Here is a 52,119-nt window from a genome sequence, read left to right on the forward strand (position 1 = left end):
CGGGGAGGGGGGGGGTGATCCTGCACGTTGCGATCAGCACACGCCCTCCTGTCTGATCCGGGTTGGATTGGATGGGCTTCTTTCACCTTCCTTTCTCTCCTCGCTCCGTATGTGCTGTGGCGCCCTAGCGCATGTACGTGATAAACCAGACGCCATGAAGCCAGGTTGGCACGCAAAACCAGTCCTGCGGCGCAGACAAGAAAGGTGCATAGAAGACCACCTAACCATTCGGGGCTGCCATGCTTTCGCGACCGCTCTCTTGCGCACGGGTTCAGGACCCGGACAGGCCTGGGGAATCCCTGGGAGCGCGGACCGGCCGGACGCCGTGGTCCTGATGAGACTGGAACGGACGGACGGACAGGCGGGGATCAGCGTCATGGGCCGGACCGGGACCGGCAGCTGCAGCTCGCGGGAAGAGATGATTCCCACCCACACCCTTTGACAACCAACGTGCAGACGAGAAGAGAATGCTGGCCTGTTGGACTTTGTCCTTGTCAGAGAGCCGGTGTCGCATCACGCTGCGGACGAGAGGAGCCATGGCTGGAGGGATTGATCGAGTGACCCTGCCACGTCCCGGAAGACGCGGCCATCAAACCAACGCCCGCTTTCTCCCACGCTCGGCTGCCCCCGAACCCGCCCTGGAACCCGGCCCCAACCCGTCTTCGTGAAAACGAGACACGTGTTTTTGATGATTATCTCGCGTTTGACTACATACCCTGTAGCATTTCGCACCATCACATGCAGCCGTCACACTGGTGAGTAAGCCGGGGCCCTTCTAGAGCGTCGCCGTCGCCGTCGTCGGCGGCGACGATCAAACCCCAACGTCATAACAAACTCTGTAATATACCCCCCGATACGGCCATATGCATCTGCAACGACAACTTCCCACTGCGACGCCGTCCCGCCGGCTTTCCCTCCCGGCTTTTGAAGGGGAAGGGGGGGCGCTCCGCTTTCTCGAATGCATCTTCATCCTTCTGGCCAGATGGAAAATGCAAACCCGCCTTTCGCCCCCCGCAGGGCCCTTCTCTCTTCCCCACGCGTGGCTGACTTGGGGCATCGTTTGTTGGATGACCTGTTCCTGGACTGTTGGTGTTGGTGTATATTGAACGGCGCGGATGTAATCACGATTGTGCCACGCAGGGAAAGGGTGCTCGTATTTCTACGCATTGCGTTGTTCTATGCTCCGCGGGATCGAGGCATAATAATACCCTGGCGTTATAACTAGTGAGCGCTCTATTAGTGCACGGCAGGGGGTTTGTACATAGAGCAGCAAGGCGTCCGCTGTCAGGCGCCTGACTCGGCCGGTAGCACGATCGCACAGCACGGTACGCTACAGCACACAGCGCCCCTGCTGCCCTGTATTAGCGAGCGTTGAAGGTCAAGGGCGAGCCCAGCCTGGGCTTGGTGTGGCTGGCTTGCTGGTGGCCCCGGCTGTCTTTTCGCTACCGGCCTCGGACACCCCCCTTAAATCCGCTGCCCATGGCGAAAGAAAATGAACTTACTGTTCGGGATATGCCGTGTTGTGTCGTCGAGAACCGCGCAGCTGTGTCCCCCCCACCACCACAACCACAATGAACGTCGCCTCCAGAGCACGCAGAGAATCTCCCTTCGGTTCCGACCGAAGGATTCATACCCGTTACCTGCCATCGCCTCCTCTCGTCTTTCCCCAGAATACTATAGAGTGCGCCTAGGAGTATGTACATAGGTACCTACGTACCAGACCTCAGGCACTTCCCCTAGGGTACCGAGCTCGCCTCATCCCGCAGTGACTTTGATGTTTCCTCTTTTTGCCTGTGCCCCCAGCATTCGATGGGCCAAGCCGTTGTGTGTTTGTTGACCAGACCTCTCGCCAAGGCAAGCAGAGATGAAGAATCTGGTGGGCAGCCTCGCTACTATCTGCTGCCTTTCGTGGTCGTTCGAGGCCCAAGAATGGCAATACGGCAACAGGGGAAGAAGCGTGGGGTTCCCTTTATCGTTTGCCTACTGTGTAGTAGGACCCTGCCCGGCGAACGCCCCCAACGCTAATTTCCCTTCCCGCCAGCGGCCCGTCCAGGTTGGTTGCGTCCATGAGACTGGCGAGGCACGCACACACACACACACACACACACACACATACACACATACACACACACACCACAACGAGACTCACCGGTTCGGGGCGGTTCGGTACTGGCGGCAGGTTCCGCGTGAGGAATTGGTGCGGATGTGTGAAGGAAGCGCACGCCCGGTGTTACCCTGTCCCCTTCTTCCCGTCCTTCTCTCGTAAGACTGCAATCTTGATATTGACTGATGACTTCCAGTTTTGATAAGCTGAACGTACTTTTGCCCGGTGGCGTGCCGAGTGGCAGGCAGAATGCAGGTGCAGCAGCGTTGGGAGCATACCGAAGTGACATGACCTGACATGATGACGGGATGTAGGGTATTAGAGGACGCTCGCTGTCTGTGCTCCTACCTACGAAGTAGTTACAGTGTTTCTGCTGCTAACGTACCCACTGATTCGTACCGTCAGCGACGGCTTCTACTGCCATGCTACGGCCGTGGTAATTACTGCTACTGCTGCCACCGCTGCTGCTGCTGTTCCTAATTACAGCGTACGCATCTCCTTGGTACATTGATGGCTAGATTGCGCGTGTCATCCACCGGTGCTCAATATTAACACGAACCCAAGACCGGTATGCGCGTACGAACTTTGAATTCTTGACATCGGCGACTGTCAGCCTGTCGGATACGAGGCACAAGTGCCCGGACAAGCGTCTCTTTTCTTTTTGGACCGGCCAAGGCGTGCGTAGAACGGCACTGTCCGGTATGGATAATTACGGCTCGGGCTGTCAAACGATGTGCAGGAGGTTGACAGAAAATGTTGTGCTCCTGGATGTCTTGCAAGGCATGCTTGCTCGAGGATCCCTGGATTGCTGGGAGGGCATCGCGGCCGACTTGAGCCCAGGGCGCTGAGCATCGCGTCAAGGCCTTGTGATGTGCGTGACAAACTGTCCGCCAACGGAGTGAGTGAATCCTACGCCGTAGCATAAGCCGCAAACCGAAACTCGAAGCGCCCGGGATTCTCTGGCGTTCAACAAATGTCTCAGCCCTACCCTCAACCCCGCGTGGCGATTGACAAATCTCTTGTCTGCCAGTGCGCCAGGGAGTTCGTTCTAGCGCGGAGCGCCGATCTCGCATTCTCCAACTTGTTCGACATCGACAATCTCCGCGAGACACCAGCCCCGGCAATGCCGTGGCCCATCCCGCAACCCCTCATAGTCCACACTGGTCATTCGCCCGGCCAGACCGAAGTGTGTGATGAGGGCCATCGAGCGGACAAACGGAGGATTCCCATCCATGCGTCTGGACCTATTCCAAACCACCGCGCCGCAGGAAGAAGACGAGTGGTTAGGTCGTTACAATCGTTATCGCAGAGGCAGGCGGCGTCGATCATTGCTCCCATCGCATCGCCCACGTGGTGCGTCCCAGTCACGTTTACCATGCTCCTTGAGGGCCGTACACCACATTGTCGACAGGCAGAAGCGCCGATCACGGACGAGACAACCAAAGTATCAAGACGACGACCCCGGGGCTTAGACGAACCGAAGCTGACGAAGACGGAGATCGGGCACAAAGAGTTGTCACCCCAAAAGGGGGGGGGGGGGGTCTGGAGCTGGACGAGCGGTCAAACTCCGATTAGCTGCGTGGTACGAGGCTGACCTTTACAATATTGTTGTTGTCGTGTTCGTACACCGGGGCTGCGAGGTGAAATCGATCCATCTGAACCTCATCGGTCACGATCTCTGGCCGGCCTTGGGGAGTAACGTTAGATGTGACAGGGCTCAGGCCATCACGCAGAGCCAGCAGATGGTGCGATCGATAACGGTACCGAACCGGGGGTCCCCCTGTCAGAGAAACATGCGAGTTGCAACCGTTGGCAGCCTATCTGAATTGGGTCTGGCTGCAGCACCGGCCCCCCCCCCCCCCCCCCCCCCTACTGCCGCCGGCAGTGTGCGCTAGGCTGGCGTGTTACCGCGATGAGCTCATCAGAGGAGCTGTTGCGGCACTTATGATCCTATCAAGTATTAGGAAGGTGAGGGAGGTTCAAACGCTCGCGGCCGGGCTCACTCTCCCTGATATGCATCTGCCATCATCACGAGGGGATACTCTCTTCTCTCCAGCGTCGCGTGGCCGAGACAGAGATGAAGTCGGACGGGCTCGGCGGTGACGGGGAGGCGAGAGGTTCGTCGGCGATGATTGGCCTCATTGTCGCGTGGACCGACGCAGGACACGGGATGTCCAAGTGGACAAGGCTTGGATGGACCCTCAAACCAACTCTGACTCTCCACACTCGAGGCCTTGCTCACAGTCAGCGGCTGTCTTGTCAAATCTCGCTCCGATCCAGGCCAAAATTGGCCACGAAGCTCCGCCCTCTGCCCATGCGGGCGTCGCGTTGAGCAGGTCCTATCGCTCCCGCTCGGTTCCTTCGCAAGCCGTCGCGGGCGGGGGGCGTGGTGCTTCTCACTAGCAAACGCTGGAGTCGCGCGTCCGTCATGTGGTTGAGTTGGAGATGCATGTCTCGCCACGGTGCATTTCATGACCGGAGCAGGCTTTGGGCCAAGTGAGGGGAAGACCGGGTTGCCGCGCGGAGAAGCGGACTGCAACCGCACTGCTCCTGGATCGGGGCTGGCGTCACCGGCGCTCACTCCCAGCAAAGGTTTGCGTGTCCCGACCGTCTGCCACCCTCCAAGCCCCCGCGGGGGGGTGTTGTGCGACAATGGAGAGGCCAATAGATGGGCTCTCCAACCACACGCTCACGGCTTTGCTCCAGGCGACCAGATTGGCAGACGGCAACGCATCCCACACGTCGATTGCCGAAGCAAGAAGGTGGAAATCCGGGCGGGAGACCCTGGACGCGCAAGATGGTGTCAAGCTGGACAAGCTCCGCTGCCTCTTGCTTTCCGATGGCGCGTCCATGTGGTCCGTCGTGTGAATGATGGCACAGCAGCCACATCACCCCGGGTTAACGGGAACCTGTGTCTGCACGGTGCACTGCGAAACAGCGTGCGAACATACACAGTACTGCGTAAGTACATACGCGGCGTCGACAAGGAAGATTCCGTTCACCGGAGTTGCACTGGGCAAGGAGGCGGTCTCGCCAGCCCGGTCGTTGGCCGGGGTTGCGTCCGGGCTGGTGAATTGGGCTCGGGATTCCGCCGTGACATCGCCTGCCAAATAGTTGGTGTTGGCGCTGTTGCCACTTGGGTGCGAGCACGGGCTGAGAATGGACGTGTCGAGGCTGCAGGCATCCCGATTTTGGCATGGGAGGCGTCCAGAAATGGCTTGATCCAACGGCGGGCGGCCGCGAGCGCTGCGAGATCATGGGCACCGTTCCCTCCCCCCCCCCCCCCCCGGTAGGCGCAGGCCCTTGAGGGTGTTGACGGCAGATTGGATGCAGCTGGCCGACTCCGCCAGGGCTCGCGGTCGCGTTACGGTTCGCCCTTGGCCAGGTTGGGGTTAGCTCAACGTTCTTGGACAAGGCGGCCCAGGTTGATGTTATCACAGCATGGATGCCCGGGGATGCGCGCGATGTGAGAAAGTTTCCAGGTTTTCCCAGACTGACATTGTTGGTCAGCGGGCGAAACTGAGATCTCCGAGGCACCCCAGCGGCCGGTGGTGACTTGGCGTGCAGCATATTGCAGGTTGGTGAGTTGCTACGGAGGTGGCAACGCTCAAGGAGGCCGCTGCGTGTGGTGAGGTATGCGGGCAGCGCAGAATGCATCCGCATTTAGCAGCGGTCTCTGGAGGTCCGCTGTCCCGTCTTGTCAAGACACCTGCTGCGTATACGTAGGGTCGACTTGTTGCGTTGGTGGAAAGCAGGCTGCAAGAACTGCAACTTGCCCTGCGATCCGTTGAATAAAGAGGCCATCCGAGGCCAGAATGACTTCGTCTTGTCGAGCCTCATAACGCAAGCGGCTTGGTGGTGGTTTGTTGGTGGAAAAATTCCTCGCCTAATAACCTACGGTCCGTTCTGAACACTTGGACTCGACAAGCTTTGCGGAGTCTGCCATCATTCACCTCACACTCATGAAAGTCAGGTCACTGGGCGTGGCCCCCGTCGTCGTCAAGCTTCTTTCCTGCAGGTCGTGACCGATGAGATGCCAGCCCTAACGGAACGGCGGCGTCTGGCAGTTGCACCCAACTGCCGTACACTACTAGTGTATGTACCCACGTATGTACAAGCAAGACAGGGTGCAGGGACCTGGAGGGCTCGTTCGCACAGACACACCCACAACCTCCATCTCAGCTCCCCATCACACGCATGCCGGGCATCGGATATCTCCTCGATTGGCTGGTCCTCCGGGGCCTTGGCTGAGATTGGAAAAGTCGACGCAAGACAAAGGGAGCTGTGCTGAAAATATGCCCGGCCCGGCGTGAAGGGCCGAAATTGCGTTCTCTCGAGCGCCACATCTCGGCGAACGGCCACAAAAGCCAAAAGCAAAAAAAAAAAAAAAAGAAAAAAGAAGAGAAAAAGAAAAAAATAAAAAAGAGCACCACGTGGATGAGCCGACCGTGATGCTCTCACCATCTGCTCTCAGCTCATGTCAGTTCGAGGTTCGAGGTCACAAGGTAGACGGTCCCGAGAGCATGGTCATGTGGACGCCACTCTCCCCATCAAGGTTGCCATGAATGGAAACCAGTGGAGAGACAAGACATGGGGGAACCAAAGTTTTAATGAGTTATCTACTTGGCGGATGAACCCGCGCAAATAATCGGTACTTGCCCTCTCGCCTCGACCCGCGTCGTGAAATAGGAAAAAAAAAATCAATCTCTCGATGGCATCCGCGCTATGTGACCTTGCAATCTCGCAGCTGGCTGATCGACTCGAACGCAAGTCACCAGCCCACTCGTTCCATGTCCCTGGATCCTTGATGATGTCAGGCATCTTCAGATAGGCTCCATACAGTGGGAAGAGAGCGAGAGAGATCAAGACAATCAATAGCCGAGCCCCGTGCCAACGCCCGAGACGGAGAACGGAGGTCGGGTAACGGAGGACTGGCAGCAGAGAATGGAGGCCGGATGACGGAGCAGGAACGGTGGCCCGGCTTGCTGGAGGAGAAGGAACTTTGAATGTCTCTCGAGGTCAGTCGAGTCACCAAAGATGCCCCATGGTCCGATCCCAGCGGTTGCCCGCCCTTGGCGATGAGAGTCTGTTCTCCGTTGAAATGGGGCAATGATCTGAGAGAGACTGCGAGGACATGCCATCTGCCTGACTGGTGAAAGCCCCCTGATCGAGAATCAGAATTACCCTCCTTTGCCCAATCTTCCTGGCGGGCAGCTTGCGCTGTCAATGTCCGATGCTTGATTTCAAAGTTGTGACCGCCAGATGGCCCAAGGAGAGAAGCCGCCAAAGGGCCTGTGCTGTTTGGCATGTGACAAAGCCCTTTCTGAAGTGCTCGGTTGCTTGCAATGCTCGTGTTTCCGTGGTAACTACCTGCTCTGAACACCTCGAGATAGTTCCCCGTTGATCCGGTGTAGGATGGCTGATAATGATGAATACTTCTTCCCTGGTGCCTCTGGAGATACAAAGGTTAATAAGAAAAGACTGGTCCTCAACAGAACAGCCCGGAAAAGGATACAAATTCAAACGAGCATGTAAACAATGAAGCGTTGTTATGGGGGGAAACAGGCGTTTCTTCGTGTACGATGTTTGTAAACAAGGAGATAGGGGTGGTAAATGGGAGAGGTAAACAGAACATGTGTTGTCAATAACCTTCCAATCAATCATTACGCACATCAGCCAATGGAGAGAGAATCATCTGCCCGTAGCCATCATCAACAAGAACCCGTCGAGTCCAACAGTTTTCCAACGCTGCTTGCCCTTCGGGACTCGTCAGACGCGGCGGACCCAAGCCCCATAGTCTCTCATTGCTCTCTGCCGAAGACGACAGCATGCAAAAGGAAATTCGGCCTCAGCTTCGCAAGGAGTGTGGGAGCAAATGCCAGCCTCGGGTCTTTCTATCGCATCCTGTCCATTGCGATTCAACGAGTTAATATGCAGTTATTATTTCATTGTCCGCGGGTATCATCCGAGGCGCTCTTCGTCAAGGTCAGCTTCGCAATGCCAGCTTTCACGGGTCCTCTTGCTTCCTCATCAACCACCATTCCCTGATCAACTTCCTGTCGGCGAATAATATACCGCCCCATCCCTACCCCCACCTTGCAGCCAATGCCTGATACAGCCTCCGGTCGATCGGCAACACACTCCCATGCCTCAGGTTCCTCGGAAACGCAGCCATGCTGCTTGCTTGCCACCCGCTATTGCTTGCTGGATTGTTACTCGCATACGGCCGATACCCATCTGCACCATAATGATCCAGTAGCAGATGTACCCTCCCCGGCACTATGTTGTCCCAATACGCCGTGGGGCCCTCGACACCGCTCTGGATGATAGCCCCATCGCCTCCCGGTCTGGTCCAGGTGCCGAACAGGCCGTTATGCGACACTTCCACGAAGACCGTCTTGCGGGTCTCGTCTTTCATGAAGCGCAGGAAGGAGGTGGCGTTGTTGGTGTCGCCGTTGAGGGGAAGGTAGGTGAGGTCGATAATGTTGGTGGGATTCTTGTCGATGAGGGTTTGGGGCGCCGAGAAGGTGATGAAGTCCTTCGTGTAGGCGTAGCGGATGCGAATGTTGGAGGGGGGCCCGGTGTGGCGTGGGTCCGAGGTTGGATACTAAGGAAGCTCCAGAGTCAGTCGAGAGCTCATGTTAAAGGGCGAAGGAAGGGGTGGAAGGGGCAGGTATGCTCACGAATTTGGATGCCCAGTGGACAAGGTATTGTTCTGGGAGGTTGTCAATGATCGGCTTCCGAGCGGTGGATGATTTGGAGAGACTTACGCTTGGCAGGATCCCAGATAGCCTCCGGAGCCCATACCATGCCAGCCGTGGCGTCCTCAACAACCACCAGGCGCTCGTTTCCCCAGTTGACGAGGTCGGTGCTCTCCCAGACGAAGATTCCTCTGGACCCGGTCCTTTGCGCCGCATCCCAGTTTGTCTGCCACAATAACGTTATTAGAGGTCGAACGATAGCCAGCTTCTCCGAACCCTCACCCACCTTTCCGATGTGCAAATCCGTCCCAATGATATACCATTTCTTCCCGGCCTCGGCCCCACCGCCGGGGATGATGGTCGGGTCTCGAACGCCCCCGGTCCCTTTTGTTGGCCTGATGATCGGCTGTCCCCGGTTCAGCGCACGGAAGGAGAGGGCATTGTTGCCATTGCTGAGATAGAAATAAACGTAGGGATCGGCCCCGAGGAAGAAGGCGCCTAAGTAGCCGGTTAGGTTAGGGTCGGCGCGCTTGGCCGCTTGGCCCGGGATGTCGATGGCAAACCCAGAGCCAAGGCCAGCCCAGAGGAGGAGAAGGCCCGCAAGGGCAACAAGCCTGCCAGGCCCAATCCACATCGCGGCGGCGGTGAGAAAGACCCAAAGATCCTCCAAGTGAGCGGGCTAGAGCAGACACAAAGACGACAGAGCCCATCTATCGGGAAGAGAAGGCGTGTCTGCGGGAAGGAATGGGAGATCGACGGAACCAACTTATACACGCCCCCTCCCTCTCGTAAAACACCACACCCCATCACCCTCTCCTCCACACTGGGTGTCCCAGGGGGCAGTACGGGACGGCTTCCCCACGATCGTGTCCCCGCGCTTGGGTGGTATTTAGGCTCAAACATGCCCCGAGCCCGGTGCGGTCCGTCCGATGGATAAATCTCGACATATTATTCGAGCGCATGCCGCCACACTTGCAAGAATCTCCGAATCGTATAGGTGTGTTGCAATATCACGTACCGCATGAGGCAGCAGCCAGATCCGGCGTGGTGTCCTCCGCTGATCTACCCCAACCTTGGCAGGTGTGGTCAAGGTACGGATTTGTGGAAGAATGCGAGGCCATGGTGTCGGTGTTGTACTAGTATATACCTCGGCCGCAGCCAGGCCCACACCAATAGTTCATACGCAGCAGACATCGGCAATTGAGCACGGGGCCCCATAACGCTGTACGATTGACTGCCTTGCAAATCCGGGGAAGACGTTGCTTTGGTTCCGGCAGAGCGTAGCAGCCGGTTGTAAGATGAAACGTGTGGGGTTTCTGGGGGGCCCGCCCAAAGTTCACCACCTCAATTCTCCTCCAGAAGCTCCTTCTCCAGGGTTGAGTGGTGATCTGTTGTTGACATGAGGCCAATTTCTCTGCTCGTCTTGCCTCTGGCGGCCTGCAGCATCACTCGAAACGCATGGGCGCGGGTTTCGACAGCCAAGGCCGAAATGGCGGAAGCTTGTGATCCCATGAGACCTTCTGGGTCGACCTCGGTGTCGGTGAATTCATCGGGGTCGCCTGCTTCGGGGCATGAAAGCGGCGGGCCCTCGGAGCCTGCCGGATCAAGTTCGATATCACCGAGTTCAGGCTCCGCCACGTCTGAACATAGGATAGGAGATGCCTTCCTCTTGTCCCTTGGCCCGCAAACACTGGTATCCTCGGTTTCCCCAATTGGCGGAAGATCCGACGCGGCACCCAGGGGGTTGTCCACAGGGAGAGCAAGCTGGCTTCCGCGATTGGGCAAGTCGATTTGCTGCACTTGCGAGGCATGGGCGGTTTCTCGGTAGGTTGATACGGTGGCTTGACTTTCGGAGTGACTGGTGGCATTGTTATCAAGGTCCCTCAACCAAGCTCGCATGATACAGTCGTGTCGGAATTGGTCTCCGGAGCAGTGCTCGCCAAACAATCGCTCCATGGTGATCCCTAGAAATCACAGTGAGCGTCTCGAACCCTGCGAGACAGCGTAGCTCCTCACCTTCGCGCAGCCAGCGGGGTGTGTCAACGGTACAAGGCCAGACATCCCGTGGCTTGAACACGCTGAGCAGGTGACAGAGTTCGGGATAGGATGAATGGCGGGAATAAGGAAAGTTGATAGTGTTAGGAAGATCCGGTCCATCTGCAGCCGATGTCACGTCGTGGCTTTTGGGTTGGAACCTTCTGGCTATGGCTTGCAGCCCGGCTTTGAGGTCGGTCGCCGTGCCATGCCCAACACCAGACAGGCTAAGATCGAGAGGAACCTTTCGGCCAGCAGCAACGGTCGGAAGGAGAAACTGGGCGGCCTGCCGAAGCACATCCGGGGTAACTCCTCCCATGTTGGACAGCCTGGGCGGCATCAGCGACGGTTCGAAAGAAGAAACTTAGCACCTACTCTCGAATCAGCATGTCGGCATCGCCCAGAGACAGGTGCCCAAGCTCCGGCTTTCTCCTCAAATCTTCACCACCACCTCCAACGCCGGCCTCGACAACATCACGGCCATCTGAGAGCCGGGTGATGATCGGGCGGATCCACACGACAGGATTGTTTTTGACGGTATCACAGTAGACGCCCTTCTCGCAGCTGTGAAGGCGCACATTCTCGTCGCGGGTCAAGCAGCCGGCGTGGTACGCGTTGCCGCACATGAAGCCAACCAGGCCAGGGGCTTCAGAAACAAGATGCGACGGCGATGCGGAATCCTCGGGGCTTGTGGGTGCGAGGGAGCGAAAGATGAGCCATTTGTACTCGTCGACATGAATCTAACAATGGTTAGCACACCCAAGCAAGCGACAGACTCCAAAAGACCGTGCCTTGGATCTGAGGGCCTTGGATAAGGCGAGCCAAACGTCTTCATATCTGGACCAAAGTGAGAACTGGACCACCGTGTGACAACAATCTTTTGGTTCTTACCCGTAGGTCCAAGCCTGAAAATGGAATATGGTGTCCGGTGGGTAGCGCTTGACTTTCTCCAAGAGTTCCGCAATGCCTTCGGCTTTCGTCGGGAAGGGAATGGGCTCGACGAAGGAGGTATCCAGGTAGATGGTATCAAGTGTCTTGAGACCCATGGCATACTCCAGCAGCGATGGTGACCTCGAAATAGAGTTCACCCACCACGGCTCGCTCCTGATGTCGCCCGTGTAGAGAACTGCTCGTCCCTGTCCTTCCAACACTTGGCGTGCGTGAGCAAACACTGCACATGCGGTTTGTGGGAGGGGCTTACAGAACATGACAGCGCCAGGGCAATGGTTGGCATCGATCAAAGTGACTTGAAGGTGGTTGCCTGGTTCCAGCTCCAAGACGGTGGGAGTGTCCAGAGGGATGGGTTTCTGAAAGGGGTGAGCTTCTGTGAACAGCACACGCGATGGAGCAGCATACGAGTAGATTCCTGAGGTGGCGAAATCTTTGGAGCCGTGTCTCCAGAATGCCGGCGGCGTAGTTCAATCGGCTATCATATTTCTCGAGACGAAGGAGTAGAGCCCTGGTAGCGGCCGAGCAGTAGACGCTTGAGACATGTCAGAGGTGCTGTGTGATGGCCCGGACCTGTAAGAGTGCATACGGCGGAAAGGAGTAGTTGGAAGCTGTTGTTCCAAAGAAGAAAATAACTATCTAATATACCTCTCCTGGAGGCTCCTTATATATACAATGGATGCCCAGAATGGCGGTCTAAGCAGGCAGAATGCCTGCTAGGGTTTAGGACCAGGGTATAAGTCCCTATAGATCCTGTTATACACCTCCCAGTTGTTCGTGATCAACGAGCAACTGCTATAACAGGATCCTGAAAATCAAAGAAAAGAGAGAAATACCGTTGTAGCTTTCGTACCCTTTTTAGCAGGGTAGTTAGGAGTTAAATCCCTTTGTAGTATACTATAGGCTATTTTAGACTTCGGGATAATCCGTATCCGGCAATCTAAAGTCTTTATAATTAATTAACTTTCTAGGCCCTTAAAAGGTCGACTTAAAGATTAATAAAGGAAATTATTCTTCTTCCGGAAATATTAATAATAATCCGGTCGATTATAATATTCTAAAGCTATAATAATAAAAACGATCTTTCCGATTATTATAACTATAGAAATAGCTTTCTTAGGTACTATATCGATTTCTAGCTCTATTAGTTTTTTTAGTACTAAGAATATATTGTTAAACAGCCTAACGAACTAGGTTGCTAGTTCTCGTCGTTTAAAGTATATTTTTAATCGTTTAAAACTATTCTTTTTACCCCTTAATTATAAGAGAGTAACCGATTAGTTCTCGTTACGATTATTTATAATTTTCTAACGTATTATAATAATCGTCTAGCTTCCTGTACTACTAGAGGCGGTAGAAAACCTATTAATACGGATAGTAATACCAGTTTACTTATAAAGTTACTTTCTAGTAGCGCTATAGTATCCTTTAACGATAATTAAGATATTATAGTTACGCTACGTAAAAGTAAAGTTAACCCCGCTAAGCTTCCGCTCTTTAAGCTTCTATAGAAGCTTAAGGATAGCTATAGGGTTCTCGGTCGACAGATCGAGCCCTATATAGGTTATTTTAAATCGGCTTTAAAGTATAACGACGGTTTATATTTATTAGTCGTATATTAAACCTATTACTATCATTGTAAAACAATAACGTTTTATAAACTTAAGTAAAACTTCTTTTTTATTATTTTAAAGTTTTAAATAGCTGTTATAGCAACTAATATTACGTTTTTAGCTAATCCTTTTAATTACGTATCAGACCCTTTTTACTAGCGTTTATTATTGTTTAATATATATAATATAAGTAAGCCGGTGCCTTTAAGAATATAAGTTTATTATTTCGGAGACCCGATCTATAGGTTCTGATAAATATATAGATTATCGATTATACCCGTTATACGTATAAAGACTTAGAGGCCGGTATCGTTAAGGGTTGGTAGCTAAAGTCTTTCCCGGCTTTAAAGGAGAGTCTAAGGACTTTACCCCTTTATATTGCTAATAGCGTTTTAACGCTGCCTACCCTAGCTTAGTCCAGTCCCTCTACGTTATTCGGTACTTGTAAACGTTCTTTAACGGTAACTTCCGTTCCTCCCGGCCCGGCTAATAAGAAGAAGAAGGAGGATAAATCTCTCTTTGCTAAAAAGACTAAGAATAAGGGTAAGAGTAAGGCGGTAAAGGAGGATAATAATAAGGATAAGGAGAAGGAGCTTTTAAAGCGTTTTCTAGCTAACGTAAAGGCTAAGGAGGATACTAAAGCGAAGGAGAAGGAGGCGGAGGCTCGGAAAGTACGTCTGTACGCCGAGCTGAAGAAGTATAGGTTAGATATTTAAATTATCGGTTTATTATATTGGTTTTTAACGCTCTACGCCCTTATTATAAAGTCTCTAGAAGTAAATCCTATTAATTAACCTTTTATTCTAAGTTATTCCCTAGATCCTATACTAGCTTAATAATATTTTAAAGGTTAAAAAGCTTCTAAAAATATTTAAAACGCTATCGTAATAGATTCTTCGTTAATCCGTTAGCTAGTATCTATACCGTTTAAAGGTACTCGATACTAAAAGTATCTTTTTCAACCTGCTCTCTTACCTATATATTATAAATATCGATGTACTTTAAAGAAGTATTTATCCGTATTCTATCTTTAACTACTAGTTTAATTATATTAATATTATTATAATAGATTACTTATAGCTCTCTAAGGTCTAAAGCAATATCTTTAAAAAGGCGTTACAACGCTATAGTTTCCTTAATAATATTTATAAACGCTATTAGTTCGGCTTCTATAAATAAAGTAGTAACTATCGATTGCTTTATAGCCTTCTATACAATTATACCCCTAAAGAGTATTATTACGTAGCCCTAGGTAAACCTTTAAGTATCGAAGCAATTATTAAATAATACGTCCTCTACAATAAAGAGTACTCGCGACTTAGTTTCCTCACTAATATATATAATCCTTAGATACTTTGTTCTATACAGGTAATAGACTACCTAATACGCTACAAAGATATACTAGTATAACGGATTTGTTAAGAAATAAAACAGCTTTAATACAGTAAAAGCTACGTTTAAACGAATTATAATAGCTATATAAAGTATCGAACCAATAAGCTTTTAGAAAAGCTTAATTTTATCGCTTAAAACAGTCCTCTTATATTTAACAAGATTGCCGGAGGGAAGTGGAATATAGGGCGTATAAACCGTAAGGTTAATGTTAAACCTTTTAGCTACCTTTTTAATATATTAGTTATAAACTAAGAATACCCGACGTTTCGGACGGTCCTTAATAATTCTTACGCTTAGAAACTACTTCGCCTCTCCCTTCTTATAAAGCTTATACTTAGTTTTAAAAATATTTATAATACGGTTTGCCTTATCCGTATAATCTCGATAGAAGAAGATAAAATAGTCGTCGACGTAGAATATAATAGTAACCTTATATTAGTCGTCGTAGAAAAGGCAAGGCTCTTTTTTAAAGGCTTTAAAGCTTAGTTTACATAAGGTAGAGGAGAACTTTTAGTATTAGAGGAAAGGTAACTCTCGAAGTTTATAAAGGGCCCACAGAAGTTAAATATACTTCCCTAGCTGCTTATATCCTTCTAGGAGCTTACAATACACTAACGCTTCTAGAAGGGTATTTAAAAATGTTTGTTTAATATTAAACTAGTAGACTTTAAAGTTAAAATATATAGCGATCGTTATTATAAAGTAAAATATACGAGTAGTAAAGGTAGTAGCATAGGTCGTTTTAAAAGTACTTTAGCGTTATAGATCGCCTTTAATATAAATATATACCTTTACTTTCTCAATATAACTATATTTATCGAATTTATACGTAAATACCTATTTAAAAGGTAAAGGACGTCCTTTAGCCTCTATATAGTAAATAATACGCTAAGTCTTCTAGTTAATAAGATTCCTAATCTCTTCGTTGTAAGCTTTTAGGAATAGGTATTTAAACTTATAGTTCTTAATATCTTAAAAGCGCTAAAGTACTTTAGTATTAGTTAGTTTTAAAAAATATATTCTCAGTATTTTAGAAGTAGTACCTAAGCGTTTTACGAACCTTTAGTTTACAGCTGCTACTACTACGTAGTAAATAATACGAGTTTAAAAGCTATTACCCTTATAAATAGGATTGTTTAGGAAAAAGGTTATATAAAAGCTTTTCTAATATTTCTAATTTAACAGATATATACTATTGTCTCGATATATCCCGAATATAAATCCGATAAGTCTGTACTTATTATTATCGTCTTTACCTTTAGGCCCCTAACCTTTTTACCGTCTATTCTAATATACAGTAGGCCTATATACCTTTCTAACGTATTTACATTTAATACGGGCTAGATTAGGGTTTTATCTTTCTATAGTCTGCTGTTTTATTATAGTATTTACGGTATAATAAACGCTTTACAATAGTCTATAAATACCGTTTGCCGGCTGTAGAGGCTTCTCTTTAACTATAAGGAGTCCTACGGTATTATTATCATAAAGGCTTAACAAAAGCGTACTAAGCTCTACAGTCTTATTAATAGAATACTAGTCTTTAACTATTATACCTTTACAATAAGTATTACTAGTATAAGGTTTAATATTTGTAACCCTACTAAGTTTTATATAAAGCGATAGAAGACTAATAAACGGCTTTAGGGTTAGGAGTTTAGTTGTAAACGATCCTGCTTTTAACAGCTTAATAAAAGTATTTATAAGAAGTATACTCTTTACTTATACTCCTACCCTTAAGTCTTAACCCTTTAACCGGTTAAAACTTATCTTTAGCCTTTTAAAAGATACTAAGTATTCTAGACTCTTAAAGTTAATATTATTAAGCTCTTTTATTATATTAGCGTCCCGGTACCCTGTATCGGACTTAAGTAGCTTTATAATATCCTTTATAATTTAAAGCGGTTATAGGGATATATATTCTTTACCAGGTTTATAGAAAAGCTTCTTATCGAAGATTACGTTCCGTGTAATAATAACCCTTTTAAGCTAAAGAACTTAAATCCGGTAGATATTAGTTACCTAATACCTAACCAGGTAACCGATATAGGCTCTTTCGGTTGTTTTAAATAGTTTCCGGTAAATATTTACCTTTCGTTACTTATTAAATAGGTATACCTGGCATCCGTATACGTATAGGTTATTAAAGTAAAGCCTTAGATCTCGTATACGATTATCTATAAACTCGGGTTAATACTAATAGAAGTATTACCGAAACTATAAGTATAGTTTCTCGTTTAGTAATTTCTAATCGTTACGCTATAAAAGCGTAATATTAATTAGCTAGGCAGCCGCTTTTGTAGCTTCTAGCTATAGGTTGTAAAGTAAACAAGCTTCGAAAAGTATAGTAAGCCTTCTTTCAATAATCTTATATCCTATACGTTTAGATCCTTCGTTAGTTTCCGAGGTATAAGTTAGGGTAAGTTTAAAATCGATCCCTAAGTTCTAAATCCAAACCTTATAATCCGTATACCCTTTAATACCGATAGTACTAATATTATTATCCTGCCGGATCTTACAGACTTTAAAGCTAAACTATATATTAACTTATAATACAGTATCTTTAATCTGTCTAACTACGGTATACAGCGACTTAATTATTAAAGTTTTTATAATTACTTTCCTATTCTATTCGTCTTTAATTATAAGCAGCTATTTTAAATCGTTAAACCTAGGATTAAACTTAAAAAGGTCCTAAGTAATCCTTTAGAAGGGTTTTATAGTACGGTTCTTAAAGGGTTAACGTAAAATAACTCGAGTAGCGTATACCTGTATACAACTCTTATACTCCTTTTTTAAGATGCTATCTACTTTGTACCGAACTCCTTTAGCTATAGAGACGAATCTTCGTATTACTTCGGGCCCTACGTATCCTACGTATAAGTGCTATAAACGCTTTGTATCCTCTCTTTTAGAAAGTAGCTTTTTCGATCAGGTAGCTAAACGGGTTTTAATAACAGCGAGAGATATAGTTATAATATACTTAGGCGAAAGAACTTTTAAATAAATAGAACGAACGTTATATTTAAGGAATACTAAATTATATTTACGGACTAACTATTTTATTACTAGACTACGCTTTATAGGGCTATAACAAAGGGTTCCGTCCTACCTGTAATACTAGAGGCCTGCCTATTTAAAAGCTACCTCTAATATAATATTAACGTAAAACCCGTTAATAAAAACCGTATCTTCCAGAATTAAATCCTTAGTATTAGGACCTCTATTACTATTCAATATATTCCTAAGCCTTTATTGCCTACGGGCTTATACTTAGAAAAAGGTTATACCCGCCCCTATATAATTGTTTAGGTTATCGATTTTATACTAGGATCCAGGCTTAAATCGTAACTTATTGTTAATAATATAGACTACTCTGTAGTTATCTAGAAGAATAAAATTATAAAACGGATAATAGTTGGTAATAAATATAGTATAGATACCGGAGGGAAGTTGAATTCTTATCTATAGGTCGTAAAGGATTACCGCTTTAATAAGAAGCCCTGAAAAGTCTTTATTATTATCGAGTTTTAATTTAACTCCGATTAAACTAGGAAAAGGTTCTTCGTTACCTAGTCCTAATAATAAGTATAATACTCCGGGACTAAAGAGTCTTATCCCTTAAGCTTATAACTCGTCTTTAAGGTCCGCCTATTAAAGCTTTATAAGGTCGTTAAGGATATATTAGTATAGGCTCTAGGATATTATACCGCTTCTTTCGCTTTTACTAGTTATAGTAGCTTTAAGATTAAAGTATTTAATCGGTATCCAATAATATTATTTAAGGATTCCGTATAGGCAGTTATAATAAACCTTTAGCGTTCGGTTTACTTTCCTATTTTAATTATTAGACTAGTTATAGCTTTAATTACCGCCTTTTCTACTACTATTCCTACCTTTTCCTTATCTATAGCTACCCCTTAACCTAAAAGGCTTACCTTTACTATTACCGCTATTTTTCTTATCAGACCCTTGTTTTAATAGGTTTTATTAGTTAGATAACTACTTATATCTTCCGAAAGTAACGTAAATATATAATAAAATATATACTCCGGCTCCGTTCTAGAGGAGAAATCGGTATAACTGGTCTATATATACCTCTATAATTTCCTTAGGGTCGCTTTAGATAACTCTGTCGGCTAAAAATATATATTTAGTATAGGCCTATCCTAGGGCAATACGCTTCTAAACAATATTTAGAAAAGCCGTAATAGCTAGGAGACTGATTATATTGGTAACTCCGTTTACAAATACGTTGTAATACTTACGATAGAAGTTTATAATCTATTCGAAAGGGTTTATAGCTGTTTCGGCTCTATCGAAGACGTTAAAGAAAGCCTTATAAAACGCCTCTATCCTTACCGTCTAAATAAAAACAATTTAGACTTCTAGAATATATAGGACGTTATAGCAGATCTATAGCTGTTTTATTAATGTAAAGAGGTTAAAAGCGTTTTTAAGCAGATCCTTCTAAACGATGTTAAAGATAAGATAGTATACTGCGTTATAAGCCTTCCTCTAGTTATTTAAATCGTTTTGTAGGGTCTTTAGGAAGTATTAGAGGAGGTTCTACTCGTATACGTAATCTACGTTAAACTTAAAAGGTTCTCCTAGTTTTTCTAGTTCAGGGCCCCTTTCCTCCGGATTAGCGTTCTGCTAGTCCCGAAGCTCTCGCTAGTATTAAATCCTAAGCTGCTACTGGACCTTTAAGTAAGCGTCTGTGTAAAACGGCTTTTAGTTGTTGTTAAGGATCTTTAGAACCGTTTTAGCGTTTACTTCTAGTCTACAGATCTGCTATACGCTATAGGTACAAGCTTCGTTTCGGACGTAATCGAACTATCGTCCCTAGTCGCGGAAGGTCTCTAGCCGTACAACGCTAAGAGTATAATCCTTAAGGACTAAGTCTATCTTGCCGAGAAAGGTACTTTAATAGTTAGCGACGGGTTTTAAGAGAGAGAGGAGAAAATAAACGAACTAAACGCTTTAAAGATTAATTTAAAGGCTTATAATAAGAAGGGGAGGTTCTCTTTCTGCGTAGCAGGAAGGCACCGGGCTTATAACTGTAATAGCCCGGACCTGTAAGAGTGTATACGGCGGAAAGGAGTGGTTGGAAGCTGTTATTCCAAAGAAGAAAACAACTATCTAATATACCTCTCCTGGAGGCTCCTTATATATACGATGGATGCCCAGAATAGCGGTCTGAGCAGGCAGAATGCCTGCTGGGGTTCAGGACTAGGGTATAAGTCCCCATAGATCCTGTCACATGCTGCTCGGGAAACAACAGAGGGGTTGGCCGGGCCGATAGCCTACAATGGCGAGCGGAGAGACTCCAAGCCAGCAAGATGGTCGCTATGGATGTGGCTCAAGAAACATGCCAGTGGTGGCTGGCGGTCTGGATGGGAGCGGAAGAAGTCGACTGATCATCCCGTTAGCTGAGGGAGAAAAGAGGTTGGAACTGAAGCCTCAAGTACCTCGAATGTCGGGAAATTCGGCCACGATACCGTTGAAGGTCGACATGGCGAGGACAAGTATTCCTGCTAATACCAAGAAACACCCCCATGAACCAGGGCACTCGAGTGTCGACTTGATGCGCGAGGTCAGGTAAGGAACGGAAGTTCAGGCAACACAGGTCAGGACCAAGACTGTCAAATAGAACCCCTAACCCCGAATTCAGAGGCGAAGACTGGTCCCAGGCAGCAATATCCAACGCTTTCAAAGAAACAGGGAAGCATCAACCTGCAAAATCACACTTTCCATCATGGATCCCCTGGCTCCAAACTTTCCGTTTCTCTGGGAAGTTAAGGTCCCGTCTGAATGAAAGGGACCCGAGAGCCCGGTGATTAGATCTGCCGTCCTGAGGTGTCTAAGTATATGCCATCGCCCGGCATCCAGTTCATCCGACGGTGTACCTCAGCAAGTTTTCTTTGACCAGGGAACGGCATGAGTGGAGGCTGGGACTTGTGCTGTATAATTCATGGCACCTAGCAGTCCAACATCGGGACAGAAATCGGAAACAACTTTGACAAAAAAACACGAAGACAAAGATGTCAAACCAATGGACTGCCAATCCGTCCCGTCTGTTAGGTTGTTCCTAGGTTGATCACCAAGAAAGCTGGACTATGTGACCTGCTGTGGTCCAGGACCCGGCACTCCGTGTGTGGTACCCGCCCCTCCCGGGCCGTTTGAACCCCCCCCCCCTCCCCCACTGCCCCACGTTGCCCCACACTTCAGCGTTGTCCAGTTCCTGGGCTGACCCCTGCTTGGCTTGCATCACTTTCGCTCCCTTCTGAGCCAGTGGGGCGCCAAGCAAACAATCACCTGCAATACTGCGATACCACACCACAGCAAAGGGATACCCCGAGCGCGCGGTCCTCTGTCTTTTGTTTCAGAACCTTGAGGCGTCGACTCCGTCATCCACAGATCTGACAACCCCTGGCCGCCCTGCCGCATCCCGACGCCGCAATGTCAGCAACCATGAATTTTGGTCGAGAAACATTCCTCCTCCTACCATCCAGGCCGAGCCGAGTGCTTGTAGGACCTAATTACCCAGAACATCCGTGATATCCCGTTCCCGTCGGGAGTTGGCATCTTGTCCAACCCACCTCACCACCTTCGACCCGCCTCCCGTCGTTCCACCGCGCAGGCGGTTGCATTCGAGGCACCATGGTCATGATCGCCAGCCTCTGCTCCCAGCTGATCGAGCTTTTGACTCCCAGCCGCCTCATCGTCTTCGCCGTTCTTTTCACCTTCGCCTCCTTTCTGGTTGACTTCACACGGAAGCCCCGCTATTCCGAGTCCCTGCCGCGCGTCGGCTGCGGCGTTGACTTTGTGGGCACCCTCAAGAATTGGGTTCTCTTTGTGACACGATACGACTCCTGGTTCTCGGAAGGCTATGAAAAGGTGCGCCAGAGACCTCCCCTGCTAACGGTGCAGGCGAACGCATATTGATGCCGCCGCAGTACTCCAAACATGGCCGCGCCTTTGTCGTTCCCGCCGCCCCGGCCCATCCCCAAGAGATTGTCGTGCCGCGCTCCCAGGCTGCATGGATGCTCGAGCTCCCGGATCGCGTGCTGTCCACCAAGGAAGCACACCGCGACTCCCTCCACAACGACTATCAGTTCTTTGGTGTCGACGACCAGTTCCCCATCCAAACCATCCACAAGCAGCTCGCCCGCAACATCATCGACATCATCCCCGGCGTTCAGGAGGAGGTCGAGGCCGCTATCGACGATGTCTTTGGCAAGGACACGGACTGGAAGACGGTGAACCTGTGGGAGGCCTGGCTCGGCATCGTGCCGCGCGTCACGAACCGCATCATTGTCGGCGCGAGGCTGTGCCGGAACAAGGACTTCCTCGCCGCTCAGGTTGCCTTTGCGGACGATGTCGTGCGGAATAGCATCCTGCTCGACTTGGTCCCGCGCGTCTTCAAGCCCATTGTCGCTCCTCCGCTCGTCGCCCTGTCCAACTACCGGCGCTGGCGCAAGTCTTACCTTCTAGCCAAGCCCCTCCTCGAGGAGCGTCTCGCCGGCTTCGAACGCAAAGCTTCCGGCGACCCTGCCTACCTGGATTGGCAGCCACCTGAGGACATGGTCACCTGGTTGATCCGGCAGGCCCGCGCCGAGGGTCTCAACCACGAGCTCAACCCGGAGATGCTCTCCAAGCGCATACTGCCCGTCGAGTTTGCCGCCATTCACACCACCGTGGTAACCGGCTTTAACCTCACGATCGACCTTCTCAGCGCCGACCCGTCCCTCAACGTTCTCGGCGTCATTCGTGAGGAGACGGCCGGCGTGCTGTCCGAGGAGGAATCCCCGGGGTCCTGGTCCAAGCAGGGGCTCATGAGCCTTCATCGCACCGACAGCGCCATCAAGGAGAGCATGCGTCTTAGCACCTTTGCCAGGGGGCTCACGCATCGCAAAGTCGTCGCTCCGGAGGGCGTTACCAACGCCACGGAGGGCTGGCATGCGCCATACGGAGCATCCCTGACGCTCGATATGGCCGGGATTCACCACGACCCGGACATCTACCCGGACCCGAACCGCTACGACCCCTGGCGATTCTCGCGCCAGCGTGAGGAGATCGAGGCTCGCGCCCGCGAGGCCGCTGAGAGAGGGGAGAAGATCGACCCGGACGAGATGATGCGCGCCATGCGCCTGGGGATGGTCACGACGAGTGCGGAGTACCTGCCGTTTAGCCACGGCCGGCATGCATGGTAAGGAGGCCTCTCTCTTTCTTCCAGAAGAGCAACGCTTGGCTGACGCAAAGGCATACATAGCCCCGGGCGCTTCTTCGTCGCGCATGAGCTTAAAATGATACTAGCCTATCTCGTACACAATTACGAGTTCAAACCGCTGCCTGAGCGGCCAAAACCCGTATGGTTTGGGCACAACCAGATACCCCCCGTGAAGACCACCATCGAGATACGGCGGCGAAAGGGCACAGCATGAGCTTGTTTGCCTTCAGCGCGGGCGTTGGGGCTTTCAATTGCATAGCATGAGAGCATAATGGCGTTTGGGTTCGTCGTTGGGATTAGATAGGGTTCTCTGGATACATTCCATATAAATGCCAATATGCAAAACGCATGATATGCCGTTAATCTTTCGACCGCTCCGGCAGCATGTATCCCCAGCAGGGAAATATGGCACCTAGTTGTGGCTACGTATCGAACCATTGCGAACATAAACAACAAGCAAAGGGTACTAGGTAGGCTTATCTGGTGATGATACGAAAAGAGGTTCATGTCATTATCTGGCACAGCACACCCGAGCAACACACGAAATGGAAAATACCAGTCTCTTCCTGCAGATATTCTCTCAGCGAAAAACGGGACATCTTCGAGGTTAGCACGGTCTCGAGAGGCAGCTGATGATACCAGGAAACATCCATCGTCCTCACTTTCCACCATGTTGCAAAAGCCAGTGCTGGACTTTATGCACTATAACCTACGTACAAACTCATCGGCAGCAGAGCAGCGTGAGGTATGTCTGACATCGTGGCGAGAACGCAAAGAGAAAAGCTCTCGCCACGCCAGAGGTCGCCAAGCCTCATTAAACTCCGCCCCAAGCGTTCTCACCCACGACTCACCTCAGCGCTTCCGCCCACTCGAGGAAGCGTCGGAGCAGCTTGAGCAATAAGTACTCTCCGACTCCACCTTATCCTCCGCCCACTTGCAGTCGTTTTTATAGCACTTCTTGACGCCACCGTCCTTTTGCTTGTGGCCACACAGGTATTTCTTCCAGTACTGAGTGCACATGTTGGTAATGGTTTTGGGTTTCGATGAGGGTTTGGGTATTCCTGAGGGCTTCGAGGGTGGGGACACTGATGATGATAATGATAGCAATTGCGATGGTGTTGATAGCGAAGAGGAGCAAGTTTGGAGTGCGTCAAGGGGGCAGAACTTGTAGGGGAAATACACAGAATGGACAGTTTTCCATAGCAGTCATTCCTAGATGTGAGAGACACGTACATCACCAGCTATGCCCTCGCCTCTGTTTACCTTTACTCTAGCTGACCGTTTTGATACTGCTTCGGCGGAACTGTCCGCCTACAGACTCACGCTTACAACCGCTCGCCACATACCAACCAGTCTATGGACGACGAAGGGTTGACGGGCATTCGGGCATTGACATTGTAGGACCAGGGAAGGGATGCCCGATCTAGGCTTGTCGATTTACCTAGCTACATAACACGTAGTCAGCTCCTGAGCTGCTCCAGTGGTGTGTATTTTCAGCTGGAAATGTAAGCCGGTGTCGTGCCGTTGCCACCGTTAGTTGTTGCGTAGATGTCGAACCAGACGCCTGAATGAATGATCACACGGTAGAGTAACATACCCGAAGGGAACAACAAACACACACACACACACACACACATACACACACACACACGGGTAACGAAGGAGAAAATAAACGAGAAGAAACACAACCAACAACTCACCTGATACCCTCCCCCCCAGTTGACACCCTCATTCCCCACCTCCAACACGCTCCTCCTTTTTGACCCCTTCCCCGCCGGGCCCAGCTCAAAGGTATCATGCGTCGCATTCCACGCGGGTATAGCCAGCATCCATCCGTCCCCCCTTGCTTTTGCAGCCACCTCGTAGGAATGGGGAACACCACCGGCTTCGTCACCGGTAAGTATGACTCTGCCCCGAAATCGCATGTGCAAGGCCGGTTCTTCCCCTCCACCATTGTTTCCAATGAACCCTGCTCATCAGGCCGGAGTATCCATGCCAAGGACAACCATTCCAGTCAATCTAACAGGTGCTGGATGTGTGGTAAATCCAGGGCGACGTGATGGACGGAGGGAGCTGGCAACGAAGCGTTGATGCATGTTGATTGCGATCAGGGGTAGCTGGCAAGGGTTAGGGTTTTCACAAGCGACACGACCTCGCCCGCTGTACTAGGACAACCCGGACGGAACCCGTCGCTTTCACCCCGCGCGCGCCGCACGACCACAACCCAACACGCCACCGCTCGCCATCGCATCGAACCTCGAAACGCCACCACAGACGCTTCCGCCCTCGCCCCGTCGGATCCGAACCACCACCGGCGACCAACCGGCAGAACCCTCGCCAAACATGCAGGGCTTCAACATGGGCCGCTACCACCCGCCCGACGGCGACAACGACCCGGGCGGCGGCGCGCCCTTCTCCCGCTCCAAGCGACGCGCCGGCGCCGGCGCCGCCTCCGCCCCCGTCGTCCGCTTCGAGATGCCCTTCGCCGTCTGGTGCGCGCACTGCCCCAAGCCGACGCTCATCGGCCAGGGGGTTCGCTTCAACGCCGAGAAGCGCCGCGCCGGCGCCTACCACTCGACGCCCGTCTGGTCCTTTCGCATGCGCCACGCCGACTGCGGCGGCGAGATCGAGATGCGCACCGACCCGGCGCGGGCCGACTTCGTCGTCGTCTCGGGCGCGCGGCGGAGGGACTACGGCGGCGGGGCGGACGCCGGGGAGGAGAGCGGGAGCCTGGTGGCGAGCCTCGGGGCCGTCGCTCCGAGGCCGACGCCGCGCGAGCTCGCCGAGCAGAGGGAGACGGCGTTTGAGCGGCTGGAGAAGACGATTGCGGACCGCGAGCGGCTGCTGGAGGTGTCGCGGAGGATTGCCGAGCTGCAGGAGGCAGAGGCAAGGAGGTGGGGGGACCCATATTCCCAGAACAAGCGGCTCCGGAAGGCGTTTCGGGCCGGGCGGCATGCGCGGGAGCGCGAGGCGGCGCGTGCCGACGGCATCAAGGCGCGCCTGGGCGGGATCGGGATCGACCTGCTCCCGGAGACGGAGGAGGATGCGCGGAGGGCGAGGCTGGTGGACTTTGGGAGCGTGGTCGACGCCGCGGGCGGGGGAGGCGGCGATGGGGACGGGGATGCGGACCCGGTGCGCCATGCCCGCTTCAACAAGGCGCTGGCAAAGCCCCTCTTCGAACCGTCTGCCTCCAACGGCGGCTCGGGAGACAAGGCGGGCGACGCCAAGGCGACCCCGAAGAAGCTCAAATCCGAAATCAAAGCCGCGCGGGTGCGCGAGAACCTCGTCGCCGAGATCGTCAGCAACACGCGCGCGGAAAGGGACCCGTTTCTCGACTTTGGCGGGAGCAGCAAAAAGGAACGACCGCGCCTGGTCGGGCTCAAGAGGAAACGGGCGTTGGAAGAAGCCCCTGACCCTCCTCGTCCTTCTTCTGCACCACCGGCATCGACGACTGCCGAGGAGGGCAACGAGACGCCATCCTCGAAAGGCGCCGCTGGCACGACGCCTTTGGTGGACTACGGTTCGGACTCGGACTGAGATCCGAAGCCAACCCCTTCCGAAAAGCGGTATGCTATGGGGAATTTGGCACGTGTGACACGAAACGGATGGGGCCTGGAATCTCTACGGCGTAGACAATGATACCCTGGGGATAGAAGGTGTCGGTCGGGATGGCGTTGGATGTTTCGTTACTTATCGTTCAGGGTCGGCATGTTGAAGACTAATAATGCGTCACTAGTCTCATCCGACCAGGATGCCCATCTTACGGGGAGCCGCTATGCAGCTTTCTGCAACATGGTGAAATCAAGGTGAAAAGTGTGCATCTATGCTACCTACCGAACAAAGCCCGAGAAGCGCCGAACTGCCACCACCCAGATTCAACCCTTTGCCCATCCGCCATGCGGGTCTTCAGCGCCGTGCTCCTAGGAGGAGCGGAGAGCGGACCAAAACGCAGATCAAGACGAAAACGAAGCAAAACCCAAGCACACCGCCGTATACAACTCCAAACAGACAACCTAGCTAAAGAGAAGAGACCGGTGTGTAAAGGGAAGAGAGAAAGAAAAACCCACCATCTCCGAAACCCTCCGCCGCCCCATACGCCGAGCTACGCCTCCTATGGCAACGCACTCATCCGTCGAATCCAACCGATCATCTTGCCCCGCCCGCCCCTTCCACAACCGTTCATACATCATCCATCTGCCCCGCAGCCTGTGCGTCTTCATCGTCATCCTCGTCGTTGTAGCTTCCGACGGACGAGAGCTCGTCGTCGTCCTCGCTCTCGGCCCCGGCCTCGTCGGCGGCCCCCTTGGACGCGTACCGCTGGACATAGTCCTTGACCTTGGCCTCGTAGTTCTTGGGGTCCCTAAGCAAGAGCGCGGCGGCCTCGCCGTTGAGCGGGTCGGAGGGGTTCGGGTAGCGCAGCAGCTGAGGAAGAAACACCTCGAAGATGTTGATCATGTCGTACATGGGCGACCAGGTCTGATTGATGACGTCGAGGCAGACGGAGCCGGAACTTTTTTGTTGTGTGAGAGTGTCCGGCGTGTTAGTGAGTCTTGGAAACCCGGGATAAGGGGAGAAGGAGACCAAGCATCTAGCCGGTCCCGCTAGTTGCCTTGCGTCGGACGCTGCTTACAGCTCGTCAATGTTGGGATGGAAGATGCGGTTCACAAACCCGATGCTGGGCGATTTGTATGGGTACTGGTCGGGCAGCTCGACGTGCACCTTCCAGACGCCGCCCTCAAAAGGGGCTGTTGTGGTTTTGTCAGCCAGTTGTTCATCAAAGGTTGCGTCGTTCTCGGCGAAGCGTATCGCCCTCCCAAGGGCAGAAACTCGACCGAGCCTTGTCAGGGGAGGGGGGGTAGCGGGAACTAACTCTCTGCGGGCCCCTTAAACCGCACAAAGAACTCCTGCCTGTATCCGAGGAGAACGAGCTCACGTTAGTCTTGGCTCCTCAGACGGAAACGCCGAGGGCCATCGCAGCTCCGGTCGTCGGCACCGGTGATGGCGGGGTTAGCTTACACTGCGGGGAGGTGTGCAAGTTAGCAACATATTGCGTCATTCAGATTGCAAGGGAAGGGCCGTGCAGCGGAGTGACCTACTGTTGTCGTTGACCAGCGTCACCTCATAGTCGCTCATGAGCCTAGGGGCTTTGTCAGCGCCGTGGGAAACCGACGAGAGGGGCGGTTGAGGCCCGCGGCCTCGAGTGACGCGTGCAAGGCCTGGGGGATGATGGCAACCGCGAGGGCGGCATGGCCAAGAGAGATACGCACATCTTCATGACCTGGACCACCTCTCGTGTCAGTTCAGAGGATCTGGTGCACGCCAGGAATTCGCCGCGGGAAGGACGGCGGCGGAGCAGGACCACGTACATCGGTCTCGATCCGGCGGCGCGGAGAAGACATGTTGGGCGGTGTCGGATGGCCTACCGGCGCTACTGTCGCTGGTAGAAGGAAGATTTCACGTCCTGTCTTTGAAGGGCAGGAGTTGGCTTGGTGTTGGGCTGTGTGCCGTATGCAGAGTGGTGTGGTGTGTGGGTTGTCGGGTTCAAAGGGATTCGGTCGTGGTGGTTGGAGGTTACGATAAAGGATGGAAGCCCTCCGTCAAGGTTATGGAAAGCGATAACGATACGTTAAGTGCTGACGTTACTGTACGGTTGGGGGGGGGTACCTAAAGTAGGTAGCGTAGAAGGGGGGGGGGAGGAAAAGGCGCCAGGTCACGCAAGGGTGGGGAATATCCTCTGTGCATTCGGGCCTGCAGCACGACCCAGATGAGGGGATGGTCAGTTGACTCAGCGCCCCAGGCGGTTTCCAGAATCGGTACCTATTGTGCCTGATGCATGTACACAGTGCCGGAAGAGGGTGAGGGGGGAGCGGAGCTGCTTGCTGCCCGCCATTCGGTATACCTAGGTTCACAGTAGGTTGTGCCGTAAGCTGCACACAAGCAAACTGACGGGAACAGCTGGCACGCGAGCCTTGGTGATCTCCTTGCAGGATGATCCGAGCCAAACCAAGCGTGCAGGCGGGCCGGACCTTGATGTTGAGCTTGCCTGGGCTTCACTGTCGGGCCGACGTTGCTCGTGAGGCCCAATGCTCGCCGGTACTCCACCCAGGGTCATCAGTCCTGTCGTTTCAAACCCGGAGAGCAGACAGTGCACAAAGGGCCCGGCATTCAAGCCCGCCTGTCCATCTGGTGGGGACAGGTGACGCAATGACGCAGCGCCCAGCGGCACCTCTTTCGTCCGCCTAGCGTCAGGTCCGGCGAAGAGGGACCATCTGGGTTGTCTTGGGGACGCTCAGGGCCCGACATAAGAATCCTTGTCGCTAACTATATATGTAGTTCCATGCCTTCTAGTGCATGACTTGAGGCATTGAACACCATTCCAATACGTCTTCATTGTATCATTGATCAGAGGCTTCATTGATAAAGAGAAGACATCCCCGACCTACCCGACGACCTGGACAACATGCCTCCCCCTCTCTCCCCCCCCCCCCCCCCGGCCCCGGGCTGCGGTTCTCCAGACGGGCTTGGCGGGATTTGGGGGCTCCAGCCTCACTGTCATCCAGTCCGTCCTTGCCACCGGGGCAAACCTGGGTAAGTATCAATTCGCTGCTTTCCTAGCGTCGAATCTCGCTTCATGTGGTTCAAATCAACCTGTGAAATAGGGTTCATTCACATCCCTTTGGTTTTCCTCAAGTCCATGTTGAATGAGGGCGAGCATCAAGACCTGGTACCTTACCTTACGTAAGCGGAAACGTTTCTCTCCGTTGTGCAAAGCGCAGGTGTGCGACGCGTCCAACACTGCGACGGGACGTTGAGCCAGAGGGAACTGAATTACACTTCCTGCTTGTCTGTCTGTCAAGCTGCCCGACGTGGCTCGTTAGAAGAAGGAAATAAAAGGAGCATTGGATAGGTACCTGAGGTAGGTGGGTGCCCGTGCTGGATCAGGTCCATTGGCACCTCAGCCAGGAAACCGTACGGCTGTGCGACAACCCTCTGCCTCGGCTTTCCCCGCGCCGCTGTCCGAAGGGCCCAATCACAGCGCTCCGGCGCGGCGTGGGACCTCGAAGCCCCCGACCAGCCGAAGGGCCCGGCAGCCCCGCCGTGCCCAGCAGCGGCCATGCGGACGGCGAAAGTGGGAAAACTCCAGCTTAGCAAGCCGGGCCCTGAGAAATACTCAATTGTACGCAGCAAAAACCATCATGACCTGAGGAATAAGAAGAGCTCGCAGAACTCCACGCCCCCTGACAAGGCTAGGCTATCTCTTTTGCTCTTTCTCATCTTCTCGCTTCTGGAGTTTCTGCATTTTGCCCTTCGACCACCCCGCCGTCCCAGACTTTTTTTGGCCAGCCTTTTTTTTCTCTTTCTGGATGGGCCTGACCCCTGTCAAGCCACGCCTGCAGCGCACAGCACACCACCAGTGATAAACAGCGTGCACCAATGCACCTTTCTCCCGCCGCAAGGTCGCTGTCGCGGAGCACGCGACATGCTGCCTCTTGGGTCCCTCGGGTCCTGTCAGCCACAACAGGCACCACCACACCACCAGCCACACCTTTCCTCTCATCCACCACCACCACCACCACCACACCAACACCATCCCTCACATCGCCAAGCTTCCCCCTTTGTCGCCACACCCAAGTGAGATGGAGCTCCCACTCCCCCATGGGCACCCCGCCGGCGAACCCCCGTAAGCAAGTGACGCTGCCCAAGCTGCGGGACATGTATGCCAAGGGCGACCCCATCACCGTGATCACCGCGCACGACTTCCCGAGCGCCCACGTGGCTGATGCCGCGGGCATGGATGTCATCCTGGTGGGAGACAGCCTGGCTATGGTGGCCCTGGGCATGGAGGACACGAGCGAGGTGGTTGTCGAGGAGATGCTGCTGCACTGCCGGTCCGTGGCGAGGGCGACCAAGGCGGCTTTTACTGTACGTATCTTGTCTTCTCTTTCCCTTCTCCTTCCCCTAACCCTCCCGTCGCGCCCAATTTGGTTCCCTCCCTCTTGGTGGTCCGTTGCACGCCTCTCATCTACACGACCTTGCCACTCACACCCTCCCAGATCGGCGACCTCCCCATGGGCTCCTACGAAATTTCGCCCGGCCAGGCCCTCGAAACGGCCATCCGCTTCGTCAAGGAGGGCCGCATGAAGGGCATCAAGCTCGAGGGGGGCAAGGAGATGGCGCCGACCATCCAAAGGATCACCGAGGCCGGCATCCCGGTGCTCGGCCACGTCGGCCTGACCCCGCAACGGCAGAACAGCCTGGGCGGGTTCCGCGTGCAGGGCAAGACCGTGGCGTCGGCGCTGCGCGTCCTCGAGGACGCGCTCGCCGTGCAGGAGGCCGGGTGCTTCGCCGTCGTGCTCGAGGCCGTGCCGCCCGAGGTGGCGGCCATCATCACCCAGAAGCTGTCGATCCCGACGATTGGGATCGGCGCGGGGAACGGCTGCTCGGGGCAGGTCCTGGTGCAGGTCGACATGACGGGCAACTTCCCGCCGGGCCGCACCATTCCCAAGTTTGTCAAGAAGTATGGCGACGTTTGGGGCGAGAGCTTCCGCGCCATCGAGGCGTATCGGGATGAGGTCAAGAGCCGCCAGTACCCGGCCCAGGAGCATACCTACTCCATGCCGGTCAAGGAGCTAGAAGGATTCGTCCAGGCGGTCAAGCATCTGCGAGGCGTTTGAGCGTAGCTGGCCGGGATGCGGCCGGATGGGCGGCGGTGGCATGTGGTTGTGTAGGATTGGGGCTTGTCGGCGTCGGCGGCTTTTTTGACAGCTTTGTTTTAGCGGATACCATCTGTCGGTCAGGGTCTGCACTAGTCGAGCATTGTTTTCGGGTGGGCGGCTCATGTGAGATTCTTTCGCCGTTGTAACATTTTAGCGATCGCCATGAAGTGCATCGATTTTAGCCAAACGCTGGGGTCATGGAGTAGGCGACGATGAGGTGTTCGTTGGAATCCTTGAAGCACTGTGTACCGACATCATCAGAACCGACGTTCATGCCGCTGATCCAACACAAAATGAGCCTCTCCAAGAAGCCCATCAGGAAACGAAACAAACAAATGAAACAAAACAAGAAAAAGAAAAAGAAGAAAAAAAAAGAGAAAAAAAGAAACACCTACCCGCCACAGATTACCCACCACCTCATCCAGCGCCGGCGCAAACGTGCTATTCACATACAGAAACACGCTCTCATGTTCCTGCACGCGGAGCGTCTTCCTCAAGTACGCCACGACCGTCTCGAAGCGCTGCGCGCTCGATACGCGCACCAGCTCGCGCCGCACCGCAGGGGCTGACCCGACGGGCTTGAACCGCACCACGATCTTGTGCTCTGGAGGGAACAAGGCGGCGCCCGCTGCGGCCAGGGCGGCGGTCGCGTCGCGGGGAAGCTGAAGCAGGACGGTGGAGGCGGTCATTGTGAGCGGCAGGCCGGGGGAAGCGCGGCCAGGGAGCATGGGGGAGGCCGGAGGGGAGTTTTCCCCCGCGGCGCCGGGCGTTGTAGTGGAAGGTGGTGAGGATGACATGGTGATGATCTCTCCTGAGCTCTGAGAGGAGGAGGAGGTGTCTGTGATGGGCCGGGATGACGTTGGTCCTCCCGAGGCGGGAACGGTTTGGAAGCTGTTGGATGAGCGTCAGAGAGATGAAACGACTGTACCACCTATGTGAAAACAAAGCATCGGTTAAGCTTGAGAGGATGGTGGGTACCTAATCCATCCTCACCACGCAGACGAGCGTCTGAGATTTCGATGGCCCCAAACGCTGGGTGGGAAGCCTGGCTGGAGGTGAAGCTCCCGTCCGAGCTGTACCCCGCCATTATTACATACCACCATATCGCCCGTACTAATACAGTACATCTGCCGGCACCAGGGTTAGGGTTAGAGCGGGGTCTGGGCTGAGCGAACCCCCACCGTTCTTCGGTAACTAACGTTACACGGTAAGGGCCCGGGGTTCGCCTCATGGGCTCTGCAACGGGATCCTCCCGATCAGTCGGCGCATGCCCGGGCCCGAGATCGCATCCCATCTGCCATGACGTCTAGTAGTACGGCTGCACAAGACGGAACCACTTGCAAGGCAAACGGAAAACAAGCCGACCCGACATCTTGGGAAACCAGGATGCATCTGAGATCCAGCTCGGCCGTGTTGGGTTTAGGCTGGCTGCGTCCGGCGGAAAATCCAACATCCCGAGGGGGTCGCGTTCCAGCGCGCGGCCTCGGCTGCCAGGGCATCAGCCATGGGCGAGCCACAAAGGGTGGGTCTCACTCCCCAGTGAGTGGGTTTCACCAGCCACTTCCGTCTTGGCGAACGGAGCTAGCGCCTGTCACAGCGTTTCCTAGACGAAAAGTGGCATGATTTTGCGGACAAATGGGGCCAAAAATCAAAAAGCACTGCATCAGAGCGACAGGGCCGCGACAAGACCCCGTGCAGGCAGCTGGAAAGCGAGGAAATATCGACTGAGATTTCCCATGGGGCTCCCACGGGCCAAAAGTCACGCCATGGGGAGCAAATATCTGAGCGGGAGAGAGCCCAATCGGCAAGAGGGCGAAAAGGGACAAGCCGGCCCCCCATGGCCTTGGGGGGGAGGCCTGGTCCGGGGCCACATGGTAGCCATCACAAGCCTGAAAGAAGCATCTCGTCCCATGCTCGCAAGGCCCATTTCCGCATCCACACCCGCATCATCGACCTCATCGAATGACTTTGTCAACCCTCAACCCAAACTCGGTCACAGCCTCCGCCAGCCCAGCCCAACTCGACCTTGTCCATTTCGGCCTCAAATGCCCGTTCAGCGTGCAAACCCAGCCCGAAATTCGCGCTGCTGAATGCACGAGTAGCCACCGTTTTCCCCCCGTGCAAGACGCCGCGTTTGCCTTTGCGCCCTCTCCTTTTCCCCCATCAACACCCCTCGTTTTCGTTCACTGCACGCCCGAGCTTCGCACCCTGGGTCGATGCTGCCGGGGGGGTCATGCAAATCCATCGCCAAAACCGTTTCCAGTCCCCCAGTCTTGCTCTTTCGCACAATCTCTCTCATCCGCAGCTTGAGGTGACGCTCTCCTCAGCATCCCTTGTTGTCCCAACATCCCTGGACTACTATTTCTCCTAGGTCCCCAGACGGCTGGGAACCATCCTCTTCATATCAGCAGCCCACAGCCAGCTCCGCCTTTCTTCCTCGCCCTCTTCGAGAAACCTTTTTTTTTCTATTTTGCCGCCTCGGAGTCTCCATCTGCATTTCCAGGACCTTACAGTGTCTAGAACGCTACACGGTACGACGGGCCCTGCACTGTCCCCGTTCAATCTTCGCCATTCGCCACTCCCACTCTCCCCTCTCTCGCTTTTCGGCCTGTGATCCTCGCTGCCGTAGGGACCAAAACATAACATCAGCCGCGCGTTCTGCACCAGGGCCGCTGCCGTCCATTCGGCCAGATAGGTGGTCGTCCACGCTGTAAAACCCTCCCCAAGGAACATACGCCAGCATATCGCCGGTGCGCCGCCGCGTTTCGAGCGACAGCGCAATCGCCAACCAACGCCCCCGTTCCCCCAACTATCCTCAACATCGGATCCCCGTCCCAGACGCCACCGAGTTGCGAGCTTGCCCCGCGCCTGCACGGCTGCTCCCCTCTTCCAGAACCATTACTCCCTGTCAGGCGCTTTTCTTGGCGATTTCTTCCCGACGATTTTTGTGCTTTTGCTTGGGGGCTGAATTGTTCCGTCGCGGTCAATCGGTCGTCCAGGACAGCCTCGTCATCCCGCCCCCTTCGCCGGCATTGACGTCGCCCGACGACATTTCCCCCCGGCGCTTCCCATAGGAACCGGTTCGCTCGTCGCCCCGAGAGCTCCCGCGCTCCGGACTCCCGGTCCCCTCAGCCTCCGCCACCGTGCTTCATCTCACCACGGGCGGTATGAAGAGCAAAGATGGACTCAGACGCGCTTAGGCAGCTCGAGTTCTTCACGATGCCCAACGGCCAGGTAGGTGCGGCTGTGCCAACTCTCGCAACCGCGGCGGCTCACACCCGTCACAGACCGTCAACCCGGTAGATCAACCCTACTTGGCTGGTACCTCGGCGCAACAAGCTGCTGTATGGGACCCGACCGGCCTCGGCCTCGATGCCGGCTTGTCGCCCTCGACGACGGCCCCCACCAGCTTATCTCTGGATTCCGCCACTCAGCCATCCACCCTCACCGGCCTCAGCACGGTATCGCCAGACCTCTCCTCGGCGTCAAGAAACCCCACGCAAGGAGCTCAGTCGAGGCCAGTCCTGCCAGCCCACGGCCCCAGGTCAAGAGATACCCACGACAGGAAACGATCCCGCTTGGGCGCCGACGCTACCGCCGGCACGGCCTCGCTCGACTCGGTGGATTATTGGATCGATTTCGACAAGGACGAGGGCCTGGCCAGCATACCAGAGTCGTTTGAAACGGTGGGACAGAATGTGGACACCAAGGGCAAAGCTCCCATGACGCAACGGTGAGTTCGGGGCTCAACGAAGCGATGCTTGGTTGGCACGCGCAACCGCGTCGCCACTGGCCGGCGTCCCGACTGACGTCTCTGCAGACCTGTGAACCCTGCGCAATCACAGCAACCCACGATCAAGCAAGACGATTTCATCGATGACAGCGCCTTGGAAAACGCGCTGTCCGACGACGACGGGTTCTCCTCCATCAACCTGACCGACCAGCTCTCCAAGATCGACACCCAACCGCCCCAGGAGGTGCCTCCCCGCGAAGGGCTCTACTCGACGCCCCTGAGCTGGGAACGGCCGCAGCCAGGACTGCGCATGGACTCGCTCATCGGCCTCCACAGCCCGTCCCTGAACGAAGCCGAGCAGAGGCGGTTAATCGCCATCGCCATGAACCCCGGGCCGAGCATGGGAGGGCTGGGATCCAACATCAACTTCAACTTTACCGGCATGTCGTCGAACATGCCAGCCATGACGTTCGGGGCCGGGCTGGGGAGCACGGGGTTGGGAGGCACGCCGAGCACAACGACTCAGGGTCCGCAGCCGGTATCACCGCCGCAACCACCGGCGGCGCAACCTTCTCGTCCGCCCCCGCCAAGCCAGCCCAAGAAGCAGGGCGGCGTCAGCGAGAAGGGCAAGGAAGGGAAACCAAAGACGGGAGACAGGACGGCGCATAACGATATCGAGCGAAAATACCGGACAAACCTGAAGGACAAGATTTCGGAGCTGAGAAATGCCGTGCCGTCGCTGAGGACAATATCGGAAAACGGCACCGATGAGGACGGCACGCAGAGACCGGCCAAAGTCAGCAAGGTAAGGCAGGCCGCGGTGTTGGAGGAGAAAGGGAAGGGGGAGGGAAGGTGATGTCAAGGCTGACATGCTGGTGACCAGGGAACTGTGCTCACGAAAGCCACCGAATACATCCACTACCTCGAACGACGGAACAAGCAAATCATGCAGGAGCACCGCGAGCTCTCGCGGCGATTACAAGCCTTTGAGCAACTCCTCAACGCGACGGCCCGGCAAACCTACACGATGCCGACGTACAGCAGAACCCTGTTCGACCCAAGAGGGTTCTGCTAGCCACGCTCTACCGACTCTCTACTCATTCGCTTACCTACCTACCTCACCAACCAACTCCTTTCCTCAAAGACCGATTCTCTTGTACATATTGTCTCTCTACCGGATTCCCCTTATTTTCTTTTTCATTTTGTCTTTCGTCATCGTCGCTCTTTTGTCGTTTTGATGCCATCTCATGCCGATGTGGTATGGAAACGAAAAGTAAAAGGGCGGGGACAAGGACTCGGGCAACAACATATCTCCTGGGTGGCGTGGCGGTGCGGAGTTAATTCTATTTTTTTTGTAACTTTTTCGTCCTTCCTGACGATGACGACACAGCATCTCACATATCTGCATCAAAAATCAGGGCGGGCGGGCGAGATAACAGGAGAAACCAACGGAGAAACACAGGTGGCCACGCATTCATTATGGGCTGCTCGAGCATTTCTTTTTTCGCGTGTCTTACTAGCAGCTAGCGTATTCTTTTCTTTTCTTTTTTTTTTTTTTTGGTGTGTGTGTGTGTGTGTGGTGTGTGTTTTCACCCATCTTTACTTTTCCTTTCCTACCACTCCTCTAGTACTCATACAGGTAGGCATCTTTGGGACGCTTTCCCCTTGTTTCCGTCAGGCACTTGACGCGCGCAAAGGTTTCATTTCGCATCTCTTTGTTAGCTAGGATTGATGGGATGGACTTGGGTGGCAACAAAACAAACGGGGAAGGGTGTGCCTGTGGGATGGTGTTGAGTTTGGGACAAAAGGACTCGGCTCCCTCTCTTTTGGGCTCTAGGGCGGAGGATAGACTCGGAGGAAAGCGAGCGAGAAAGCAGATGATGTCGGGTTTGCGAAGTCGAGATACCCATCAATCCATGTCTTGAAATCATCTTTGGTGCTTGCATTGTAAGCACGGGCTGTCCCGAAGGGTATGTACCACAGTATGCATGATGCCTGCAGCGCGCTAGATACCAGAGAACAGGCGATGCACGCAAAAGGGTGAGAGCTCTTGGTCCAGGTCGACGCATACGCTGGCGCGCAATACAGTTACCGCAGCGCCTCGATATCCTCAATCTCCTTGACCGCCTCGGGCGTGAGCACCAGCGGCGCCTGGTCCTCGACGCACACGGTATCTTCGATCCGCACCGCCAACCCTCTGAAATGCCGGGGGAACCGCTCGTCATCCGGCACGTACACCCCGGGCTCGATGGTGACCACGTGCCCCGCCCGCAGCGGCACCGACCTCGGGTACCCAGGCACGTCGTGCACGTCGAGCCCGACGTAATGCCCGACGTGGTGGGGGAACAGCGTCGACATGACGTCGTCGCCGCCGCCGAACCCCAGCGACCGCGCCGCGCCAAACGAGAAGCCGATGCGCTCCAGCTCCCTCTGCAGCAGCCTCTCGGCGGCGCGGTGCACCTCGTCCAGGGACAGCCCGGCGTCCGCCCGGCACAGGTTGACGCACTCGCGCTGCGCCGCCAGCACGGCGCCGTACAGGTCCCGCTGCGCGGCCGAGAACTTGCCCGCCAGGGGCCAGGTGCGCGTGATGTCGGTCGCGTACCAGCCGTACTCGCCGCCCGCGTCGACGAGCACCGTGTCCCCCTCGTCCGGGCGCAGGAGGGCCGTGTTGTGGGTGTAGTGGATCAGCCGGCCGCGGCGGCCGCCCGCGACGACGGGGACGTAGGCCGGGCCGGAGAGGCCGGACTGCGAGAAGGCGTGGTGGAGGTAGGATTGCAGGTCGTGCTCCGAGGTCCAGGCGCGGCGCATGGCCTGGGTCAGGGCGCGGCCCGAGATGCGGCCGGCGTGGCGCATGTTGGCGACCTCGGCGGGGGATTTGACGGCGCGGAGGGGGTGGATGATGTGGGAGAGCGGGGAGGTGGGGTGGCTGCGGAGCAGAGGAGGGAGGAGGAGCGACAGAGGGGTGGTGGACGATACCGAGGTGGTGGTGGGGGAAGAGGAGGAGGCCAAGGGGGAGGGGGAGAGGGCGACGTCGGTGTAGACGCGAGAGGCGGAGCGGAGGAGGGGAGGGAGGAGGGAGGCAAGGTCGTGGATGTCGAGCGCCTCGTCGGCGTTGAAGACGTCCTCGGCCGCGCGCAGGCCGCTCCACGGGCCGGACCACTGCTCGGCGTAAGGGTCCTTGGGGCGGCAAAAGAGGTGGAAGGTGTAGTCGCTGAGGGAGGGGCCGGTCTTGCGGATGACGGCGAGAGACTGGGGTTCTGAGAAGCCGGTGAGCCAGAGGAAGTTGGACTCCTGGCGGAAGGGCCAGAAGACGGCGCCCGAGCGGTACTGGACGGCGGCGGAGGGGAGGACGGCCACGGCGCCGTCGGGGAGGCTGAAGGCGAGCTTGGCACGCCGGTCGGCGTATTCTTGGGCGGTGATGCCGGGGGTGACTGAGGCGGGGGATGGTTAGGAGGGATCAAGACCAGCTGGGCCGAGGGTAATTGTGTTTTCTCACCCTCCCCCGGCTTCAGGATGTGCGGGTGTGTCTCATGGACGGGCTGGCCAAAGTCGAGCTGGGCGGCCGAAACCGAAGACTCGGCGGCGGTGGCATAGCTGCGGGTTGAGATCCTCCTCCACGGCGGAGGAGGATGCCTTGTCAAGAATGGCCGAAGCCGGGATAATTGCCGCAGAGCGGCTCTTGTGGTTGACATTTTTTATATCGTTGTTTCGTTTTTATGTTTTTTGGGATGTGATGCATGAGAGGTTGAATGAGTCTGCACGTGGCAAGTTGAGCCGCGGAAGATTTGACTTTCATGGAAAATGGTAAATTCAGACTCTCTCCACTACTGCGTAGTTACGTCCCTCAACTTTCACTTTCCCCTTCGCCAGACATATCACTACCAAACCAAGACAACTCGACAAAGAGGAACAAATAAAAATAAAAGATAAAAAGATAAAACGAAACAAAAGAAACACTGGCCAAGGTTCTGATCAACGGCCAACTGGTCTGTGCAATGTTTTGACCGCAAGTTTTGCGGGTTTCTTGTCTTGCGTTGTTGTTATGTAGGTACCTACCTTAGGTAATTGGTCATGTAATTAGTCCAAAAAGTCTCCGAGTCCCACGGCCTACGCGGTAGGTATCTACACCGTTAGTCAGAATGCCTGGAACCAGGAAGCGCAAGTGGAGCTCATGCCAGTGTTCGCCAGTGCCCAGCGCCCTGTGCCGGTGCCAGCTCCAGCGCGTTCGTGCAGAAGCCCCTCCCTTCCCCTCGCCGTTGCTGTGAGCGACTGGCGTACCCGCGCCTGTGGGGCCCAAAGTTTGTTGTGCTGGGTCCAAGCCGGGTTAGCGGACGCGGGAGCTTGGGCCCACGGTCAACGAGATGGCGCGACGGGCCTGCGGTGGGCCCACACCAACCTCGTCGAACAAAAGAACACAGGGAAACCTGCATTTGCTTGGCCAATCTCCATCATCATCCATCTTCAATCTCCAGCACGCCCGCCCACCACCACCACCACCACCACCACCACCTGCTTCACGCTCTCTTTTTCTGTGCAGACTTGGCCGGGAAACACTGTCGAATCGTTTCTTGTCATGATCCACTGAACCATTTTTTTGGCTCCCCTCTTCCCCGTCCCCAATTCTCGGCTCTGTGTTGCTGGAGAGCAGCACCGCCCCTGGGACTCGTGTGTGTGTGTGTGTCACCTCGGAGGGGGAGACCAAAGTCAGAGGGAAAACACGCGTTTTTTACCACCAGGTCGCGTGTTGCTCTGTCCTGGCGGGTGGACCGAGTACCGGCGGTTCATTGTAGCCTTCGATCGCCGCCATTGTTGTCCGCCTTCGCGTCGGACTCGACCACCGAGACGCGGCGCCCTTTCGAGATCATCTGCACCTGCACCGAATTGAGATAGCCCAGAGACAGGACCCCAGGCGACGGGCCACGGATGGCAGCAGCGTCCACGACTCCTGCACCACCACCTCCTCCACAAGCGTTGCCGGCGGCTGCCATGTCCTCCAGAAGGGTTCCCCTCTCCGCCAGCAATCCCAATGTCGCCCACTCGCCGCTACGGGCCGCCTCGGCGGCGTCGGACCCCAAGAAAGTCCGTTCACATGCCGACATGATGCGCGAGGAGCCCTATGGCCAACCTCCTCCGGCAAAGCGGTTGATGGTGGAACGAGGCGTGGCCTCTCCGTCACGGTCCAAGCCGGTTGCCACCATCACCACCGCCCGTGCCGTCTCCCAGAAGTCCCCCACCAAGGCAATCGCCCACCGCTCGGCTTCCCGGGCAGCTGCCGTCGCCTCGGCCACGCACAAGTCGACTCACGTAGCCGACCTCAGCAAGGCCACCGAGGAGGAGCTGAACAACATACGTGCATGGCGCGCCCAGATCCGCGCCCGCTTTCCCAAGATGGTGTTTTATTTTGAGAGCATCCCTGATGACCAGCGGGCTAGATTGGCCAAGCAGGTTGCACGACTCGGTGCTGTAAGTTATTTGTTTACTTAGTCATTTACTCTTGCTTCTTTTTTTTTTTTTTTTTTTTTTTTTTTTGTGAAAAATCTGGTTGCATAAAGTCAAGATGCCGGTTTCTCTAGGATGCTCACACAGGTCAACACAGCGCGAGGAAAAGTTCTTCTCCATCAACATTTCCCACGTTGTCACGAGCCGGCCCATCCCCCCCGAAAAGCCCAAGGGCAGCGAGCGCGAGAGCGTCGAAGAGGTTGCCGAGGAACAGCCAAAGACCATCGATCCCTCTCTTCTCAACCGGGCCGCGGATCCCATGAGGAGCAGGCTCGTGTTCGACAAGAAGCCCTCCGTCTCCAAGACGAGGAGCACTGACGTGCTGGACCGCGCCCGAGATATGGGCAAGAAGATCTGGTCCCTCGAGAAGCTGCACAAGATCCTCGAGCTAGCTTTGCATTCAGACGCCCATGGCGCCGGCACGACGGGTGCCAGCGGCCGCTCTGGCGCTCAGGCCGTTGGCAGGACCGCCAAGGACAACCTGGCCCAGCTTCTCGAAAAGGAGCGCGTCTACGGCCCGTCGGATCGTGACCCTACCGTCTCGAGCCGGGACATCGTCAACTTCCGGGGCTATTACATATATATCTACGACGTTGAGGAGAAGACGAAACCCATCATGATCCGCGAGTACGCCAAGGTTTCGGATCCCAAGGATGGAGACTGGCCCCAGTTCCGCCTGGTCTCGGAGGGCCGCTGCCCTTTCATCATCGACGAAAGCTACGACGCCGACAGGGAGAACCGAGAGCGCGCCCGGGCGAAGGCCCGCGCGGCCAAGGCCGCCGCCCAGGAAACCGCCGAGAAGGCGGCCACCCCGGCCCCCCGCGAAGATGCCCCGGCCGCCGTTACGGGCAAGCGGACGCTGACGCAGATGGAGGACGGCCAAAACCGGGGAGTCCCGGCGCCCGCTCCTTCGACGGGAACGTTTGACAGGTCAAGGGTATGCAACCCTCCGGTCATCGACTTCACCCAGAATGCCTTCATCAGCCACGCCAAGGGCGGCCGCCTCTTGGCTGGCGAGCCGGTGGCCTCGGGGCTGCAGCCGTCCAACGTGACGTCGGCGATCCGCTCCCAGGCCGTCTCGTCGACCACGGGCGGCGTGCTGGGCGCCAAGGCGGGCACAAGCAAGGAGATTCACGGCTTGCAGCGCAAGGTGGTGTTGCAGAAGGCGTCCATGCCGGCGCTGTCGCAGGAGGCGGCTTCGCGCCGGGCCCTGGCGGCCGACGGGACGCACGATGGCCAGGTGCTCGTGCGCTCCGCAAGCGCCAACCAGGCTCTGCAGCGCCTCGAGAAGGCGGACGAGGAGCCGAGGCAGAGGGAAAAGCTGCGGAGGACCGCCAGCGTCCCGGTCTCGCAGCCCAAGAAGCGGGACCCGAAGCCGGGATATTGTGAGAACTGCCAGGATAAGTTCGCCGACTTTGACGAGGTGAGTTTGCGTTGCTCCACCGCGGGATGCCCTTTCACGGTTTGCTGACTGGGTTCGCAGCACATTGTCTCTCGCAAGCATCGCAAGTTTGCCGAGAACGACGACAACTGGGCTCAGCTCGACGCTCTTCTCGCGCAGCTCAAGCGGGTGCCCCGGTTTTGAGTAACAACAAGGCCGTCTCTCTCACTGCTCACCCTGGACCGTCTCACGGGATCCCTTCTGTTGGCTCATTTGATATTCTTCCAACCACCCACGGCATTCGCAGGACATAGCTCTAATTAACGCGGCATCTTGCATGGGACAGCGCTCTGGTGGCTGAGCGATTACATGGTATTTCAAGCATCTCTTGGCGCGTGGCTGCTGGCGTTGGCGACGGGCTTCTTAGGCGTTCTTTGTCTCGTTTGGGTCGCGTTTCTTGCTCTTGGGGAGTTGCTGGCTCCGGTGCTCTCTATATCTATCTCCTCGATGTCTCACGCCAGGCGAGAGCTAGGTTTTTGGGATTTGGCTGGTTGGTGCCTAGGTACTCATGACGTGGAGGGAAATCAAAAAAAAGGGGGTACACGGGTGATATCGATGGTGGTTGAAAGGACGCATTGGATCTGGGAATCGGAACGAAGGCGTCTGGCAAAGAAGAGAAGACCGGCTGTCATCGACAGCACGTCTCTATGTTCAGCACCGGTTGTCGAAGCTGCTGCGTCTGTGCACCCACTGCACCTCTATTATGCTTTGTGCATATGTATAGTGTATGTTAGGATTAGGAAGGATGTTTGGCTGTAGTCCCTCGGTTTGTTCCTTGTTGTCTGATCATCTTCGGGATGGGTTTTGGTGGCTGACCGTGACCGTCCGAATGGCCGTTTCATCTCGAACCCACGAGTCCAAGGGAGAGAGGCCCTCTAATACTCCTGCAATCCACAAAGCCCATCGAGAGTGCTCGTTATCTCCCCTAGGAATACACAGCTCTGTTGATTATTGACCAGGTCTACTTGGATGTTTCTATACAGCTTTGACTGCGCCCAGAACACCAGAACCCCGCCTCTTTCGTAAGCTACGGCTCCCCCATTATCTTCCCCCTACACATGCCACTCATGTCTACACCTCTCCTCCCCCTAAAGCTGCCCACACCACCCCCGCCGTTGCCGCCAACAGCGCCGCGCACCCGCCAAACACTTTTCCGTGAGCCGCCGCCCCGGCATCATCACCTCCCTGCATCCTCATCATCCCCAGCAAACTCGCCACAACAAACACATTAACAGGCACCCGCAGCGCGCCGTACACCTGCGCGCGCACCCCGTCCTCGATCAGCGCGCCCTTGAGCGCGCCCGCACACGGCCAGTAGAGCCCGACGGCGGCCTCGAAGAGGCAAAAGAGCCAGAAGGCGGCGTGGGAAGCCGGGACGAGCGAGAAGGAAGCGGCCGTGGTGGCGGAGAAGAGCAGGCAAAAGCAGCCGGCCGAGACGGCGAGGATGGCGACGAGGAGGCGGGCGGGCGGCAGGCGGCGGCGCGTGAGCGTGTTGAAGACGAGAGACGAGGCGAGGGTCGAGGCCATGAAGCTGGCGAAGATGACCCCGTACGGGAGGCCGGACGGGGAAGGGGCCACGGCGTCGCGGGCGGCTGCTAACCGGAGCGCGGGCGCCCAAAAGAAGACGAAGAGATACATGGACCCTTCGAACGCGGTGGAGGCGGCGCCGAGAGCGAGGATGCGCGGGCGGGTGAGCACCGTCCAAGCGCGGCTGGGCGTGTGTGCCGCCGCTCCTGGCGTGGTGTTTGGGGCGGCGGCCGAGTCTTGCCGGCCGTAGTTTTCGTCCTGTCGCGGTTGGTCAGTTCTTGGTCTATCCGTGATGGCTTGGGAGATGGCCTCGGAGTCATCAGAGCCAAGGAGCCCCGAATGCTTACCCAGCAAGTCCAGATGACGGCCGCTGCAGGAACCAGAACGCCAGCCGCCGCCAGGAACGGCGCCTTCTTGGTCCCTGTTGTTGTTACCAGCCTGGAGCGCACCAGTCAGTCAGTCAGTCAGTCAGTCAGTCAGTTAGCTAGCCAGCCAGCCAGCCTGTCAGAGCCTCCTCGCCGTCGTAGATCCAGGGACCCCAGGGGAGGAGGGGCTGGACAACATACCACTCGCTCACGACACCACAAACCACGGCCACCACGCTGTTTAACCCGCTCATGACCCCCAACACCCTCCTCAGCTCTTCTCCCCGCTCCCCTTTGGCTCCAAGGAACCCAACAACCCAGCTCTCAAACGCCACGAACAACAAGCTCGTCCCAACCCCTCCCAGCATCCTCCCGAGCACCAACCACCCCATCCTCCACTTTTCCAACCCCAAGATCGGAACCGCCCCCGTGGCCGTGAGCGCACAGCTGGCGGCGTACACCCCGCAAAACGCCAAGCACGCCCTCTTGCGTCCCCTCGCGTCCGCCCACCGCCCGATGCGCGCGGCAGAGAGCGCGCCGGTGCCGAACCCGGTCGCAAACAGCAGGGAGATGGCGCGCGGGGACACGCGGTGCTCGTCGGCGTAGAGGGCGGCGATGTGGGCTCCTTGGAGCCAGTCGGAGGCCGTTGCGAGGGTGTAGGCGAGGAGGAAGGCTGTCAATTTGCCGTTCCGCTTTGTTCCCTCTGCTTCGCTTCCCCCTGCTGACGACGGTGGTGGCGGCGAAGAAGATGAGGATGATGATGATGACGATAACAATGATGATGTTGCAGACTTGGGCTTTTGTTTCCTCTGTGTCTTCTTGGGCTTTGGTCCGGGCTGCGGCTTGGCTCCTGCGCTGCGCTGTGAGAGGAAGAGGACCAGACACAGGAGCAGGAGGCCGGCGAGGTTGAGAGAGTAAAAGTCCATGGTTTCACCGAGCCGGGCTCGAAGACTGAGCCCGGGGTCTGCGAGCTTTGTACCAAAGGGCGACGTTGATAATGTCGTGCCAGGGGTTCTGGGCTTGTTCGGTCAAAGGCGTTCGGCACTTGACGATAAACTTGTAGCCCCGGCGGGGGCGGAGGTGATTATCAACAAGCCCGTTCAAGCCATCCACGTTTCCCAGAGGGGACAGCAAAAGAAAAAGGAAAACAAAAAAAGGGTTGTGAAAACACGAGGGGATTGAGACCGAATTACACCCTGCTTTCCCAAACAACCAAGTGGCCTTAAGCTTCTTCAATCACAATTACCCGGCCTGGGACCCAACATGAGAGAGCCAAGGCTATAATATACCCGAGCTACCAATTCACTTTCATGTCGCTTTGAGCTTGGGAGGCCGGCTCGACATCGTCGCATCTTTGTATTCCCTTCATCAACTCAAGATATCATAACAGAGCACATGGGCATCTCCCTTGCTCCATCTTGCAACAACCGAGTTGCCGATGCCGTCACCGCGTCGATGTGCCTACGCAGCATAGCCCTCTGCGCCCTCCCTACTCTCCCTCCACGTATTGAGCAAGATGGGGTCACTACCATTGACATCCTTGAAAACATCCGAAAGCTGCCTGAACAAGCTCAGCCACGATGTCGGCCTCGACAGGCTCGTTGACAGCACCCAACCACGCACCCGTAACGCCGGTGATGACGCCGCTGGCTCGGGCAGGTACCCAGGCAGTATGGCAACGCTGAATGTAACAAGTTCATAGCATATATGCTCCGACGCTACCATTTCGTTGGAGAAAAAAAAAAAAAGAAGATAGTGTATCAGTCCGGACGCAGAGAAAAGAGGGGCAGACCTCGGGTTCAGATGGAGTTGCTCGTGTCGGGGAGATGATGCTTCCGCATCATGGCCACCGTCTCCTGAAGAGACGTCACCAAAACGACCCTCGGAAACGCCATTCCTTAGGTTCTTTGGGTTCGACACTTCCCATAAAGGCGGTTCCAACTCGGCCAACCTGGTACACGCACAGTAGGTGAGAGACGTTGGACAGGCCAAGGCTGGAAGGCAGCTCCAGCGAAGAAGTTGACACGCTGAGAGCCTCGTCGGCCGGCTCACCCGTCGCTCGCTCGGGCGGCCGCAGCCTTGCATTCTTGTCGAGGCATCCGGACAGCCCGCCAGCCTCCTCGCACAGCCACTTCCCCTCCTCCGATCGACTGCCCTGCCTTCACGACCTGGACTATGTACACACCGACCCGTCATCTTGGGCACGAACGGGCCGTTCCTGCAACGGGACCTCCCTCCATGCCTTCTCCCTTCTGCCCTCCAAACTTTCTTCAGCTCTTCCGTGAGAAATTACTTGACGCTTATGCAATGCAGGCCATTTTTGGGTCGCAAAACTCCATCTGGCAGCCCGCCGTCTTGCATATCCCATCCCGAGCATCTGCAAAGCGGCATACGGCGCATTGTCTGCGACCCAACGCCCAACGCCTGCAGCAGTGGCTCTAATGCGGTTCCAGCATGTCAGGGAATGCTCGTGCTCATCCGTACCTATGGAGTGCTCCTCTGCACCCTGCGCGGAGTACATGCGCGCGCACGCGTATACATACACGTTAGTCATCTGCCTATACCTGGAATAGAGCGCGCCCCCCCCCCCCCCCCCCCCCCTCCCCAACGAGCAAGTTTTGACGACGTCCCGGTCTTTGAGCGCGGCAGAGGCGGCAACGGCAAGCAAAACGTTCACATGGAAAGGGAGAGGGGGGGGGGGGGGGGGGGGCGGGACCCGTCATCGTCATCACACATCACATTCCTGTTTCCTCGGGGTCCGTCCTTGCCGCCAAACAAGCCCCAAAAAATTGAGCAAACGGTGGGTATGACGTCGCGTGCCCCTGGCCACCACCGTGGGGGCTGATATGTGAGGCCTTGGACGAACCCAACCCCCCCCCCCCCCCCTCTTTACCCCCTGGAATCGCCCATCTCCAGCTCAGCCCAAAACAGGCATTGAGGGCAGGATGGCGTTGAGCGGTCTGAGGAATTGCGGCTTTTTTTGTTTATTCTCGCACGGAGCCCTGTGTGCGTGCTTCTTTTTCGTTTCTTTGCCGTTGTGCACGGTTACTTGGTACATACATGGTCGGCGTCCTATAAGGTGAGGTTAGCTTACCCGCGAGCGAGCCAACTCACCAGCCACGGGCGCTGCTACGGAACCACCCACCCACCCACACACACACCCCTGCCCCCCTCCGCCTCCCCCCACACGGCACATGCCCGGGGAAGACGGATTCCCGTACTAGACGTCGGTGGCGGCCGGCACGGGGCTCGGATGTCGGGTGTCGGCCGGGAAATTGATGGAAACCCCGAATGCAGCCATCGGACCACGGTCATCAACGAACATCATGAGCGCCGTTTCGGGCGCAACTCGGCGTTCTTTCCAACACACACACACTCACTCTCTCTCTCTCCCGCTTCCAAAAAGACACCATAGGAGGCTACCGTGAGGCCTGATGCCTCGGACAACAAGACAAACCAGAACGCTCTGCCAATCAAGCCCACTCCGGAGGTTGATGTCCGGTTTGGTGGTGGTGGCGGTAATAGTGGTGGTAGTACGGAGCACGCTACTACAGTAGGTGTCGTAGTTATGTACATAGTAGCAGTACGTAGTAGGGATGGGTCCCCCCTCGGTTGTGCCACGACCTGATGTCCAGCAGCGGGTCGTGCTCACGTTGGCCTGTGCGTTGTGTTTGTCTGCAGGACTCTGTCTCGTTTATTTTTTTTTTTTTTCTGTTTCTTTCTTTTTCTTCTTTCGCTTCAACCCCTGTTTTTTGTTTTCCTCGAATTCTCTCGACTTCAACCCTTCCTCCCATCGCCGGCTGGAGGAATTTCTTGCGCTCGGCTTGTTTAGCCTCCTGGTAACTAGCGCCCCAAGTCCCTCGCCCTTTGCGCATCCGGTCGGGCGCCTCGCAGCCAATCAGCCACACGATGGAGGGCTGGTGAGGCCCCTCCCCCGCTCGGGTTTATCATGCGGGTCAGCGCGGGCAAAGGATCGATGACAAGCGCGTTTTCCCTTTGCGTCTTAGCTTTCACGTCGGTCTTCGTTCAGAGGAACGACAAAGCTGGGTTTCCGGTTCCTGCCAACGTGGAAGCCCTTCGGCCTGCAGGAAGCAGCATCTCGTGACAGGCTGCATGCTTCGTGCAGCTCAGGGGTCTTGCGTCCCTGTCGGCTTTCGGCCTGGCTGGGCTGTCGTTGGTGTGTTCGGGAACGCAAGATCTTGCTTGAAATATAAAAAATCGTACTGTGCCATGTAACGCATTCGCTGCTGAGCATGGCGATGGCGTCAACTCACCACGGCGTTATCAGCAGAAGAATGGAAAGAGGCAGGTCTTCTCTTGAGCCTCGGGTATCCGAGATCCCGCGGCCGGCCCCCACGGGTCTCCGCTTCGCTGATTGAGAGCTTGGGGGTCAGCGTGGGTGCTGGGCGGGTACCGTAGCTTCATGTTGGAGGGTCCGGTACGTACAAGACAGTCTCTGGCGACGGGCGCGCACTGTCAGGCAGGGTCGACCGGGGTTGGCTTGACAGATCGCGCGTCCCGCCGCTGCAGTTGCAGAAGCCGGTGTGCTGGGCGTGCGGGGGGCGGAGAGATCCCCTGCGGCGCACTCTGACGACGCACAACGTTGGCAAGCCCTTACCTCGCCTCTGGTGCGACATGGCCGGGTCTGGAACCGCATTCAGGACACGGCAAAGTGTCGCGTGACTGGCGGCAATGCAATGCTGCCTCGCAAAACTGCTCCGACGACGGCCGGGCTTGGTGGGAGTGAACACACGTGTGGAGCACAGAGCGCCTAGATTCCTTCATGGCTGCGGGATCGGGGGGGGGGGGGGGGTGCGGACTCGAATGGGCCTCGAACCTTACACCGTGGAACCGTGAGCGACAAAGCATGAGATGCCCCAAAGAAACGGTCACCGCTTGGTTGCGATCTGCATCGTGCCCTCACCCGACGTCGACCCGGCGGATCCGGAGAGGCGCAAGCAGATCAGCAGAGTCAGCGGGCCCGATGCTGAACGGAAAAGAGATCCCCGGCCAGGAGCCGACACGGATCGAGCCCGCTCTGCCGGCGGCATTGAGATCAGCATACAGGCGCTACATAGATATTTCTACATACATACTCGAGGAAGCAGTGGGAGGAAGCCCTCGACATCGGGTATCCCTCCCGATGGGCATGCTGACCACACAGGTCAGGCACAGTGCCGAGCAATCGGATCAAGACGGCGGGCCGAGCTGCATAACACCATCTGCCACGGTCGGATCTCGCATTGGTCAAGCATCCAGATCGCCTTCAAGGCTCCGTGGCCGCCCTGGCCACCGCGGGAATCCGGGCCACGTGGTCTGGCTGATCTCTTGGAGCAGCCGAGACAGTCTCGACGATACCATCGCCCTCCCCGCGCCAGGCACGGCGCGTGCGTCGACACCGTTTTTGTCAGAGGAGCACCTCTTTCACGCGGCCTGGGCCAATGAGGGCCGCAAGACGCCCTGAAAGGGCGCTCGGAGGGTCTCGTTGGGGCGTCTCATTGGGGGTCCGAGGCCTAAGGAGGCCAATGGCTCCTGGCCTCTTCCGCCAACTCCGTGTCCCGAAGGCGCGCCGCGAGCCTGCGACGGGCCCGAGGGGAGCCGATTTGATACAGTATGATTCGGACCCTGGCACGGAACCTCGTCGTCGTGGGGGGTTGTTATGACCCGTGGGTTTGGATCCGCGAGCAGAACCCCAATTGTGCTCTCTCATTGGCCGTCGGCTATGGTTCCCGTGAGGCCCCTCGCAGAAGGGGGAACGTGTCGGGGTGGAAGGAGAGCAGGTGATCAACAGGGAAGAGGCCTGAAGGGTGCTTCCTCTGTCGTTTGTTCCTGGAAGCCCGGCTTCTCGAAGGGGAAGAAGGGGGATGGAGGCGTCGACATGGTCCGCCGAGCCGGGAAGCCCATACTGTGCAGCCTGGTGTCAGAGTTACCTTGATTTCCCAAAGAGGAAAACAAAGGGGGAGTAACGCAGCTGAATCAGGCCCTGCGCCGCTTGAACACAATGAACTCTGAAGAATTGGCCGTCAAGGATTCTGTATCTGACGAGACCCCCTTTTTCTTTCCAACCTCGTCCCGTCGACGAGCCGACGTTGTCTCAGATGTTTGAATTCGTAGCGACGACTGACTGGCTAGCGTCAGAGCGACCTCCGCCATGGATGGCACTCTCTCCCCGACGCTGCGTTCGCTTGCGCCGCGGCTGCGAGACTCGGAGTTTCAAGACGTTGGGGGGTTCAAAGGCCGAGACGGTCGAGAGCAGCGGTTCCCAGTGTTTGGGAAAAAAAGCGGCGTGGGGGTACCAAACCCGGGCCCACTTTAGCGGACATCAGGTGACGATGTTTTTGTGGGCCTAGTGCTGCCGATATATGTATGTCGGGTACAGTATGGTGCACCAGGGACCTGCTTGATTTGGGGCTGGCTCCTGAGAAATGTTGAAGGCCCGAGGACAAAGGGGTTGGGTTCTGGGGATTTTCTGGGGGTCGTGCTACCATGTTGAAGCTGTTTGAACCTTGTGTGGGTTGGCACTCCTCATTGTTGAAGGCTGGCTGGCGGGTGTGGTGAGGCCGGCTCTTGGTGTCCCAGAAATGCAGGAAAAGTCACGCGATGCTCGATCAGCTTCCCCGCGGAACTGGGCCCCATGATCTGCGGTGGACACAGTGGGTGTCACAGTGTACAGTGTGCGCATCAAGCGAAAAACAAGTCGGTCCCCACCAGGGCCACAACACAAGCTTCCCGTCCTGGGCAGCGGCCATGCACAGTGCTTGGAAAGCGAAGGAGTCACTGGCTAAATTTAGTGCAGAAACCCAAGCATCAACAAACAAACCTAACATTTCCACCATTTCCACCTTGGCAGGTTCTCCGTTGCGGGCAAACACCTCTGGACTACTATACATCCGGTACAAGTATGTACACTACCTAGACTGGGTATGGACGTCAAACAAAAGCAACAAGCGTTGGTAAACGTCCAGCCATAGCCAGCCAGCTCACCAGTCGGCCCAATTCTTCCGTCTTGGACGACACGGGAGATGCATCCAAGATGGGAGAAGCAATAGCCTCCCTCCCCACAGGTTCCTGTCGGCTGCAGCCCAAATCGCCGGAACCTGCCCTGTTTCAGGGGAGGGGGGGGGGGGGCATTTCCCAGACGCGGGATGTTGGACGCACTGACCAGGTCTTTAATTTTTGCTGCGCAAGGGAGCGAACCAGACCTCCACGCCTGATGAATGGGAGGCCAAGGGCAATCAATGGACGCAAATCGAAACCGGGCCGAGATTTCTTTTTTGGCCAATTTTTCGCTTGAACGGCGGCGAGCTTGGGGAGGCCAATTTACGAACCCCTCCTTGGTCTGGCATGTGGCCGGTCGAGGAGAAGGCGAAGCAACCTCGGTCAGCCAGCAGGACCCAGGACACAGACGGCGGGATGTAGCGTAGGCGTCTAGAATCACCATCCGGCCCTGGATGGCTCTCATCAATGAACGCTCGTTCATTCCGTCGGGCATGCCTCCTCTCCCCCTCCATCTCGGCCCTCCCCACCCTCCCCGCCCTCTCCGCATCATCCGCATCATCCGTGGCCCGCTGGCTTTCGTGTTGTTCCCCGAACCAGCCACTTGCAGCATGCCAGGCCGTCCCCGGATGCATCATTGACGTCGCTGCGGGCATCGATCGGTCCAGCCAAGCCCAAATCTGCTCTTCTTTGCTCGCTCCCATGCGGCTCCTTGGCTGTTTTCCCTCGCTGGCGCAGACGGGCAACCTCGCAGGGCCGCCACCTCGTGTACCGCGCTTCTCGAAGAATTGCCTCGCTTCTTCGGCTTTGTCG

The 52,119-nt window shown here is 55.0% G+C and overlaps 11 protein-coding genes across 11 annotated transcripts; 5 read left to right on the top strand and 6 right to left on the bottom strand.

Moving 5' to 3' along the window:
• Positions 1-8,189: 8,189 nt before the first annotated feature.
• VTJ83DRAFT_5537 (uncharacterized protein) lies at positions 8,190-9,439 on the bottom strand (the record flags this gene model as incomplete). The annotated part of the gene is made up of 4 exons (XM_071012148.1): positions 8,190-8,711; positions 8,788-8,819; positions 8,875-9,031; positions 9,092-9,439. 4 exons carry the CDS (start codon positions 9,437-9,439, stop codon positions 8,190-8,192), a joined length of 1,059 nt encoding a protein of 352 aa, XP_070864912.1.
• Positions 9,440-10,149: 710 nt separating this feature from the next.
• On the bottom strand, positions 10,150-12,332 carry VTJ83DRAFT_5538 (uncharacterized protein; the record flags this gene model as incomplete). The annotated part of the gene is made up of 7 exons (XM_071012149.1): positions 10,150-10,769; positions 10,822-11,168; positions 11,215-11,579; positions 11,631-11,676; positions 11,731-12,146; positions 12,196-12,234; positions 12,285-12,332. 7 exons carry the CDS (start codon positions 12,330-12,332, stop codon positions 10,150-10,152), a joined length of 1,881 nt encoding a protein of 626 aa, XP_070864913.1.
• Positions 12,333-21,458: 9,126 nt separating this feature from the next.
• VTJ83DRAFT_5539 (uncharacterized protein) lies at positions 21,459-23,242 on the top strand (the record flags this gene model as incomplete). Its single annotated transcript, XM_071012150.1, has 3 exons — positions 21,459-21,695; positions 21,755-23,007; positions 23,071-23,242. The coding sequence occupies 3 exons, from the start codon at positions 21,459-21,461 to the stop codon at positions 23,240-23,242; spliced, it is 1,662 nt and encodes a 553-aa protein (XP_070864914.1).
• A 2,129-nt stretch (positions 23,243-25,371) lies between these two features.
• Positions 25,372-26,565, top strand: VTJ83DRAFT_5540 (uncharacterized protein; the record flags this gene model as incomplete). The annotated part of the gene is made up of 1 exon (XM_071012152.1): positions 25,372-26,565. One exon carries the CDS (start codon positions 25,372-25,374, stop codon positions 26,563-26,565), a length of 1,194 nt encoding a protein of 397 aa, XP_070864915.1.
• A 642-nt stretch (positions 26,566-27,207) lies between these two features.
• VTJ83DRAFT_5541 (uncharacterized protein) lies at positions 27,208-28,427 on the bottom strand (the record flags this gene model as incomplete). Its single annotated transcript, XM_071012153.1, has 6 exons — positions 27,208-27,538; positions 27,659-27,773; positions 27,899-27,936; positions 28,121-28,165; positions 28,296-28,306; positions 28,395-28,427. The coding sequence occupies 6 exons, from the start codon at positions 28,425-28,427 to the stop codon at positions 27,208-27,210; spliced, it is 573 nt and encodes a 190-aa protein (XP_070864916.1).
• Positions 28,428-30,462: 2,035 nt separating this feature from the next.
• VTJ83DRAFT_5542 (uncharacterized protein) lies at positions 30,463-31,703 on the top strand (the record flags this gene model as incomplete). The annotated part of the gene is made up of 2 exons (XM_071012154.1): positions 30,463-30,951; positions 31,083-31,703. The coding sequence occupies 2 exons, from the start codon at positions 30,463-30,465 to the stop codon at positions 31,701-31,703; spliced, it is 1,110 nt and encodes a 369-aa protein (XP_070864917.1).
• Positions 31,704-31,923: 220 nt separating this feature from the next.
• VTJ83DRAFT_5543 (uncharacterized protein) lies at positions 31,924-32,542 on the bottom strand (the record flags this gene model as incomplete). The annotated part of the gene is made up of 2 exons (XM_071012155.1): positions 31,924-31,986; positions 32,141-32,542. The coding sequence occupies 2 exons, from the start codon at positions 32,540-32,542 to the stop codon at positions 31,924-31,926; spliced, it is 465 nt and encodes a 154-aa protein (XP_070864918.1).
• Positions 32,543-34,925: 2,383 nt separating this feature from the next.
• On the top strand, positions 34,926-36,553 carry VTJ83DRAFT_5544 (uncharacterized protein; the record flags this gene model as incomplete). The annotated part of the gene is made up of 4 exons (XM_071012156.1): positions 34,926-34,979; positions 35,033-35,478; positions 35,566-36,283; positions 36,362-36,553. 4 exons carry the CDS (start codon positions 34,926-34,928, stop codon positions 36,551-36,553), a joined length of 1,410 nt encoding a protein of 469 aa, XP_070864919.1.
• A 1,013-nt stretch (positions 36,554-37,566) lies between these two features.
• Positions 37,567-39,170, bottom strand: VTJ83DRAFT_5545 (uncharacterized protein; the record flags this gene model as incomplete). The annotated part of the gene is made up of 2 exons (XM_071012157.1): positions 37,567-38,909; positions 38,975-39,170. 2 exons carry the CDS (start codon positions 39,168-39,170, stop codon positions 37,567-37,569), a joined length of 1,539 nt encoding a protein of 512 aa, XP_070864920.1.
• Positions 39,171-40,401: 1,231 nt separating this feature from the next.
• VTJ83DRAFT_5546 (uncharacterized protein) lies at positions 40,402-42,562 on the top strand (the record flags this gene model as incomplete). The annotated part of the gene is made up of 3 exons (XM_071012158.1): positions 40,402-40,941; positions 41,075-42,400; positions 42,461-42,562. The coding sequence occupies 3 exons, from the start codon at positions 40,402-40,404 to the stop codon at positions 42,560-42,562; spliced, it is 1,968 nt and encodes a 655-aa protein (XP_070864921.1).
• A 927-nt stretch (positions 42,563-43,489) lies between these two features.
• On the bottom strand, positions 43,490-45,236 carry VTJ83DRAFT_5547 (uncharacterized protein; the record flags this gene model as incomplete). Its single annotated transcript, XM_071012159.1, has 3 exons — positions 43,490-44,203; positions 44,293-44,383; positions 44,512-45,236. 3 exons carry the CDS (start codon positions 45,234-45,236, stop codon positions 43,490-43,492), a joined length of 1,530 nt encoding a protein of 509 aa, XP_070864922.1.
• Between the last annotated feature and the right edge of the window lie 6,883 nt (positions 45,237-52,119).

Source organism: Remersonia thermophila, chromosome 5 (assembly GCF_042764415.1).
Source record: "Remersonia thermophila strain ATCC 22073 chromosome 5, whole genome shotgun sequence".
Taxonomy (NCBI): Eukaryota; Fungi; Ascomycota; class Sordariomycetes; order Sordariales; family Chaetomiaceae; genus Remersonia; species Remersonia thermophila.